The sequence below is a fragment of the Zea mays genome, chromosome 4 (assembly GCF_902167145.1).
Source record: "Zea mays cultivar B73 chromosome 4, Zm-B73-REFERENCE-NAM-5.0, whole genome shotgun sequence".
NCBI lineage: Eukaryota > Viridiplantae > Streptophyta > Magnoliopsida > Poales > Poaceae > Zea > Zea mays.
In genome coordinates, this window is record NC_050099.1 from 243084812 (window position 1) to 243155670 (window position 70859).

Consider the following 70859-nt stretch of genomic DNA (forward strand, 5'->3'; position numbering starts at 1 on the left):
CAGTTTATAGGAAGCTCCAGTGCAGGAATCCCTCGCCTGACCGCCATCGCAGCAAAATCAACCCAAGGACCTCCCTACACTGACCACTCCCCTACTGCCCTTGCCCCTTTCGGGTAAGGAAGACATCCACTAGCTTTCCTAGTTAATCAGCCAAGGGCGTCCCATTATACCTTTGTGGTAGCACTGTTTTCCCGGGTGGTCGCTCCATGTTCCCATTAACATAATGATGTTAACATGAGCAGTAATAATAAAAGATAATAAAAGTGTAATTATGAATAGTGTATCTCCATACCCAAATCCACATAAAGCAATAGCAGGTACTACCCAAAATTATTTCAGTGGTAAACAAGGTATAAAGATAACCAAAACTGGGGTAACCTATTGGATCCCATCAAAATTAACCTATGCAGATCATTATAATTAACAAGAACATTGCTGGGAAAAAGTAAGTGATCAAGGGCACAACTTGCCTTCAATGAGCTCCTGCTCAGCTATCTCTACTTGCTGAACCTCAGATTCCACAGTGGCTTACTCGTCTACTCGCATCAACACAATACATACATAGTATAGCAAAAATCAACATCACACCAAACATGTAAATAAAATATACAGTAAAAATCTACACATTGAAATGAGATCATTGGAACTGGAACCATTAAATTTGGAGTTATAGATTTCAAGTTATGAATTTCCTAAGATTTAATGTGCTTGAAATAGGATTAAATGATAAATTAATTTTCTAACTGTTTTCATGTCAAAACAGAGACACTAAATGGTAGAGAATATTATTACAAAATTTTAGAAATTGGGATGGTTCAATTTGGAGCAAAAATGAATTTTCTATGGCATAAACAAGTTTTAGGAATTCTTTTTATATTAAAAATCAATTTCTGTATTTATTTACCTATTTTATATGTTCTCTGGACTGGGCCTCGAATTCCAGAAAGGTCAGGGGGCTGCGCGAATAAAATCCTAGACTCAGTGAACAGTGTATGTGGACGGCGGGTTGGTTTCCTGAAAGCAGAGGGGCTCTTTAGCAATATTGACCCGCGAAGGGGTACGGGAGGATTGTGGCCGCTTGATTGTATTTAAACGGCCCGGATTAAATCGCGACACAAGTGAACCGGTGCGCGATCCCAACCGCTGGATCCCCCATCAACGGAGTAGATTTTAAGCGACTAAATCCGCTCTAGGTCACTCGATCACGGATCGATGGCTACGATTCAACCGAGCGAAGGGGTATGATGTAATCTAATCCTAGCCGCCCGTCAAGATCCGACGGCGCACGCGCTTCTTCCTAAACGATGTTGCTCTGGCGGCAGCACCTTCGCCGCGGCGGAGGGCACGTGCGGCGAGCCTGCAATCCGGCCAAACCTTGCCCCAAACTCTAATTCGCTCAGCCCTCATGAGATTCACGACGGCCCGAACCTATGTTGCCCATCAATTTCAGCTGCAAAACAGCGTAGACCCCTGACCCACGGCGCAGTCCAAACCACGGCGGGGACACACGCTACGGCGAGCGATTACTATGGTCCTATGGCTCGAACATGGCGCGGTATAAACTCCTATCGTCCAGAGAAGATTCCGCAAGCGAGAGGAGGGAGTTACTGTCAAGGATCACCGGAGAGAGCACGGCTGCGGCAGCGGTCGTCCCAGACGTAGATGGCGGCGCCCTTCTCGTGTCGCCCAGGGTGGTCTAGGTACTGCGGAAAGGGCAGAGTAGTGCGACGCGGTGGGTTGAGGAGGAGGCGAGACGTGGTTGGGTTTTATACCCCGGTCGAGCTCGGTCAATGGCGGATCCGCGCGATTCGGCAGGTCCACCCATGTCGCGCTCCCTCCGGGAGGTCGTTGACGACGCTGCGCGCCCGGGTCCACCAGTCAGAGACACAGTGCGACGCACAGTGTTGAGCGACCGAGGGCCCGCATGTCATCCAGGGGAACTAGAGCAGGCGCGCGCGCACGGAACTGACCGGCTGGACCCACATGTAGGCGCGCGACCGAGCGGTAAAGTGTGGGTTGCGCGGATGGTTTCTGTCTGTTGGGCCGAATTGAGGGGAGAAGCCCAGGTGGGGTTTTCATTTATTATTTTTTTCTTTCTTCTTTTGTATTTCCAAATTCAATTTGGATTCAAATCTTAAATTCAAACTTTGTGCAAAATTTGTCCTCAAATTATATTATGAATTTTAAGAAGTGCCCGTTTGGGAAATATAAAGTTTATTTATGTTTTATATACTCTCTTTTCCAAATTTCCAAGTTTTACATTAGGTCAAAACCTCCTTTTCATCATTAATGTGTTTTTATTATGATTATTTTTATAATTAAATGCACAAGCAATTAAACTCCAACAAGATGCACTTTGTTTTTTTTGGAATTATTTGTTTTGATTAATCCCTCTTAATTACTTATATGCTCTTTTCATGATGCAAATATGACGCATAAAATAAGGAGGTCAACTATATCCTTTGTATACAAATTTGAGTATTACACCCCAACCCAACTAATAAACTAATTACTAGTTGGAGGTCTAGTTAACAATTAGCTGATACTTAAGCTACTAACAATTATCTCTGGGTCTTTTAGAGAAAAGGGATAAGAGGGGATTGAGGGGCCTAAAATCCTTACTATTCAATTAGCGATTTAGCCTCCTCAATTTCCTCATATCCCTTTACTCCCAAACAAGCCCTAGAGGTTCTAAATAGACCCTTAGGTTTGTATCCAACAGATCGTGTATATGGCCATGCAAAACACGATAAAACATGATTTTGTATTGTTACATAGTGAAGTTTGAAATAAAAAATATGATAGGGGATGAAATAGGAGAGTTGTTGGAGATAGTCTTACTCAAACCAAGGAAATCCACATTACAAAACTACATCATCTGTTCGTTCTACAGGGAGTGTCATTCCCTCTAAACATTTTTAACTTTGATCAAATGTATAAAAAAACTTATTAATATTTATTTAGGTTAGTTCGAAAGAGGGATTTGTAGTATCGGTTCTAGCCAAGAATTGATACTAAATGCCTCTCTTTAGTATTAGGCCATATAACTGGGCCTGAAGATTAGTGTCTTTAGTCTTGATTGTTCAATACCGATTGAGAATCCAGTACTCTAGCCGGTGCTTAACCAGTACTAATTACCCTTACTACAATAGTGATCTAAACAATTAGCTGCTAAAGGTAGGTAAGTAAAATAATATTTCACTCCGTCCTAAAATATAATTTAATTTAGACTAATCACGTATTCGTCGTTAAACAACATATGAATATGGTTTTCATGTATATCTATATCTATTATCATTTGAATGAATATAGAAGAGAAAAAAGTGGACTAGAAAGAACTATATTATGGGACGGATGGAGTAGGTGTTTAGGTAGCTAGCTATTATTGTTTAGGGCTAATGGGTCTGGTACTCACCAGTCACCACCACCACACCAGGACTTATGCATGGTTACCATCGAAGCAGAACCTTCTAAAGAGTGTACATGTTTTCAACATACCCACACGGCAACCCGACTGACCACGGCACAGCTCTAGAACAAACATACTAGCTAGGCCAGCAGTGCACGGCAATTACACATACGACAAATGGATGAATTTGCTATAAACTGAAGCAACCAACCATTCCACGCCAATGTCGCCGCGCGAGCCCATAAAATATTAGGAGGACGAAGCAACATTGCCTTCTCCGTCCAAATGCTAGACTTCTAGAGGCAGCAGGCAGGCAGGCAGTAAAGCAAACAAAAACCCTGGCGTCGCCATCTGCCGCTATAGCACACAGATCAGATGTTTGCCGAATGCATATACTTGTATTAGCAGCAGGCTCTCCCTCGATCCGATCGATCCAGAAGTCGCTATTTTGACCAAAGCTACCAGCAAAACAAGCCTGGCGAACAAGATTACTTGAGTCCAAATACCGCTGCTGCACGAGTCGAGGTCGAGTTGTGTTGTGCCTCTACCAGCAGAAAAACAAAAACTTGTGTTCGCCGCCGCCGCCGCCGCCGCCGCCGGACGGATGCATGAGAGCAGATGATTAGGGATGGTGTTGGCGTGGATTTGGCAACAAACACTAGGTTGGAAAATTCGGCTATTAGACGAGTGTCAATTGATTTAACGTGAGTTTTTTTTGACACTCGGTAAAGAAGGTTTTTATCGAGTGACAAGCAAAAAACACTCGGTAAATAACTTCTTTACCGAGTGTTTTTTCGACACTCGATAAATAAGACAAAGAAATTCTTTATCGGGTGTTTTTTTTGACACTCGACAAAGAATATCTTTACCGAGTGTTTTTTTACACTAGGCAAAGTTAATTTTCAAATCACATTTTAAAGCTATAAGTTAATTTAAATAAAAAAGTTGTCACTACAAAGTTGTGTAAATCATCAAGATGCATAATTTTTGTTTTGATCATTTCTTCATATGACAAATCAAAAGTAATTTTATTCATAAAACTTATATCTCTCTTGTAGTTTATGAAATTACAAGTGAGATGTATAAGATTTCTGAACAATGTTAGAATTATCATGTTGGATGAACAAATGATTAAATAACCAAAATAACTATTTAAACCTTTTGATTTAAAGTTATCTTGTCAACAAAAACTACGTCAAATTTAAAAAATTAAAAATTCAAATTTTTCAAAAGACCTCAGATAGAAAAATCACCAAAACAATAGTTGTAGGTCTTGAAATATCATGAAACTTTGTAGTTGACGACCTTTTGGTTTAAAACCATCTTATCATGCAAAACTATGTTTGAATTTTAAAATTTGAATTTTTTTTAAATAACCTCGGATGAAAAAACGACTAAAATAGAAGTTGTAGGTTTTGAAATGTTATGAAACTTTATAATTAACAATTTTTTTATTTGAAATCATCTTGTCATATAAAAATATGTTTGAAGTTTTAAAATTTGAAATTCAAATTTTGTAAATGATCTTAGATGAAGAAACTGTCAAAATAAAAGTTGTAGATCTTAAAAAGCTATGCAACTTTCTAGTTGACAAACTTTTCATGTGAATCAATTTAGTGCCTTAAATAATTAATTTACACTTGGTTTGTTATAATACATGAAAAAACAAAACATGATATATACACAATTGAGGTAGTTGTGTAATAGTATAGGAGGTTATGTGTGAGAGAATGGTTGCAAGTTCGAATCTCACTGACCATAAAAAACATGGATTTGGTTCAAAAATAGCGAAATTGATAGGATGATGTGTTGGACAATGGGGTTGGCTAATGGTTCTTTGCCAAGGGTTTGAGACACTCGACAAAGGGATGAATTTCGGTAGTGTGGTGGTGATCATTGTGTGTGCACGGACGGTCCGTGGCCCTGGGTCGGATGGTCCACGGCCTCAGCGCAAAAGCTGCTCCTCCTCTGTGCGCTTCCGGTTGGCCCACGACTGGCTCAGAGAGCTTCTTCTTAGCGAAGAACCTGGATCGCAAAAGCTGCTCCTCCTCTATGCGCTTCCGGATGGCCCACGACTGGCGCAGAGAGCTTCTTCTCGGCGAAGAACCTGAATCTCACCTCGCGGGAGGGACCCGTCGGAGAGGACAGATTCAGAGGGTTGTCTTGGGTCGGCAGGCCAACCAAGACATCTATAGACGTCACCGTGCCGAAGAGAGGTGAAATAATAGGTCTGAGGAAGACTAATAGCTAGGGCTAGACCAAGGCTAGATTACTCCTACTCAAAATGAATGAAAAAATACTGCAAAAAGGTAAATTTGATAAGTAGATTTAATTGGATCGGTTGTGGGGGCTTTAAGCGGTCGTGTCCCTTTATCTATCTAAAGGAGTGGTCTGGACCCGTTGCAAAAATACGCCCACAACCATATTCGTGGTTACAACCAATATCCGCCTATGACCATACCCGCGAGTAGAAATTTATATCCATACCCATGCCCATCGAGTTTCGGACGAGTTTCGAATATCCGTCATATATGACAAACCTAATCATTTTTGAACTATTCAATAGCTTAATTAATCAAAAAATTCTGAATTCGCCATCATGTACAATTAAAAGCTTAATTATAAAAGAATTATTACTGACATACAAGTTGCGGCTAAGACCACTGGAGCTTGGAAGGGGAAGATGTCGGGCATACGCTACCGATGTTGTGGCCTATGGGTTTTCGAAAAGGGCATGAGACACAGTGTATAAAGCCCCACTAAAGCTAGAAGGGGTGGCTAACAGTGGGAAATTAGAAGCGTTAGTCGTGGGGTTTAAGGAGTTAGAGTTTGTCCTTTGCTGTGTAATATGAGCTAGGCCAAAACAATAAAATACATATCGATTTCGGATATCTAATAAATAATCCGTAGATGAGAGGTAACCGACTCCATCATATTAGATATGTGATGGATCTCACCATGCCAGTATCCTACAGGCGCGCACGTAACGGCGGGTGGGGGAAGAAGCCTCTGCCGCCGGACGGCAGCGGCCATACCGCGCTGCGTCACTGCGTGGCTCACTCACCACGGCCGCGCGCGGCAGTAGCGGCGATGGGGATGGCGATGGCGGTGCACGGATGGGATATGATGGCAAGTACAAGAAAGCTACGTCCATCTGTCTTCACACGTCAGAGACCACGCACTACAGCCACACACCCACAAGAAAGGCGCCAGCAGCAGCTCTGCTTAGCTCGCATGTTACAATACAAGTGAACACGGTCATATGCCTAGTCGAGGTGAAGTGACGTGCTTCTTGTCCTGAGCCGCCTTGCCTGGGTCATCACATGCATCATCAATTTTTTTTACTCCTACTCCTCGTCTTTTGTAAACCAAAACGTATATTCCTTATGGTTCTTATTTGGGTTCGTGGATACTTTGTGTACCTTAGGATGTCTAGATAAATAAACTTCAGAACCATTTTTCATTCTAGAAGGTATGTTCGCGGTGGCTGGATTAAAGACGTTTGGACTGGTGCAGTTACAATTTATAGAGATAAAATACTATAGAAAAAGAAGAAGCCGATGGATTTAAGCTCCAGCTTAATGAGTAATGACTAGTATAAAACACTTTTCCTTTTGGTTGGTTTGGTTTATACGAAGCCGGTGGACACATTTCCTTTTGGTTGGTTTTTTTTAGTAAAAGTTACTGTAGGGAGGCCTACAATATTTTATTGCTTAAGGAAACAAGAGTGGGGTGAAGATACATGAGGGTGAGTACAGAAGAAAAAATAGAGTTACAGAACAGAATAAAGAAGTCAGGTTCTAATTTTATCTTCTATTACTGGCTTAATTCGATGACTAAGAAGGTTCATTTCAGATTTGAACATATCTCGACAACCTTCCACCGTGGGCAGAATCTCATTGAACACCCAATTATTTCTGCATTTCCAGATGCCCCAGGTCAATAAGATTATAGCTTCAAGTTTCCAAGGGACATGCCAACGTCTTCTGATTCTTAAAATGATGTTGAATAAGTCCGCAGAACGTGAAGGAGAGATTCCAATCAAGGACCAACATCTCTTAGCAAAATTGCATCTGAAAAAAAGATGAATGGTCGTCTCTTCAACTTGAAGAATACAGTTGTCACAGGAGTAAGAGTCCAGAAACATGGACCGCTGCCCTTAGAAAAGCTCTGGTATTTAATCTGTCTTTCAGTAGTAGCCAAAAGAACACCTTGTGCTTGGGTTGACATTTGGATTTCCACAACCAAGAGAAAATGGGATGTGTCCACTGGTTACCCATCAAATGAGAATAAATCTTTTGTGAGGAAAATAAGCTAGAAGAAGTAGAGCAGCTCCATTTGTCTCTCTGATTATTATGTGGAAGATTATCCAAGCAATCATTCAACTCTTGAAGTTGAACAAAGGCTTCAATGGACAACGGTGCATGAAACAATTCTTGGGAGTCAACCAATCTTGCTTGTAGCACAGTGATGTCTTTGCAAGCAAAGAAGGACCAAAGTTCTGGATACTGTGTTGATTTGGGAATACCATCCCAGTTATCATGCCAGAGTAGTGTTGTTTTTCCGTCTCCAATTTCCACCCTAGCAATACTCTTAAATGGTTCAAGCGTTTTAAGAACATCTCGCCACCAAAAAGAACCAACTGGTCTATCCGAGGGCAGAGAGTGACTGTAGTGATTGGTCCAAATAATATTAACCCATGGGATGTCAGCTCTGTTGAAAATTTTATGAAGGTTTTTCATGAGAAGGGCTCGATTTTGTAATGTCAGATTGATTACACCCAACCCCCTGAAATTTTGGCCTGCAAACCGAACTCCAAGCAACTTGAGGGGGTTTCTTGGCATTTAAATCAGCACCTCTCCAAAGGCAATGTCGTCTGAGTCTGTCAATATGTCTGGTCACCATTTTGGGGAGCTTAAGAGTGCACATGTAATATGTTGGGAGAGAGGAGAAGACTGCATTAACCATTTGAAGCCTTCCAGCCTATGATAAGAAGATAGAGGTTGGCGCCAGTCTTTTTTCAATTTTCTGGATAAGGGGTAGAAAAGCACCCAATTTAGGTCTTTGGAGACCCAAGGGAAGTCCTAAGTAAGTAAAGGGCAATGATCCAATTTTGCAATGAAAAGTATTTGCAAGGATCTCCATTTTCTGGTCCGTGACATTGATGGGGTAAATGTTGGACTTATGGTAATTCACATGAAGCCCAGTGGAGTCAGCAAAAGAGTTGAGCATTGCCTTTAAGAAGAAAAGTTGTCTAGGGCAGGCTTCCATTATGAGAATAGTATAATCAGCATATTGAATGATAGGGAAATCCGAACCACAATTGTTTGGTAATGGAAGACGAAGAATGCCACCTTCACATGCCTTGTTGACAATAGACTGCAAAAGATCTGCAGCAAGAACAAAAAGAAGTGGGGACAGAGGGTCGCCTTGTCTGACTCCGTGTCTACAGTGAAATCTTTTCCCAGGGACTCCATTCAAAAGAACTTCAGAAGATCCGGAGCCAAGAATCATAGAGATCCAGTGGATCCATTTATCACCGAACCCCTTGTGCCTCAGGATCTCCAAAAGAGCAGCATGCTCCAGTTTATCAAATGCCTTCTCAAAATCAAGCTTTAGAATAACCATTTCTTTTCTGGATTTGTGACAAAGGGAAATATATTCAAAAGCCCAAGCTAAGCAATCCAGGATCGATCTATCCTTGATAAAACCATATTGATTCTGATGGACGAGCTTTGTGATCACCAGCTGTAAGTGATTGGCTAAGATTTTTGTTAGAACTTTGACACTCGTGTTAAGGAGGGAGATGGGTCTATAGTCACCAACTGAATCAGGAGAGCCATTTTTGGAAATGAGGGTCACATATGATCTGTTGATGCTATGCATGCAGAGAGATCCTTCAAAAAATTTGTTAAATAGGTCATAGAAATCAGGGGCAATCATCGGCCAGCATTTTTTAACAAAGTCTGTGTTGAAGCCATCTGGACCTGGCGATTTATTTGATGGCAGACATGTAATGATTTTATCGATCTCAAGGCTAGAGAAAGGGTGCTCAAGCTCTGATAAATTACCAATCGGCTGAATCAAAGCAGGTAAGTTGAAAACCATAGAAGTTTGTTGAGAAGTCCCCAAACGGTTCTTGAAGGCATTAAAAAGCACAACTTCTTTTTCATTATGAGAGAGAGCCATATTTCCATTATCATCTTTAAGAGAAGAAATAAGGCTATGTCTGTGCTTGACAGTGGCATTGGCGTGAAAGAATTTAGTGCCGGCATCACCAAGGGTGGCCCATTTGATTTGACATCTTTGTTTCCAATAAATTTGTTGCTTAGCTAAAAGATCTTGTAAATGAAGAAGAAGGATTTCTTTGAAGTTCCATTCTAGAATGGTTAAGTCTCTGCTCTCCTCAATGAAGTCTAACAGCTGCACCACCAACTTGACCTTATCAATCAATTTTGTTAAGTTGGGGAGAGACTTACACCAGACATGGATGTGCTTTCGTGCTCTTTTGAACTTTGCCATGAGACTTTTAGCACCGGAACGTAATGATGAGTTCAATCATCATCATCTAATTCTCTGCACACCTAATAACCGATACTAGTATATATATTTATTTATTTATTTATTTACTAAGTAATAAGTATAAGTATTTAAATAAACAAGCTAGCACACAAAACCATTTAATTCAAAACAGGTAAGATATTGATAGGTTCATGAAACATGTGTATATATATTATCCGTTTTTAGAAACATATGTAGTGACATCGTACATTGGAATATAGGATAATTAAGAAACATCTAAACTATTAAAACATGACCGGTTTTGGAGCCCTCTCCTTGCTTCATGGACTCAAGGCCATCTTCCTGTCAACGCGTGGCAGCCTACTGCACTAGCGTCGGATCCAAGCTGGAGATCTTGTTGCTCTGTGTACGGACTACAGACCCGTGGTACTGGTTTCCTACGAACCTGAAATCTTTATTCATCTTACCTGTGAACGTGTTCCCGTCTCTCTCTCTCTCTCCTGTCTCAGGAACCCACTCGTCCTGAAACCCTAGCCACCGCCTCCATCCATTCCCAGAAACCCCACCACCGCCGGAACTAGGAGGAGCCGACGATACTCTCCTCCACCATGGCCGCTCACCTTTCCTCCTCCGCGACACTTGCTCTGGCAGCTGCATCTTCGTGCTTCAGACCCCACCGTCGCCGGATCCAACGCCAGCGTGAAACAGGACCGGCCTAGTGTGCATCCATTTCCAACATCTGTTGCCTGCCACCCAGCTAAAATGCACGGAACATGTGTCGTTCTAGTATATATATATACACTAGGTGAGTACCCGTGCGTTGCAACGGGATCATATAATAACATAATAACTTATATACAAAATGTGTCTTATATTGTTATAAAAAATATTTCATAATCCATTTGTAATCCTAGCCATACATAAATTTTGTTATTTTAATTTAGCTGTTTCACTACTCCATTACAACCATCAATATCATGCAGACTTCGATATATGCCACGATTTGTATGGTCTCATCATTGAAGAGCACGTGTCACACCTGTCGGTAGAAGTTCCCTCGTACATTGTCAGTCATCAGGTACGCACCACCATACACGCTTGCTTAAACAAAAAAGCAAATGTATGTGTTTGCAAAGAGAATTAAAGGCGGGCTGGCACAAAAGCTACCCCGACGATGGCGAGTGGTCATTGTTGTAGGTCCTCCTCTGCATCACCTCTGGTACCAAGATGACGCCATAGTCCTTGATATAGTAGTCGTCGAACGCACATGACATGGCGAGTACCGATGACTCTTGGCTGGGCTGCCAAACGAAGTGCACCCTAGGCTCATCAGCGAGGTAGTACACCTAGCCGTTGCACCACCGGATGTGCTACTCCTCTACATAAATCTTGTTCGAGGACACTCACACAACGTCAGCAACGACCGTCGTCCCAGCGCACAAGAATTCATGGCCGGTCAGTAGTGACTTACGTGGGAGGTTGAGCTTCAGGTGGATGATGAGCTGGACGGTGTGACGGCGTCGTTGTCGGATGAGGTGCCCAGAACAACCCAAGAGTCGCATGCATCGGCGACGACCATGAGGTCCCCCTATTTGAAGATGGACAGTGCGGTGCAGCCGCTCTGGACCGCGTCCAAGCGGCGGCTGCGCTGGAGCTTGCCGAACACAGCGACGCATGCGGTCACGTAGTACTGCTTCCAGAGGTCGAACTGGCAGTCGCCAAGCTTCTTTTCGTCGTCGATGAGCAACGCCAACGCGAGCGCCTCCTGCCGGTGGTGTTTATTCGGGGTTTCCAAGTAAGAAACATGGATTCATCTTTGGCGTTGGTTTATGAAAATGACTCACAAGTCAGAGCCATGGAAAAATATTACGGAGAATAAATGTCACACATATAAAAAAGAATTTAAGTTGAAAACATTATTCAAACAAAAGAAATTGCATGCAAGGCTCTTTTTTAAATACTACTCCCTCCATCCAAAAATATAATTCAGGAATCTCGTTGATAATTATCTACTACTACACATTGTGCAAAGGTAGCAGGTGGGCTTTGGGAGAGATGTAGTATATATTTTTACTGTAACAAATATTGACATAAACACACATGTGGTGTAGTGGTAGCTACGAGCACATTTGCTTGAGAGGTCGCAGGTTCAAATCCCATTGGAGCCACATTTGTGTTTTTTTAATTTAATTTTAGCTAGGCGTGGGATGCACGTGGGAATGAGAATTGCGGGAAGGGGGGAATGAGAAAGACAGTGTGGGGAGGGGGTAATGGGGAAGCCAGAACACTGGCAACACGGAATGGGAATGGGAATGGGTTTTGCGGGGAGGGGAGAATGAGAAATACAGTGCGGGAATGGGAATGGCAGAACACGGAATGATAGCCTACCCCTGACCGCCTTAATAAGTAGTAGAGATATACAAAATGTGTCTTATATTGTTATAAAAAATATTTCATAATCCATTTGTAATCATAGCCATACATAAATTTTGTTATTTTAATTTAGTTGTTTCACTACTCCATTGCAACCATTAGTATCATGCAGACTTCGATATATGCCACGATTTGTATGGTCTCATCATTGAAGAGCACGTGTCACACCTGCCGGTAGAAGTTCCCTCGTACATTGTCAGTCATCAGGTACGCACCACCATACACGCTTGCTTAAACAAAAAAAACAAGTGTATGTGTTTGCGAAGAGAATTAAAGGCAAGCCGGCACAAAATTTACCCCGACGATGGTGAGTGGTCATTGTTGTCGGTCCTCCTCTGTGTCACCTCTGGTGCCAAGATGACGCCATAGTCCTTGATATAGTAGTCGCCGAACGCGCATGACATGTCGAGTACCGATGACTCTTGGCTGGGCTGCCAAACGAAGTGCACCCCGGGCTCATCAGCGAGGTAGTACACCTAGCCGTTGCACCACCGGATGTGCTACTCCTCTACATAAATCTTGTTCGAGGACACTCACACAACGTCAGCAACGACCGTCGTCCCAGCGCACAAGAATTCATGGCCGGACAGTAGTGACTTACGTGGGAGGTTGAGCTTCAGGTGGATGATGAGCTGGACGGTGTGACGGCGCCGTTGTCGGATGAGGTGCCCAGAACAACCCAAGAGTCGTATGCATTGGCGACGACCATGAGGTCCCCCTATTTGAAGATGGACAGTGCGGTGCAGCCGCTCTGGACCGCGTCCAAGCGACGGCTGCGCCGGAGCTTGCCGAACACAGCGACGCATGCGGTCACGTAGTACTGCTTCCAGAGGTCGAACTGGCAGTCGCCAAGCTTCTTTTCGTCGTCGATGAGCAACGCCAACGCGAGCGCCTCCTGCCAGTGGTGTTTATTCGGGGTTTCCAAGTAAGAAACATGGATTCATCTTTGGCGTTGGTTTACGAAAATGACTCACAAGTCAGAGCCATGGAAAAATATTACGGAGAATAAATGTCACACATATAAAAAAGAATTTAAGTTGAAAACATTATTCAAACAAAAGAAATTGCATGCAAGGCTCTTTTTTAAATACTACTCCCTCCATACAAAAATATAATTCAGGAATCTTGTTGATAATTATCTACTACTACACATTGTGCAAAGGTAGCAGGTGGGCTTTGGGAGAGATGTAATATATATTTTTACTGTAACAAATATTGACATAAACACACATGTGGTGTAGTGGTAGCTACGAGCATATTTGCTTGAGAGGTCGCACGTTCAAATCCCATTGGAGCCACATTTGTGTTTTTTTAATTTAATTTTAGCTAGGCGTGGGATACACATGGGAATGAGAATTGCGGGGAGGGGGGAAAATGAGAAAGACAGTGTGGGGAGGGGGTAATGGGAATGGAACACGGAATGGCAGCCATGAATGGGAATGAGCTTTGCGGGGAGGGGAGAATGAGAAAGATAGTGCGGGAATGGGAATGGCAGAACACGGAATGGCAGCCTACCCCTGACCGCCTTAATAAGTAGTAGAGATATTGTTCACCCTCTTCATTTAAACAACATCATTATTTTAGCGTTTCTTCAAATGAACTCTTCAGCTATATACACTCGTATTCAATCTTCTCTAAAATTAAAGTGCACTTTCAAGTTTCAATTGTGGCTAAATCGGTAAGCCTTTTGTTAATTAAATTAACAATTCAATAATAACACATGGAAAATGCACATACGATAAAATCCTAGGATGTACCTACCAATCTCATTGAAGACACTGTTTGGAACCCCTAGAGATAATAGTTAGCCATCTAATAATACATTAGTAGATGGGTTGAACTAGCTAATGAGCTAATTGTTAGCTGTGAGGTAGCTAAATTAGCTAATGTATTAGTTGAGGGTGTTTGGAACCTAACAACAAACTTTTAGTAGCAAATTAGTTCTAGGGGTTCCAAACATGGCCTAAGACCTATTCAACCATCTTTAGTACGTCTTTAGGATCAAATATGGGTGATCGACCGTTGACGGATGAATGAAGGTTAGAGTAAGACAGGAGCTCGTTCAAATGAGTGGATGGTTACGACTCGGTAATTTTCCTTTCCTGTATTCTCTTTGTATATGCAGCAAGTGCCAGAATTATCTATTTCATGACAAGAGAAGGAAGGGTGTTAATGGACCTCTGATAGTTTGGTTTCATATCGAATTATAAGGTGTGGATGCAGCATGTCGAGTTGTGGCATCAACATGTAGAAGTGGAATAGCATGACATGATTGATGGGCAATGGTTGGATGAGCGAGATGCTTGATGCTCTTTGGATAGAGTTTGAGCTAGTGGCGAGCGTGTTCCTATGGTGTCTTAGGACCCCTATCAGTTTGCTCCTGACATGAATTATCAAAATGCACACCAAGTAGTGTAGTATGAGTTTTGAGTAAGATTAGTCTATATTTTCCGTAAATAAATGCATTGTCAATTGTATTTTATGTTGTATTTAATAAATTTATCAAATGATGCTGATGTTTATATAGTGTCGTTTAGTTCACAAATTGGTAACGTAATAGATAACCGATAACGTTAAATTATGTTTGTTTATAAATGGATATCTATCTATTCAAACTTGTTATCGCCATGTGAATCATTACTATTATCATTTACGTTATATTTTGTGAACCAAACATTATTTATATTTTTTTATAAACTTAATCAAAACTTTGTAAAGTTTAACTCAGGATACAACCAACTAATAAAATCACTTACAACATGGAGGGAGTGTCCTTGTACTCAACTTAAATTGGTAGATCGTATTATCTTAAATGCCCAACAATCACATACGCGTAAACCTAAATTGTGTTGTCCGATGATTCTTGTTTGTGTGTGACAAATCCGAGTTGGGGAGAAGTATGATAACGATTTGCCTGTCTTGTGGTATCGTATCTGGGTTGTAGAGAAACGTAGGGGCCGGGCGTGTGACATGTCACGCCCGACGTCATCGTTGCCCGAACCCATTTCTTCTCTCCCGTATAAATAACTGTAGTGCAGCGGTGGCGTTGTATACTCCACCACTCTGCTAAAGAGTAAAGACCCAAGCAGACATAGATCAGTGGGTCCTCGTCAAGCAGCACGGTGATCCACGCTTCCACGGGCGCACAGGGCTTTTTGCCGGCCATTACAGAGGAGAGGAGGCCGACAAAGGCGTGGCAGAGGTCCCATCCATGGGAGAGGAAGCGGCCGCGGCCACGGCCACGGCCACCGTGGCGGCAGGGAACGCACCTCCGCACCTGCTCCTGGTATGCTTCCCGGGGCAGGGTCACGTGAACCCGATGGTCCGCCTGGCCAAGCGCATCGCGGCCAAGGGCCCCCTTGTGACCTTCTCCTCGCTCTCCAGCATCGGGGCGAAGCTCACCGCGTCCGCGGGCGTATCGGCCGGCGGCGACGGCGTGCCGGTGGGCCGGGGCCGCGTCCGGTTCGAGTTCATGGACGACGAGGACCCCGGGCCTGACCTGGACGACCTCATGCGCCACATCGCCAAGGACGGCCCGCCGGCGCTGGCCGAGCTGCTGGGGCGGCAGGCACGGGCCGGGCGGCCCGTGGCGTGCGTGGTGGTGAACCCGTTCATGCCGTGGGCGGTCGACGTGGCCGCCGACGCCGGGATCCCCTCGGCGGTGCTGTGGGTGCAGTCGTGCGCGGTGTTCTCGCTCTACTACCACCACGTGCACGGCCTCGTGGAGTTCCCGCCCGAGGACGACCTGGACGCGCGCTTCACGCTGCCGGGCCTCCCCGAGATGTCCGTCGCCGACGTGCCGTCGTTCCTGCTCCCGTCCAACCCGTACAAGCTGCTGGTGGACGCGATCATCGCCCAGTTCCACAACATCCACCGCGCGTCGTGGGTGCTCGCCAACTCCTTCACGGAGCTGGAGCCCGACGTGGCGGCGGCGCTCCCGGGCGTGACGCCGCGGCCGCCGGAGCTCATCCCCGTGGGCCCGCTCATCGAGGTCGGCGGCGGGCGGGACGACGACGAGGGCGCGGTGCGCGGCGACCTGATGAAGGCCGCGGACGGCTGCGTGGAGTGGCTGGACGCGCAGGCCCCGCGCTCCGTGGTGTACGCGTCGGTGGGCAGCGTGGTGCGGCTGAACGCGGAGGAGGTGGGGGAGATGGCGCACGGGCTCGCGTCCACGGGGCGGCCCTTCCTGTGGGTGGTCCGCCCCGACACCCGGCCGCTGCTGCCGGACGGGTTCCTGGACTCCGTGGCCGGGCGCGGCGCGGTGGTGCCTTGGAGCCCCCAGGACCGCGTGCTGGCGCACCCGTCCACCGCCTGCTTCCTCACGCACTGCGGGTGGAACTCCACCCTGGAGACCATCGCGGCGGGCGTGCCCGTGGTGGCCTTCCCGCAGTGGGGCGACCAGTGCACGGACGCCAAGTTCCTGGTGGACGAGCTCGGGATGGGTGTCCGCCTCCGCGGGCCGCTGCGGCGGGACGCCGTGCGGGAGGCGGTGGACGCCGCAGTGGCGGGGCCCGAGGCCGACGCGATGCTCGCCAGCGCCAGGAGGTGGAGCGCGGCGGCGCGGGAGGCCGTGGCGCCCGGCGGGTCCTCGGACGCGCACGTCCAGGCGTTCGTGGACGAGGTGTCCCGGCGAGCTTGTGGCGTGCAAGTGGCTAAGGTCGTGCCGCCGTCGTCAGAGGAGCTTCACCAGTCACCGGTCAGAGTCCAAACCTGATCAGCAGTCATCCCGTGTTGGTTGGTATTGTTACCGTCTGTCTGATACGAACCAATTTTTTGCTTCCTCTACCGTCTTGACGCCATTTGTGGACTGTGGCCGGCGGTCGCGCAGCGTATACTGAATCACGAGTATAGCTTGGGTTTAGCTGGCGTCTCGCCGGCCGCGTGGCTTTCATTTTCCGGGAAAAACTATTCTTTTTTAAGAACTTGTTTGGATGCACAATGTAATCCTTTATTATATAGTCTAGCAAGGTATTATATACCTCTCAATCTTCTCCAATAATAATTATGCATCCAAACAAACCTATAAGGTCACCAATGGTACTCGAAACTTTTATTTATGTACATATTTTACGGATAAAATGTATCCTCATATTTTTCTCAAAAGGTTATAAATCTGTGTGTGTATAATATTTTACAAACCATAACTTATTATCAGCATAATTTTATAATAATTCCAAAATTATATGCATGACTTTTACATATAACATTTTGCGAAACAAAAAAGGCACAAGAATTTTATTTTTTTTATATAACAACGTTCAAAACCTTTACTTATACATATATGTATAAGTTTCTATTGTCCATTAACTTTTATGCAAATCATTCTAAAAATCAAAATCTAAAAAGATTATGTTTATAGTATACCTAATTACTTTTTTCAATCAATTGGAAAGTAGAGTAGACAGAATATATGAATTTATCTCTAATCCTCACATTCCAATGATTCAGGATATTTGCAAATCAGATAATACCTAGAATAGAGAAATAGAGTCCCTATCCGTAGAATGGAAACCTTTTTTTTTTTGTTCGTGCCGATCTTGTCAAAAGTTTTAAGGCCCGTGCTGAAACTAAAAACATCCATAAGTTTTCAGTTTGCGCGTAAGATAGTTACACCACGAGCATTGCCTAGACCACATATCAATATGATAATATAGCAATAAGTTGATACCATACAGAAGTTCGCAATGTAATTACAAGATTCGAATCACACAATAGTTTAATACAATATAGAATAGCTTTTCAAAAATTGACATAAGATAGTAAAATACAAGATAAAATAATCCAACACATGTGATATATAGTCTATTAATAAGTTATGGGGTATTGAAGTTACACATGTGATATATAGTATGTTACTTTGATATAAATCTAGACGTTGTTTCAATAACTCCAACATGAATGTGTGTACGAACAAAAAACTATATATTACAAAGTTGTATATCTCTTAGCTATACGAATTTTATATAAACTTTATCTTCATCAGGATTCATATATCGGGATTCATATGTAAAAGTTTTGATTTTATAAAAATACTATAAAAGAAAACTAACAAATAATGAAAATAAAGCGGATGCACAAAATCCAGGTACCCGTGTACGACCCAAATTCAAGGTTGTACTGTTCGGGTACTAGTCGTATCCATCCCGAATATAAATATAAGGGCTAGTTTGGAAACCATATTTTCTTATTTTCATTTTTTCAAGAAAATTAGTTCATTTTCCTTTGGAAATGGAAATCCCTTACGCCCCGTTTGGATCATTGGAATTGAATTTCATTCTAATAATAGTAATTTAGGCATATATCAATTAAACTAATTCGATTTTATACAAAATATATTTTTATACTATTATTATCAAGTTGTCGAAGATATTTATGTGCTATATTTTTACTATAAAGGAGCGAAACGAAGAGTGTAATGTAAGTTACAGACTAGAAACAAATTCTACTTATGCATAAAATCATTTCCTATGCTCCACCCCAAGAATTTGAGATAGGCTTATATCTGAACTTTGGAAAGTGGTGGAATGTCAAATTCCAAACTAAATAAGTTACTTTATTTAGTAAATTCCAATTCTTCTAAAATGAAGGGATCCAAACACTCCGTTAGAAAAATGGTGTTCCCAAACTAGACTTAAAGGGGCCCGAATCCGTATAAAAAATGGATATTTATACTGTCCGTTTTTTATACCCGACCAGCGAAGCGGGTACAATGACTAGGAGGGAACCCAGTCGCTCACTTGTACAGCAAACATGCGCCACACACATCATGTGATTCGCAACTCGCAAGTGCTCATGCAAGAGCTCGCCTCACGCCCGGCGGGAACTAGGCAGACAGACACGTTGGTTCCAGCTGAACCGAAGGGCAAGGCATCGATGTGTGTGTAGTATGTACCAAGCTTGATGCGAGCTGTACACACAATCCGGAGCAGCAACAGCGAGAGCGTCTACGTCTACCAGAGCCGCCGCCGCCGAGGGAACGAAGGTTCTTCCTTGACCCTGCCGCCCACGGGCCATGGCTCAGGCCCCGGCAGGGGCGGCAGCTTCTGCTGGAGGCAGCGACACCGAGCGCAGCAGCTCCAGGGAGCTCGCCAGCCCGAGGAAATGCGACAGGATGGTGTTCGCTGAAGCCTGCTCAACGAGACGACCAACAAAGGTTACTACAAAGCTGATGTTAAAGCCTCTTTCATAACATAATAACGGACTAGCAAACGAATAGCTAACAGTGCGTTTTCTTCTTCTTTTTTTCTCCCCTTCTAGTACCCTAGCAGATTACAACTTCAACTGCAGGTCTGTCCCCCTGCAAGGTTCTACTATGATGAACGATCTTGAGTAGTAGCAAATGTCTGCAGGATCCTAATCTTGGGAGTGTCCTACAGTTATTTGCATTGTCAGGGTCGCAGTCTGCAGGCTGCATTGGTAACCCTGAGTAGTGAGGTCAAGGCAAGATACTTCTCTATTGGACATGTGATTTCACTAAGCAAATATTTACTAGACTCTACAGACGGGACTATTTTCTCGTAAAAACGAAGTTAGGTGCAGTGCTCCTAAACCAATGTCAAGGCTGATTAAAGCACTTTACCCCCCCTACCCACCCAAAAAAAAGGCTGATTAAGGTAACCCTGAGGTTACAGGTGCAGACGTTGATGCAGTGAACTCTAACAACACTGTTTGACTGGCTACAGGTGCAAACATCGATGAGAGAATGATTCATGCCAAATGGTGATAGGAGTGAACAATCGAGTACCTGAACTAGGAAAACATCTAAGGCCAACACAGGGCTTTGGCCTGGAGCAGCAGCCTGATAATAGGGAACTGCAGAGGTTGTGAGAGCTTTTGCTACCAAAGCACCAACGGTGGCTTGCATGCCCAGAACAGCGGCGCCCATCCCGAGAATATTCAGCACAATGCCATTTTTCAGGCTATTAACAACATCGGCGCGTGGAGGAGCCTGAAAAGCAAATGATTAACAGTTTCGTATGTATCTTAACGAAAGTAAAACAGTTTCGTTTCTAACCTAACCAAGCTTCCCAAACAAAGCTAACTATTCAATACGTATGTTGAAAAGCAGCTAGAAGCTGTCTATGATAATAGACAAATACCGTGGTCTGAACCACCTCGATAGCACAGGGATAGCAGTAGGCATTTAAAAAAGATGAGCCAAAGCGAGTGGGAAGGAGGTGCAGGGATTTTTCACTGGAAAGAGGTCTGTGTTGGTGAGAGCTATCACAGTTCGAAGCAGCCTCTACGCATCAATTTATCCCTTCCCTAGACCACACTCATGTGGTAGCTTTGGGCACTGGGTCTGCCCTTCTTTTATGTGAATAATTCAGCTATTGCGGCTAACAATGTCAAATCAGTGCGAAGTCGAGAAAAATGGGGGTACCTTAGCAGGTTCCTTTGATGTTCTTCTAAGCCTTTCAGAGAGACGGATGTAACCAAATGACCAGAAGGATGAGATAAAAGCAGCAGCAATACCAGCAGCAGTCGCATAGAATGTAAAGGGTGCTGTCACCTTCCCCGTTACAACTGTAGAGAATGCCAAAATTCCAGCAGAGACAATTGTGCACACCAACTGGGACCAGAACCCCAGGGTACCCAAATTCTTGAAATACCTTGCTGTTTTCTCTAGTCTCCTCATAACCTGTCCATTTAGCCAATACAGAAGAAAGAGGGGGAAAACGATATTTCAGAATCCCTGTATGTATGCGAGACCATTTAGAGCCAAGCAAGAAACACATAATCAATTTTACAATGATACCATGTGAATAAGAAACATGATTTCAAACAAAAAACAAGAGTGGAGATTAACCAGCTCATGTACTAAAACTTCCATAATTTGTATACCTCAATTAAATGGCATATGAGTTAAAACTATTTTTCCATGCCTCTTGTATTAATAAAGAACCTAAGTGCCTAGTAGGCATGAACTAAGAAATCCTAATAAGCACATGGAACTAAACTGCAAGCATGCCTTCGTTGATGCTTTTAAAATTGGAAAGTGGTAAATGTTCAACGAAAATGTCAGTCAGAAATTACGCATAGTTTCAAAATCGCTGATGAACAAGAGTAATCGTTACTCTTGTCTATCAACTATCTGACAACAAGTTGATGCTACAGTGGAGAATGAAGGATGATCAACTAGCAACAAAGATCTAGCCTTAGCTAGCTCCCGACAAATTTGTTTGCGTTCCTTCTCCCTAGGCTGTTACAATTCCTAAGCGACATAACACACATCGTAGGCAGTGCCACAAAACCAATCCTGCCCAAGAGCATTTCAACAAGAAACCATCTACGTAGTCCACAGCTAACTAGATTTCTTAATGGAAAAAAAAACCTCAAAATGTTACCAAGGTTGTCAGAGAACACCGGACCACAAAATTCCTCATTCAAGCTATCACATAAACCCTACTCCACCCACACAGAGCATGACCAGGGGGGGCTTCGAACCAATAGGTCAAAGGAAGGAAAGGAACTACCAAAGCACCTGCTCGAGCTTGACCCGCTCCACCTCCTCCTCGGTGGGTGGAGGCGTCGGGTATAGCGGTCCCGACGAGGACGATGACGCCGCCACCACTGTGAGGCGCAGCCGAGATCTTACCCCACAGCTGAGACAACCAGAGGCACCGAGTAGGAGGCGGCAGCCCTGCGACGCACACGTGGACGCGGAAACCGCACGCTGCCGAAGGATCGCCGGCGGCGGCGGCGCGGCCCGCGCGGGGAGTAGGAGCGCCTGCATTTTGCGATGACGATGCTATTTGGGATTGTAGAACTCCGAACGGCGGGCTTCGTGAGAACAGCGTCCACCAGGTGTCTTAGAATATTGGCACTCCCAATAACCGTCTTTGGCATTATACTTGAGCAGTTTGCCTAATAATTCGTAGTAAAACTCAACGTGTTCTGAAATGCATGGTAATGAGCTGGCAAGCATGTAAATAAGAACCATTCCTTACATTTTTAGTGTTAATAAATTGTTTTTGTTTTGACAGCGCAGCACACAAGCGCATCGCGCTAACCATAAACAAGAACTACGACTCAGATGTGCAGGCTGGCACTGAGACTTTTACTTAACAGAGAATTGTTCTAGAGGAGGACTAGAGGTTAGTGGCCTAAATCTTTCCCCTCTTTATTTAAATGATATACAATTAAAACTATGACACCGTTTTTCAGGGCCACAATAATGCTCCATGGAAACACACACTTTGGAAGGTTATTAGTTAAGTCTCAATGGTGTTACTTTTTGCAAAATTTGCACTGAACTTTAATTTTGGGTGGTGTATTCATAAACTTGGGTCACTGGCTATGAAAACTGTACTGCTTTCTCTAGGTGATCAATACTATATGCTGTTGAACTTATATCTTTTTAATCACTAGGCTTTTGCAGCATTTCGTAGGAATTTGTTGAATGTACGTATACATACAGAGACAGCAAAAACTGCCATGCTTTCTTTCATAATTTTAAGGTGCCAAAAAAAGTCTTGTAAACAATTGTGGGAACTGTGCTGTCCTTAATTGCCTGATTTTTGTTTCTTCCACAAGCATTTAGGAAGGATGCTGTTACAAGGACATGTGATCGGTTACAACTTACAGCAGTAAAATTAAGCAATGACCAGTTGTGTTTCAAGTTTCAACTCACATCAGTAATTTTCTTCATTAGGAAAAAAAGAGCATATATGTATGTATAAACAAGTTATTTTTGTGGGTTGGAGCTCTAAATTAAGCCTGCTGATTGGTGGCCATCATTCAGGAGCCATCTAATTTTAGGAGGGTTTTTCTTTGCCTGGAAACCTCTCCTCGTTGTCTTCTCTCCCACAATCTGATATAGAGTTCCTGCGGACCATAGCCTCGGTGGGGCCGGAGAATAGCTCCTCACTTAATTTTCTTCTTGGAGTTTCATGTAAGGTATGTCGTTTATTACTCTCCTGAAATCTTTGCGTTTAGACTTTTGCTTGGATTTTGTCTGAGATTTCATGAAATCTTCTTGGAGTTTCATCTAATTAAACATGTTCGTTGAATATATATGTGTACCTGCTCGAAATATTTAAATTTCTGTAATCTGCGTCATAATAAATATTATTAATTGCTACCACTATTCTCCACATTCACCATGGGTGTTATGCTCATTTTTTTTGTGCGAGTGTCTAGATAACATCACGAACTATGTCACGAAAAATCTACGATAGACTCATGATTTTTATTTCCTAGCATTTTTAATCTCCATGATTAAATATTACCAGATGCGCGCGGGAGTCATCCAAAAAATAGTTTGATTTATTTCTGTAACATACTATATCATTATTTGAACTACTAGGAGAGGCGAAAAGAAGCTTCCTATATGTCGGAGTAGATCGGACCAGTTCAAACAAGTTACAGATAGTAAATTGCACTAAAATATTGTTTGGAAGGTTGACCAGGAAAAAGTAAATTTTTATGGGTGCAAAAAATGGATTCCATTTCACTATTTTTAAAGACAACAAAATGAAACAGCAAACACGTTTTTATGTCAAAATCTGACGTACTTAACTATGTCAAAAAGTACGTCCGTAAACCGACGTACTTAACCGACATACATAATCTAACGTACTTAAACAAATAAGTACGACGACCACGATGTACTTAAACTAAATTCATCGGCTTGACTAAAACCAACTTACTTAAAGGCCTTAAGTACTTCGACTGACTGCATCTGACATACTTAAAACCTGGCCACTTGGCAGGTTACAAAGTCTCCATGGACATGCCACGTTGCCTTAAAAACATGGGCCGCCCGATATACTTAAGTAATTAAGTACGTCGACCACTTCGGTCGACGGTCTTAGTAAGGGCAGCTCGTGGTGCCACCCCTCCTACTGGCGTTGCCACCTGGCTGTAAGAACATCGGCTTATCGACATACTTAGCTAGCTCTAAAAACGTTGGTAAGACCGACATTCTTACATGTTTTTAAAATAATATATTGTAACACATCGTCCACTCTCGTACCGGCGATATTTACTACTTACAGCTCTTTAGGACCATAAATCATCCTCACAGACCAATACGAGTCTTTTTGTGCGTACTTTGTCCTCACTCGTGCGCATCCAGGAAGACTTCCCTGATAGTCGCCTAGAGGGGGGGTGAATAGGGCGAAACTGAAATTTACAAATATAAACACAACTACAAGCCGGGGTTAGCGTTAGTAATAAAGAAACGAGTCCGCGAGAGAGGATGGAAAACAAATCTCAAGCGAATAAGCAAGTGAGACACGGATATTTGTTTTACCGAGGTTCGGTTCTTGCAAACCTACTCCCCGTTGAGGAGGCCACAAAGGCCGGGTCTCTTTCAACCCTTCCCTCTCTCAAACGATCCCTCGGACCGAGTGAGCTTTCTCTTCTCAATTACTTGGAACACAAAGTTCCCACAAGGACCACCACAAGTTTGGTGTCTCTTGCCTCAATTACAAGTGAGTTTGATTGCGATGAAAGAATCAAGAAAGCACGATTGCAAAAGCCAAGCGACAAGAGCAACAAATAACACACGGATCACTTTCTCTCTCAAGTCACTAATCACTAATGATCTCTTTTCTCAATTGTGAAACTTGGAGAGATGGAGGCTTTGAATGTGTCTTGGAATGGATTGCTAGCTCTTGTATTGAATGTTGAAGGTTGGAATGCTTGGATGTTTTGAATGGAGGTGGTTGGGGTGGTATTTATAGCCCCCAACCACTTCCTAGCCGTTGCACCTTTCTGCTGAGCGCGGACGGTCCGCGAGTCAGGTCCGGACGGTCCGCCCTTGTTGATCAACGGCTGAAAACGCAACGGTCAGCAGTAACGGCTATATCAACGGCTATATTGCATTTAATGCGTCGTCAGATGTCAGACAGAGCCAGTCGCGGACGGTCCGGTCGTGCACCCCGGACGGTCCGCGAGGCCCCCTATAATTCATTTCTCCGAACCCGTCACCTTCGGGTTTTTCGGTTTCTTACCGACCGGACGGTCCGCGCCTGAGGCCGGACGGTCCGCGCGAGGGCTCGGACGGTCTTTGCTTTTCCTCCGGACAGTCTGTAGTGGAAACTTGTGTTTTTGCATTGGTTCTGTCCGAGGGGTATTCCGATGTCGCGGACGGTCCGCCGCAAGAGCCCGGACGGTCCGCGCTTGGCCTGTTTTTCCAAAAAGCTTCTCCTGTCCGGAATAATCTACGGTATTCCGGACAGTCGATTTAGTATAGTTGTATATGAACCTTTGGCACCTGTAGAACATATAATCTAGAGCAAACTAGTTAGTCCAATTTGTTTTGTGTTGGACGATTCAACCACCAAAACTATTTAGGAACTCGGTGTAAGCCTAATTCCCTTTCAATCTCCCCCTTTTTGGTGATTGATGCCAACACAAACCAAAGCAAATATAGAAGTGCGTAATTGAACTAGTTTGCATAATGTAAGTTTAAAGGTTGCTTGAAATTGAGCCAATCTAAATACTTACAGGATATGCATGGATTGTTTCTTGCTTATTTAACATTTTGGACCACGCTTGCACCACATGTTTTGTTTTTGCAAATGCTTTTGTAAATCCTTTTCGAAGTTCTTTTGCAAATAGTCAAAGGTAAATGAATAAGATTTTGCAAAGCATTTTCAAGATTTGAAATTTTCTCCCCCTGTTTCAAATGCCTTTTCTTTGACTAAACAAAACCTCCCCCTAAATGAGATGCTCCTCTTATTGTTCAAGAGGGTTTTGATATACCATTTTGAAATACTACTTTGTCCCCCTTGAACACAACAGGATCCCAATTGATAAATACTTCTTGAAAAACACTAAGTTTTGAAATTGGTGGTGGTGCGGTCCTTTTGCTTTGGGCTCATACTTTCTCCCCCTTTGGCATGAATCGCCAAAAACGGAATCATTAGAGCCCATTAAGTACTATCTTCCCCTTTGGTCATAATTAAAAGAGTTAAGATTATACCAAAGACGAGGTCCGGTCCTTTTGCTTTGGGCTCTTACTCTCTCCCCCAAAGACAAGGTCCTTTTCTTGGAGCGATGGCGAAGGATGAGTTACGGAGTGGAAGCCTTTGTCTTCGCCGAAGACTCCAATTTCCTTTCAATACACCTATGACTCGGTTTGAAATACACTTGAAAAACACATTAGTCATAGCATATGAAAGAGATATGATCAAAGGTATATAAATGAGCTATGTGTGCAAGTTAGCAAAAGAAATTTCTAGAATCAAGAATATTGAGCTCATGCCTAAGTTTGGTAAAAGATTGTTCATCAAGTGGCTTGGTAAAGATATCGGCTAATTGATCTTTAGTGTTAATATAAGAAATCTCGATATCTCCCTTTTGTTGGTGATCCCTAAGAAAATGATACCGAATGGCTATGTGCTTAGTGCGGCTATGCTCGACAGGATTGTCAGCCATTTTGATTGCACTCTCATTATCACATAGCAAGGGGACTTTGGTTAATTTGTAACCGTAGTCCCGCAGGGTTTGCCTCATCCAAAGCAATTGCGCGCAACAATGACCTGCGGCAATGTACTCGGCTTCGGTGGTGGAAAGAGCGACCGAATTTTGCTTCTTTGAAGCCCAAGACACCAAGGATCTTCCCAAGAACTGGCAAGTCCCCGATGTGCTCTTCCTATTAATTTTGCACCCCGCCCAATCGGCATCCGAATAACCAATCAAATCAAATGTGGATCCCCGAGGGTACCAAAGCCCAAACTTAGGAGTATAAGCCAAATATCTCAAGATTCGTTTTACGGCCGTAAGGTGTGATTCCTTAGGGTCGGATTGGAATCTTGCACACATGCAAACGGAAAGCATAATGTCCGGTCGAGATGCACATAAATAAAGTAATGAACCAATCATCGACCGGTATACCTTTTGATCCACGGACTTACCTCCCGTGTCGAGGTCAAGATGCCCATTGGTTCCCATGGGTGTCTTGATGGGCTTGGCATCTTTCATTCCAAACTTGCTTAGAATATCTTGAGTATACTTTGTTTGGCTAATGAAGGTGCCCTCTTGGAGTTGCTTGACTTGGAAGCCTAGAAAATACTTCAACTCCCCCATCATCGACATCTCGAATTTCTGTGTCATGATCCTACTAAACTCTTCACATGTAGACTCGTTAGTAGACCCAAATATAATATCATCAACATAAATTTGGCATACAAACAAGTCATTTTCAAGAGTTTTAGTAAAGAGTGTAGGATCGGCCTTGCCGACTTTGAAGCCATTTGCAATAAGGAAATCTCTTAGGCATTCATACCATGCTCTTGGGGCTTGCTTGAGCCCATAAAGCGCCTTAGAGAGCCTATAAACATGGTTAGGATACTCACTGTCTTCAAAGCCGGGAGGTTGCTCAACATAGACCTCTTCCTTGATCGGTCCGTTGAGGAAGGCACTTTTCACGTCCATTTGATAAAGCTTAAAGCCATGGTAAGTAGCATAGGCCAATAATATGCGAATTGACTCAAGCCTAGCTACGGGTGCATAGGTTTCACCGAAATCCAAACCTTCGACTTGGGAATATCCCTTGGCCACAAGTCGTGCTTTGTTCCTTGTCACCACACCATGCTCATCTTGCTTGTTGCGGAAGACCCATTTGGTTCCTACAACATTTTGGTTAGGACGTGGAACCAAATGCCATACCTCATTTCTCGTGAAATTGTTGAGCTCCTCTTGCATCGCCACCACCCAATCCGAATCTTGAAGTGCTTCCTCTACCCTGTGTGGCTCAGTAGAGGAAACAAAAGAGTAATGTTCACAAAAATGAGCAACACGAGATCTAGTGGTTACCCCCTTATGAATATCGCCGAGGATGGTGTCGACGGGGTGATCTCGTTGGATTGCTTGGTGGACTCTTGGGTGTGGCGGCCTTGGTTCTTCCTCATCCTCCTTTTCTTGATTATTTTCATCTCCCCCTTGATCATTGCCATTATCTTGAGGTGGCTCATTTTCTTGATTTTGCCCTTCATCAACTTGAGCCTCATCCTCATTTTGAGTTGGTGGAGATGCTTGCATGGAGGAGGATGGTTGATCTTGTGCATTTGGAGGCTCTTCGGATTCCTTAGGACACACATCCCCAATGGACATGTTCCTTAGCGCGATGCATGGAGCCTCTTCTTCACCTATCTCATCAAGATCAACTTGCTCTAGTTGAGAGCCATTAGTCTCATCAAACACAACGTCACATGAGACTTCAACTAGTCCAGTGGACTTGTTAAAGACCCTATATGCCCTTGTGTTTGAGTCATAACCAAGTAAAAAACCTTCTACAGTCTTAGGAGCAAATTTAGATTTTCTACCTCTTTTAACAAGTATAAAGCATTTGCTACCAAAGACTCTAAAGTATGAAATGTTGGGCTTTTTACCGGTTAGGAGTTCATATGATGTCTTCTTGAGGATTCGGTGAAGATATAACCGATTGATGGCGTAGCAGGCGGTGTTGACCGCTTCGGCCCAAAATCGGTCCGGTGTCTTGTACTCATCAAGCATGGTTCTTGCCATGTCCAAAAGAGTTCGATTCTTCCTCTCCACTACACCATTTTGTTGAGGTGTGTAGGGAGAAGAGAACTCATGCTTGATGCCCTCCTCCTCAAGAAAGCCTTCAATTTGAGAGTTCTTGAACTCCGTCCCGTTGTCGCTTCTAATTTTCTTGATCCTCAAGCCGAACTCATTTTGAGCCCGTCTCAAGAATCCCTTTAAGGTCTCTTGGGTTTGAGATTTTTCCTGCAAAAAGAATACCCAAGTGAAGCGAGAATAATCATCCACTATTACAAGACAATACTTACTCCCGCCGATGCTTATGTAAGCAATCGGGCCGAATAGATCCATGTGGAGTAGCTCAAGCGGCCTGTCGGTCGTCATGATGTTCTTGTGTGGATGATGGACTCCAACTTGCTTTCCCGCCTGGCATGCGCTACAAATCCTGTCTTTCTCAAAATGAACATTTGTTAATCCTAAAATGTGCTCTCCCTTTAGAAGCTTATGAAGATTCTTCATCCCAACATGGGCTAGTCGGCGATGCCAGAGCCAACCCATGTTAGTCTTAGCAATTAAGCAAGTGTCGAGTTCAGCTCTATCAAAATCTACCAAGTATATCTGACCCTCTAACACTCCCTTAAATGCTATTGAATCATCACTTCTTCTAAAGACAGTGACACCTACATCAGTGAATAGACAGTTGTAGCCCATTTGACATAATTGGGAAACAGAAAGCAAGTTGTAATCTAAGGAATCAACAAGAAAAACATTGGAAATAGAATGGTCAGGAGATATAGCAATTTTACCAAGTCCTTTGACCAAACCTTGATTTCCATCCCCGAATGTGATAGCTCGTTGGGGATCTTGGTTTTTTTCATATGAGGAGAACATTCTTTTCTCCCCAGTCATATGGTTTGTGCACCCGCTGTCGAGTATCCAACTTGAGCCCCCGGATGCATAAACCTACAAAACAATTTTAGTTCTTGACTTTAGGTACCCAAACGGTTTTGGGTCCTTTGGCATTAGACACAAGAACTTTGGGTACCCAAACACAAGTCTTGGAACCCTTGTGTTTGCCCCCAACAAATTTGGCAACTACCTTGCCGGATTTGCTAGTAAGCACATAAGATGCATCAAAAGTTTTAAATGAAATGGTATGATCATTTGATGCATTAGGAATTTTCTTCTTAGGCAACTTAGCATGGGTTGGTTGCCTAGAACTAGATGTCTCACCCTTATACATATAAGCATGATTAGGGCCAGAGTGAGACTTCCTAGTATGAATCTTTCTAATTTTGCTCTCAGGATAGCCGGCAGGGTACAAAGTGTAACCCTCGTTATCCTGAGGCATGGGAGCCTTGCCCTTAACAAAGTTAGATAAGTTCTTTGGAGGGGCATTAAGTTTGACATTGTCTCCCCTTCGGAAGCCAATGCCATCCTTGATGCCAGGGCGTCTCCCATTATAGAGCATACTTCTAGCAAATTTAAATTTTTCATTTTCTAAATTATGCTCGGCAATTTTAGCATCTAGTTTTGCTATATGATCATTTTGTTGTTTAATTAAAGCCATATGATCATGAATAGCATCAATATCAACATTTCTACATCTAGTACAAATAGTGACATGCTCAATGGTAGATGTAGATGGTTTGTGATAGTCGCCTAGAGGGGGGGTGAATAGGGCGAAACTGAAATTTACAAAAATAATCACAACTACAAGCCGGGGTTAGCGTTAGTAATAATAAATGAGTCCGCAAGAGAGGGCGCAAAACAAATCGCAAGCAAATAAGGAGAGTGACACGCGGATTTGTTTTACCGAGGTTCGGTTCTTGCAAACCTACTCCCCGTTGAGGAGGCCACAAAGGCCGGGTCTCTTTCAACCCTTCCCTCTCTCAAACGGTCCCTTGGACCGAGTGAGCTTTCCTTCTTCTCAATCAACCGGGAACAAAACTTCCCCGCAAGGGCCACCACACGATCGGTGCCTCTTGCCTCGGTTACAATTGAGTGTTGATCACAAGAGCAAAAGAGAAAGAAAGAATGCGATCCAAGCGCAAGAGCTCAAAAGAACACGGCAAATCTCTCTCGCTAGTCACTAAAGGCTTGAGTGTAATTGGAGAGGATTTGATCTCTTTGTATGTGTCTAGAATTGAATGCCTAGCTCTTGTAAGTGGTTAGAAGTTGGAAAACTTGGATAGCTATGAATGTGGGGTGGTTGGGGTATTTATAGCCCCAACCACCAAATGTGGCCGTTGCTGGGAGCTCTCTGTTCGATGGCGCACCGGACAGTCCGGTGCACACCGGACAGTCCGGTGCCCCTGCCACGTCACCAATGCCGTTGGATTCTAGCCGTTGGAGCTTCTGACTTGTGGGCCCGCCTGGGTGTCCGGTGCACACCGGACATGCACTGTTTGATGTCCGGTGCACCGGTATGGGCGCGCCTGCCGACTGCGCGCGCAGAGCGCGCATTAAATGCGCTTGCAGGTGACCGTTGGCGCGGAAGTAGCCGTTGCTCCGTGGTTCACCGGACAGTCCGGTGCACACCGGACAGTCCGGTGAATTTTAGCGGAGCGGCTGCCGCGCGAACCCGAGGCTGGCGAGTTCCGGAGGCCGAGCTTCCTTGGAGCACCGGACATGTCCGGTGCACACCGGACAGTCCGGTGAATTATAGCGCGCCGGCTTCCGAGAATTCCCGAGAGTGAAGAGTTGGAGTCTGAGTCCCCTGGTGCACCGGACAGGTACTGTGCACTGTCCGGTGGCACACCGGACAGTCCGGTGCGCCAGACCAAGGGTGCCCTCGGTTGCCCCTTTGCTCCTTTATTGAATCCAATACTTGATCTTTTTATTGGCTAGATGTGAACCTTTTGCACCTGTATAACTTATACACTAGAGCAAACTAGTCAGTCCAATATTTGTGTTGGGCAATTCAACCACCAAAATTATTTAGGAACTAGGTGTAAGCCTAATTCCCTTTCAATCTCCCCCTTTTTGGTGATTGATGCCAACACAAACCAAAGCAAATGTAGAAGTGCATAATTGAACTAGTTTGCATAATGTAAGTGAAAAGGTTACTTGGAATTGAGCCAATATAAATACTTACAAGATATGCATGAATTGTTTCTTTCTAATTTAACATTTTGGACCACGCTTGCACCACATGTTTTGTTTTTGCAAATTCTTTTGTAAATCCATTTCAAAGTTCTTTTGCAAATAGTCAAAGGCAAATGAATAAGATTTTGAGAAGCATTTTCAAGATTTGAAATTTTCTCCCCCTGTTTCAAATGCTTTTCCTTTGACTAAACAAAACTCCCCCTAAAAGAGATCCACCTCTTAGTGTTCAAGAGGGTTTTGATATACCATTTTTGAAATACTACTTTCTCCCCCTTTTGAACACAATAGGATACCAAATGATAAAGACTTTTGGAAAGCACTAAGTTTTTGAATTTGGTGGTGGTGGTGCGGTCCTTTTGCTTTGGGCTCATTTCTCCCCCTTTTTGGCATGAATCGCCAAAAACGGAATCATTAGAGCCCTCGAAGTGCAAACTTCCCCTTTTGGTAATAAATAAGTGAGTTAAGATTATACCAAAGACGAAGTCCTTTTGCGTTTGAGCTTTTACGTCCTTTTCCTTGATGCTCATTTCTCCCCCGAAGAAGAGAGAGTTGCTCGGAGTGATGGCGAAGCATGAGTTACGGAGTGGAAGCCTTTGTCTTCGCCGAAGACTCCAATTCCCTTTCAATATACCTATGACTTGGTTTGAAATCGACTTGAAAACACATTAGTCATAGCATATAAAAGAGATATGATCAAAGGTATTTAAATGAGCTATGTGTGCAAGCTAGCAAAAGAAATTTCTAGAATCAAGAATATTGAGCTCATGCCTAAGTCTGGTAAAAGATTGTTCATCAAGTGGCTTGGTAAAGATATCGGCTAATTGATCTTTAGTATTAATGTAAGAAATCTCGATATCCCCCTTTTGTTGGTGATCCCTAAGAAAATGATACCGAATGGCTATGTGCTTAGTGCGGCTATGCTCGACGGGATTGTCGGCCATTTTGATTGCACTCTCATTATCACATAGCAAAGGGACTTTGGTTAATTTGTAACCGTAGTCCCGCAGGGTTTGCCTCATCCAAAGCAATTGCGCGCAACAATGTCCTGCGGCAATGTACTCGGCTTCGGCGGTGGAAAGAGCGACCGAATTTTGCTTCTTTGAAGCCCAAGACACCAAGGATCTTCCCAAGAACTGGCAAGTCCCCGATGTGCTCTTCCTATTGATTTTGCACCCCGCCCAATCGGCATCCGAATAACCAATTAAATCAAATGTGGATCCCCTAGGGTACCAAAGCCCAAACTTAGGAGTATAAGCCAAATATCTCAAGATTCGTTTTACGGCCGTAAGGTGTGATTCCTTAGGGTCGGATTGGAATCTTGCACACATGCAAACGGAAAGCATAATGTCCGGTCGAGATGCACATAAATAAAGCAATGAACCAATCATTGACCGGTATACCTTTTGATCCACGGACTTACCTCCCGTGTCGAGGTCGAGATGCCCATTAGTTCCCATGGGTGTCTTGATGGGTTTGGCATCCTTCATCCCAAACTTAGCAAGAATATCTTGAGTGTACTTTGTTTGGCTAATGAAGGTGCCCTCTCGGAGTTGCTTGACTTGGAATTCTAGAAAATACTTCAACTCCCCCATCATCGACATCTCGAATTTCTGTGTCATGATCCTACTAAACTCTTCACATGTAGACTCGTTAGTAGACCCAAATATAATATCATCAACATAAATTTGGCATACAAACAAGTCATTTTCAAGAGTTTTAGTAAAGAGTGTAGGATCGGCCTTGCCAACTTTGAAGCCATTAGCAATAAGGAAATCTCTTAGGCATTCATACCATGCTCTTGGGGCTTGCTTGAGCCCATAAAGCGCCTTAGAGAGCCTATAGACATGGTTAGGGTACTCACTGTCTTCAAAGCCGGGAGGTTGCTCAACATAGACCTCTTCCTTGATTGGTCCGTTGAGGAAGGCACTTTTCACGTCCATTTGATAGAGCTTAAAGCCATGGTAAGTAGCATAGGCCAATAATATGCGAATTGACTCAAGCCTAGCTACGGGTGCATAGGTTTCACCAAAATCCAAACCTTCGACTTGTGAATACCCTTTGGCCACGAGTCGAGCTTTGTTCCTTGTCACCACACCATGCTCATCTTGCTTGTTGCGGAAGACCCATTTGGTTCCTACAACATTTTGGTTAGGACGTGGAACTAAATGCCATACCTCGTTCCTCGTGAAATTGTTGAGCTCCTCTTGCATCGCCACCACCCAATCCGAATCTTGGAGAGCTTCCTCTACCCTGTGTGGCTCAATGGAGGAAACAAAAGAGTAATGTTCACAAAAATGAGCAACCCGAGATCGAGTAGTTACCCCCTTATGAATGTCGCCGAGGATGGTGTCGACGGGGTGATCTCGTTGGATTGCTCGGTGGACTCTTGGGTGTGGCGGTCTTGGATCTTCCTCATCCTCCTTTTCTTGATTACTTTCATCTCCCCCTTGATCATTGCCATCATCTTGAGGTGGCTCATCTTCTTGATTTTGTTCTTCATCATCTTGAGCCTCATTCTCAATTTGAGTTGGTGGAGATGCTTGCATGGAGGAGGATGGTTGATCTTGTGCATTTGGAGGCTCTTCGGATTCCTTAGGACACACATCCCCGATGGACATGTTCCTTAGCGCGATACATGGAGCCTGTTCTTCACCTATCTCATCAAGATCAACTTGCTCCACTTGAGAGCCGTTAGTTTCATCAAACACAACGTCACAGGAGACTTCAACTAGTCCAGTGGACTTGTTAAAGACCCTATATGCCCTTGTGTTTGAGTCATAACCAAGTAAAAAGCCTTCTACAGTTTTAGGAGCAAATTTTGATTTTCTACCTCTTTTAATAAGAATGAAGCATTTGCTACCAAAAACTCTAAAATATGAAATATTGGGCTTTTTACCGGTTAGGAGTTCATATGATGTCTTCTTGAGGATTCGGTGAAGATATAACCGGTTGATGGCGTAGCAGGCGGTGTTGACCGCTTCGGCCCAAAACCGGTCCGGTGTCTTGTACTCATCAAGCATGGTTCTTGCCATGTCCAATAGAGTTCGATTCTTCCTCTCCACTACACCATTTTGTTGTGGCGTGTAGGGAGAAGAGAACTCATGCTTGATGCCCTCCTCCTCAAGGAAGCTTTCAATTTGAGAGTTCTTGAACTCCGTCCCATTGTCGCTTCTTATTTTCTTGATCCTTAAGCCGAACTCATTTTGAGCCCGTCTCAAGAATCCTTTTAAAGTCTCTTGGGTTTGAGATTTTTCCTGTAAAAAGAATACCCAAGTGAAGCGAGAATAATCATCCACAATAACTAGACAATACTTACTCCCGCCGATGCTTATGTAAGCGATCGGGCCGAATAGATCCATGTGTAGGAGCTCCAGTGGCCTGTCAGTCGTCATTATGTTCTTGTGTGGATGATGAGTGCCAACTTGCTTCCCTGCTTGGCATGCGCTACAAATCCTGTCTTTCTCAAAATGAACATTGGTTAGTCCTAAAATGTGCTCTCCCTTTAGAAGCTTATGAAGATTCTTCATCCCAACATGGGCTAGTCGGCGGTGCCAGAGCCAACCCATGTTAGTCTTAGCAATTAAACATGTGTCGAGCTCAGCTCTATCAAAATCTACTAAGTATAGCTGACCCTCTAACACACCCTTAAATGCTATTGAATCATCACTTCTTCTAAAGACAGTGACACCTATATCAGTAAAAAGACAGTTGTAGCCCATTTGACATAATTGGGAAACAGAAAGCAAGTTGTAATCTAATGAATCAACAAGAAAAACATTGGAAATGGAATGATCAGGTGAAATAGCAATTTTACCCAAACCTTTGACCAACCCTTGATTTCCATCCCCAAATGTGATAGCTCGTTGGGGATCTTGGTTTTTCTCATATGAGGAGAACATCTTTTTCTCCCCTGTCATATGGTTTGTGCACCCACTGTCGAGTATCCAACTTGAGCCCCCGGATGCATAAACCTACAAAACAAGTTTAGTTCTTTGTTTTAGGTACCCAAACGGTTTTGGGTCCTTTGGCATTAGATACAAGAACTTTGGGTACCCAAACACAAGTCTTGGAACCCTTGTGCTTGCCCCCAACAAATTTGGCAACTACCTTGCCGGATTTGCTAGTAAGCACATAAGATGCATCAAAAGTTTTAAATGAAATGGCATGATCATTTGATGCATTAGGAGTTTTCTTTCTAGGCAACTTGGCACGGGTTGGTTGCCTAGAGCTAGATGTCTCACCCTTATACATAAAAGCATGGTTAGGGCCAGAGTGAGACTTCCTAGAGTGAATTCTCCTAATTTTGCTCTCGGGATAACCGGCAGGGTACAAAATGTAACCCTCGTTATCCTGAGGCATGGAAGCCTTGCCCTTAACAAAGTTAGACAAATTTTTAGGTGGGGCATTAAGTTTGACATTGTCTCCTCTTTGGAAACCAATGCCATCCTTGATGCCAGGGCGTCTCCCATTATAGAGCATGCTTCTAGCCAATTTAAATTTTTCATCTTCTAAGTCATGCTCTCTAATCTTAGCATTTAGTTGAGCTATGTGATCATTTTGTTTTTTAATTAAGGCTAGGTGATCATGGATAGCATCAACATTAATATCTCTACATCTAGTACAAATGGAAATATGCTCAACATTAGATGTAGAGGGTTTGCAAGATTTTAGTTCAACAACCTTAGCATGCAACATATCATTTTTAGTTCTAAGGTCGGAAATAGTAGCATTGCAAACATCAAAATCCTTAGCCTTAGCAATTAGTTTCTCATTCTCATTTCTAAGGCTAGCAATGGAAACATTTAACTCATCAATCCTAGCAAGTAAATCAACATTATCATTTCTAGGATCAATGCAAACATGAGAATCTACCTTAGCAAATAATTTAGCATTTTCACTTCTAAGGTTGGCAATAGTGTCATGGCACATGCTTAGCTCACTAGATAATTTGTTACATTTTTCTACTTCTAGAGCATAAGCATTTTTAACCTTAACATGTTTCTTATTCTCCTTGATTAGGAAGTCCTCTTGGGAGTCCAAGAGATCATCCTTTTCATGGATGGCACTAATTAGTTCATTTAATTTTTCCTTTTGTTCCATGTTAAGGTTAGCAAAAAGAATGCGCAAGTTATCCTCCTCATTTTTATCATCATCCTCATCACTAGATGTTTCATATTTGGTGGAGGACCTTGATTTTACCTTCTTTTTGCCGTCCTTGGCCATGAGACACTTGTGGCCGACGTTCGGGAAGAGAAGGCCCTTGGTGACGGCGATGTTGGCGGCGTCCTCGTCGTCGGAGGAGTCGCTTGAGCTTTCGTCGGAGTCCCACTCCCGACAAACATGGGCATCGCCGCCCTTCTTCTTGTAGTATTTCTTCTTCTCCTTTCTTCTTCCCTTCTTGTCGTCGCCCCTGTCACTGTCACTAGACATAGGACATTTTGCAATGAAGTGACCGGGCTTACCACACTTGTAGCAAACCTTCTTGGAACGGGGTTTGTAGTCCTTCCCCTTCCGTTGCTTGAGAATTTGCCGAAAGCTTTTGATGATTAGGGCCATCTCCTCGTTGTCGAGCTTGGAGGCGTCAATTGGTTGTCTACTTGTAGACTCCTCCTTCTTCTCCTCCGTTGCCTTGAAGGCCACCGGTTGCGCCTCGGAGGTGGAAGGCTCGTCAAGCTCGTTGATCTTCTTGGAGCCCTTAATCATGCATTCAAAACTCACAAAATTCCCGATAACTTCCTCGGGGGTCATTAGTGGATATCTAGGATTCCCACGAATTAATTGTACTTGAGTGGGGTTAAGGAAAATAAGAGCTCTTAGAATAACCTTAACTACTTCGTGGTCATCCCATTTTGTGCTCCCGAGGTTGCGCACTTGGTTCACCAAGGTCTTGAGCCGGTTGTACATGTCTTGTGGCTCCTCCCCTTGGCGAAGACGGAAGCGACCGAGCTCCCCCTCGATCGTTTCCCGCTTGGTGATCTTGGTGAGTTCATCACCCTCGTGCGCCGTCTTGAGTAGGTCCCAAATCTCCTTGGCGTTCTTCAATCCTTGCACTTTGTTGTATTCCTCCTTGCTTAGGGAGGCAAGGAGGATGGTTGCGGCTTGGGAGTTGAAGTGCTCGATTTGGGCCACTTCGTCCGTGTCATAGTCCTCATCCCCTATTGATGGTACCTGTACACCATACTCAACAACATCCCATATTCTTTTGTGGAGAGAGGTTAGATGAAATCGCATCAAATTACTCCACATAGCATAATCTTCACCATTAAAAGTTGGTGGTTTGCCTAATGGGACGGAAAGTAAAGGTGTATGTTTAAGAATGCGAGGGTAGCGTAGGGGGATCTTACTATACTTCTTGCGCTCTTGGCGCTTAGAAGTGACGGAGGGCGCATCGGAGTCGGAGGTAGAAGTTGATGAAGTGTCGGTCTCGTAGTAGACCACCTTCCTCATCCTCTTGTGCTTATCGCCTTTCCGATGCGGCTTGTGGGAAGAAGATTTTTCCTTCTTCTCTTTGTGGTGAGAAGAAGATTTCTTCTCCTTCCCTTTGTTGGAGGAGCTCTTCTTCTTCTCCCTCCTTTTGGTGCGGGACTCTTCCGATGAAGTGCTCCCGTAGCTTGTAGTGGGCTTTTCGCCGGTCTCCATCTCCTTCTTGGCGTGATCTCCCGACATCACTTCGAGCGGTTAGGCTCTAATGAAGCACCGGGCTCTGATACCAATTGATAGTCGCCTAGAGGGGGGGTGAATAGGGCGAAACTGAAATTTACAAAAATAATCACAACTACAAGCCGGGGTTAGCGTTAGTAATAATAAATGAGTCCGCAAGAGAGGGCGCAAAACAAATCGCAAGCAAATAAGGAGAGTGACACGCGGATTTGTTTTACCGAGGTTCGGTTCTTGCAAACCTACTCCCCGTTGAGGAGGCCACAAAGGCCGGGTCTCTTTCAACCCTTCCCTCTCTCAAACGGTCCCTTGGACCGAGTGAGCTTTCCTTCTTCTCAATCAACCGGGAACAAAACTTCCCCGCAAGGGCCACCACACGATCGGTGCCTCTTGCCTCGGTTACAATTGAGTGTTGATCACAAGAGCAAAAGAGAAAGAAAGAATGCGATCCAAGCGCAAGAGCTCAAAAGAACACGGCAAATCTCTCTCGCTAGTCACTAAAGGCTTGAGTGTAATTGGAGAGGATTTGATCTCTTTGTATGTGTCTAGAATTGAATGCCTAGCTCTTGTAAGTGGTTAGAAGTTGGAAAACTTGGATAGCTATGAATGTGGGGTGGTTGGGGTATTTATAGCCCCAACCACCAAATGTGGCCGTTGCTGGGAGCTCTCTGTTCGATGGCGCACCGGACAGTCCGGTGCACACCGGACAGTCCGGTGCCCCTGCCACGTCACCAATGCCGTTGGATTCTAGCCGTTGGAGCTTCTGACTTGTGGGCCCGCCTGGGTGTCCGGTGCACACCGGACATGCACTGTTTGATGTCCGGTGCACCGGTATGGGCGCGCCTGCCGACTGCGCGCGCAGAGCGCGCATTAAATGCGCTTGCAGGTGACCGTTGGCGCGGAAGTAGCTGTTGCTCCGTGGTTCACCGGACAGTCCGGTGCACACCGGACAGTCCGGTGAATTTTAGCGGAGCGGCTGCCGCGCGAACCCGAGGCTGGCGAGTTCCGGAGGCCGAGCTTCCTTGGAGCACCGGACATGTCCGGTGCACACCGGACAGTCCGGTGAATTATAGCGCGCCGGCTTCCGAGAATTCCCGAGAGTGAAGAGTTGGAGTCTGAGTCCCCTGGTGCACCGGACAGGTACTGTGCACTGTCCGGTGGCACACCGGACAGTCCGGTGCGCCAGACCAAGGGTGCCCTCGGTTGCCCCTTTGCTCCTTTATTGAATCCAATACTTGATCTTTTTATTGGCTAGATGTGAACCTTTTGCACCTGTATAACTTATACACTAGAGCAAACTAGTCAGTCCAATATTTGTGTTGGGCAATTCAACCACCAAAATTATTTAGGAACTAGGTGTAAGCCTAATTCCCTTTCAGTTTGCAAGAATTAAGTTCAACAATCTTAGCATGAAGTATATCATTCTTATCTCTAAGATCGGCAATTGTAATTTTGCAAACATCAAAATCTTTAGCCTTAGCAATCAAATTTTCATTCTCTAATCTAAGGCTAGCAAGAGAAATGTTTAATTCTTCAATCCTAGCAAGCAAATCATCATTATTATCTCTAGGATTGGGAATTGAAACATTACAAACATGAGAATCAACCTTAGCACTTAAAATAGCATTTTCATTTCTAAGGTTGTCAATCATCTCACGACAAGTGCTTAGCTCACTAGATAATTTTTCACATTTCTCAATTTCAAGAGCATAAGCCTTCTTAACCTTAACATGTTTTTTGTTTTCTTTAATTAGACAATCCTCTTGGGAATCCAAAAGGTCATCCTTTTCATGAATAGCACTAACCAATTCATTCAATTTTTCCTTTTGAGCTACGTTAAGGTTGGCAAAGAGGGAACGTAAATTATCTTCCTCATCACTAGCATTGTCATCACTAGAGGATTCATATTTAGTGGAGGATTTAGATTTAACCTTCTTTTTGCCGTCCTTTGCCATGAGGCACTTGTGGCCGACGTTGGGGAAGAGGAGTCCCTTGGTGACGGCGATGTTGGCGGCGTCCTCGTCGTCGGAGGAGTCGCTTGAGCTTTCGTCGGAATCCCATTCCCGACAAACATGGGCATCGCCGCCCTTCTTCTTGTAGTACCTTTTCTTCTCCTTTCTTCTCCCCTTCTTGTCGTCGCCTCGGTCACTGTCACTAGATATAGGACATTTAGCAATAAAATGACCGGGCTTACCACACTTGTAGCAAACCTTCTTGGAGCGGGACTTGTAATCCTTCCCCCTCCTTTGCTTGAGGATTTGGCGGAAGCTCTTGATGACGAGCGCCATTTCCTCATTGTCGAGTTTGGAGGCATCTATTGGTTGTCGACTTGGTGTAGACTCCTCCTTCTTCTCCTCCGTTGCCTTGAATGCAACGGGTTGTGCTTCGGATGGGTCGCCAAGCTCGTTGATTTTCCTCGAGCCTTCTATCATGCACTCAAAACTTACAAAATGCCCGATAACTTCCTCGGGGGTCATTTTAGTATATCTAGGATTGCCACGAATCAATTGAACTTGAGTGGGATTAAGAAAAATGAGAGATCTTAAAATAACATTTACCACTTCGTGGTCGTCCCACTTCTTGCTCCCGAGGTTGCGCACTTGGTTCACCAAAGTCTTGAGCCGGTTGTACATGTGTTGTGGCTCCTCCCCTTTGTGAAGCCGGAACCGACCGAGCTCCCCCTCGATCGTTTCCCGCTTGGTGATCTTGGTGAGCTCATCTCCCTCGTGCGCAGTTTTGAGCACATCCCAAATCTCCTTGGCGCTCTTCAACCCTTGCACTTTGTTATACTCTTCTCTACTTAAAGAGGCGAGGAGTATCGTTGTCGCTTGAGAGTTTAAGTGCTCGATTTGGGCCACCTCATCCTCATCATAGTTCTCATCCCCTATAGATGGTACCTGCGCACCAAACTCAACAACATCCCATATGCTTTTGTGGAGCGAGGTTAGATGAAATCGCATTAAATCGCTCCACCTAGCGTAATCTTCACCATCAAAAGTTGGTGGTTTGCCCAATGGGACGGAAAGTAAAGGTGTATGTTTGGAAATGCGAGGGTAGCGTAGGGGGATCTTACTATACTTCTTGCGCTCTTGGCGCTTAGAAGTGACGGAGGGCGCATCGGAGTCGGAGGTAGAAGTTGATGAAGTGTCGGTCTCGTAGTAGACCACCTTCCTCATCCTCTTGTGCTTGTCGCCTTTCCGATGCGGCTTGTGGGAAGAAGATTTTTCCTTCTTCTCTTTGTGGTGAGAAGAAGATTTCTTCTCCTTCCCTTTGTTGGAGGAGCTCTTCTTCTTCTCCCTCCTTTTGGTGCGGGACTCTTCCGACGAAGTGCTCCCGTGGCTTGTAGTGGGCTTTTCGCCGGTCTCCATCTCCTTCTTGGCGTGATCTCCCGACATCACTTCGAGCGGTTAGGCTCTAATGAAGCACCGGGCTCTGATACCAATTGATAGTCGCCTAGAGGGGGGGTGAATAGGGCGAAACTGAAATTTACAAATATAAACACAACTACAAGCCGGGGTTAGCGTTAGTAATAAAGAAACGAGTCCGCGAGAGAGGATGGAAAACATATCTCAAGCGAATAAGCAAGTGAGACACGGATATTTGTTTTACCGAGGTTCGGTTCTTGCAAACCTACTCCCCGTTGAGGAGGCCACAAAGGCCGGGTCTCTTTCAACCCTTCCCTCTCTCAAACGATCCCTCGGACCGAGTGAGCTTTCTCTTCTCAATTACTTGGAACACAAAGTTCCCACAAGGACCACCACAAGTTTGGTGTCTCTTGCCTCAATTACAAGTGAGTTTGATTGCGATGAAAGAATCAAGAAAGCACGATTGCAAAAGCCAAGCGACAAGAGCGACAAATAACACACGGATCACTTTCTCTCTCAAGTCACTAATCACTAATGATCTCTTTTCTCAATTGTGAAACTTGGAGAGATGGAGGCTTTGAATGTGTCTTGGAATGGATTGCTAGCTCTTGTATTGAATGTTGAAGGTTGGAATGCTTGGATGTTTTGAATGGAGGTGGTTGGGGTGGTATTTATAGCCCCCAACCACTTCCTAGCCGTTGCACCTTTCTGCTGAGCGCGGACGGTCCGCGAGTCAGGTCCGGACGGTCCGCCCTTGTTGATCAACGGCTGAAAACGCAACGGTCAGCAGTAACGGCTATATCAACGGCTATATTGCATTTAATGCGTCGTCAGATGTCAGACAGAGCCAGTCGCGGACGGTCCGGTCGTGCACCCCGGACGGTCCGCGAGGCCCCCTATAATTCATTTCTCCGAACCCGTCACCTTCGGGTTTTTCGGTTTCTTACCGACCGGACGGTCCGCGCCTGAGGCCGGACGGTCCGCGCGAGGGCTCGGACGGTCTTTGCTTTTCCTCCGGACAGTCTGTAGTGGAAACTTGTGTTTTTGCATTGGTTCTGTCCGAGGGGTATTCCGATGTCGCGGACGGTCCGCCGCAAGAGCCCGGACGGTCCGCGCTTGGCCTGTTTTTCCAAAAAGCTTCTCCTGTCCGGAATAATCTACGGTATTCCGGACAGTCGATTTAGTATAGTTGTATATGAACCTTTGGCACCTGTAGAACATATAATCTAGAGCAAACTAGTTAGTCCAATTTGTTTTGTGTTGGACGATTCAACCACCAAAACTATTTAGGAACTCGGTGTAAGCCTAATTCCCTTTCATTCCCGGTCGGACACCCATCCCAAAATTGTTCTAGGCCAAACACGCTTAACATGAAGGTTCTTTCGATACAGGCTTCCGAAAAAGAAGATGCACATTGTTGTTATGAGTATTGTATCAATCATATTAAGCCTTGGGTCAGGATATCACACAATCCCACCCCTTAGAAGATCGACGTCCTCGTCGATCAACCCCAAGCCAGAATCCCCCCTCTTGGCCACGTCTGTGTGTCTAGTGTCATCATATGACTGCTATGTGACCACTCCGGACCCATATGTGCCAAGCGCCATATATCCGAACCCATAGCACGCACGCCCGTGAAACCGCGAGGGTCGGTTCTAATACCATTTGTAACACCTCGTCCACTCCTGGACCAACGATACTTACTCCTAGCATCCCTCTAGAACCATAAACCATCCCCACAAACCATCACAAGTCTTTTGTGCGCACTTTGTCCCCACTCTTGCGCACCCGGGAAGACTTTCCGGTCAGTCACTCATCCCAAAATTGCTCTAGGCCAAGCACACTTAACTTGAAGGTTATTTCGAGATAGACTTTCGAAAAAGAAGATACATCTTGTTGGTATGAGTATTCTATCAATCCTATTAAACCTTGGGCCAGAATAACCTGAATAGACCGAATTGTCGCGGTTTAACCTGAATAGACCGAATGTACGGGTGGACATTTTAAAATCGGAACCCGAACTTAACCTGAATAGACCGAATTGTCGATCTATTCGAATTTTCGGATTCAGGTTCGGTTCCTATATGAGCTATATTTTGGGATATGAGTTTGGATTCGGTTCCTAACCTTTTAAACCCGAATATGAAAATATCTTAATATGTGATGGTATTATTATATGATTTATGAACTTATTAGGTAAAAATTATGATATCATCTTAATAATATATATATATCTTTGTATGTTATTTTTTATAGTCACTTGTTGTAATACACTACCTCTAATTATTATTTATTGTATATATTTTAACAAAAAATACTAGTCTCTACTATTCGGGTCTATTCAGTGGACCGAATAGACCGAACTGAAATTGTGAGTCTATTCGGGTTCGGTTCCTAAAATTATTTCGAAAATTTCGGTTCTAATTTTTCAGAACCCGAAATTTCACAAATCCGATTAGACCGAACCAAATTACCCTAATAGACCGAATGCCTAGCACTAACTTCCAGATTTGTTTTTTAAATAATTTTGATATTAGCTTAACTTTTATTGCTGTAGTTTTGATCTGCTGCAGTAACAACATTTGTCTCCTCCTGAGCTTTCTTTTAGATCACCTGCAGACCGCGTTGTGATTTTGCGTTAGCAACACCTTGATTTTGGCGCGTTCTTCGCCACTGGGGATCGTGGTGGTTGTTAAAATAATCCTTGTGCTTTTAGCTGGTGTTTGTTTTATTTTCTGTTAGCTGAAGTCAGTCGCACGGTCTGTTGTTGGCTGTGCGTGTAGTGGGCTCGGACGTGCGTGTTTTGTTCGCATGGAGAGCGCGTACTGCGCCATGTATCCACCAGGCAAGGCAGTTGGGATGGCAGCTGCCCATGATGGTTATGGGGCGTCAGGCAGGGTGTTAGTGCCCCGTTTCTAGGAAGTAGTAGGTCACGTTCTCTATTGAGTCTTTTATATTCCAGTGAATAGAGTCTGAAAAAGCTGTTCGTTGTTCACAGCACCAAATCAGAGTGTCTCCACTTGTGTTTGTGTGTGTGCGCGATTTTCTCTGCAACCTGCAGGGTGAGCTCGCCGGCAACAGGAGGTTGTTTCTCCGGCGAGGTCTGACACGTGGTATCGGAGCCGAGGTTGGAGGAAGGTGACAATGTCCCTGCCGCCGGAGCGCTCTAGGACGCCGCAGTACCGGCGAGGGCGTTCACCGCCGCGACGGACGCGGACTCGCGAGGTCGTCGTCGAGCGCGTTGTGGAGCGCGTCGTGGCGCCTGGAACGACCACTTATCCGACTCTCACGAAGACGAACTACAACGATTGGGCGTTACTGATGAAGGTGAAGATGCAAGCGCGCGGGTTATGGGAAGCTGTGGAGATCGGCGACGTCGACGACCATCACGATCGGATGGCGCTCGACGTCATCTGCAGCGCCGCGCCGTCGGAGATGGTCTCCACCTTGGCCGTCAAACCGACGGCAAAGGATGCCTGGGAAGCTCTGAAGACGCTGCGAATCGGCGACGAACGCGTGAGGAAATCGACGGCACAGAGGCTACGTCGCGAGTACGAGATGCTCTCGTTCCGAGACAGCGAGTCGGTGGAGGCATTCGCACTTCGGCTCACCGACGTCGTCGCGCAGCTCGCCATGCTTGGTGACCCGGAGTCTCCAGAGAAGGTGGTGGAGAAGTATCTTCGGATCGCGCGTCCAAGGTACAAGCAGCTAAGCAGCTAGTAATTTCTATCGAGACTCTATTGGATGTCTCGACCCTCACGGTGGAGGACATCACCGGCCGGCTGAAAGCGGCCGAGGATGCTGACGATGCACCACCACCTTCGACGGGGGGTAAACTGTACCTAACGGAGGAGCAGTGGGAGGCGCGGCGGAAGGAGCAGCAGAAGGGAGGAGACGCTGGCACGTCTAAATCCGGTGACCGGCGGCGGCATCCACGTCGCGGCGTGCCTGCGTCGAGCGGCAGAACAGGCACGGGACCCGGCCGCAAGCTAGGCCGTGACCAGTGCAGGAAGTGTGGGCAAACCGGCCACTGGGCTCGTGATTGCAAGGCAAGGCCCAAGCAAGAGGCGGCCCACATGGCCCAGGAGGAGGAGGCGCTCATGCTGTTGAGGACCGCACCACTGCGTCGATCCCCGCCAGCAAGGTCCGCGACTCCACCGCCGCCGGGAGGATCCGCGACTCCACCGCCGCCGGGAGGATCCGCGCCTCCACCTCTGCCCCCACCGGCCGGATCCGCGCCTCCTCCACTGCCCCCACCGGCCGGATCCGCGCCTCCACCACCGCCGGCGGGATCCGCCACTGCGCCGCCACCGGTGTCTCCAGCCCCGTCGCGCACCTCATCCCCGTCGAGCCCCTACTCTCCACCTCCGCATGATGAGGTCCTCGGCGCGCCCAGTGCAGTGGCGAGCTGTTCATCGCAGGAGGCCACGGCGGCGAGCTCTGATGGGCGGATCCAGCTACAGGAGGGAAAGGTGTTCGTGCAGCTCGGCGCGAAGGAGCAGCGGGACCCTACGTCCTGGATCTGCGACACCGGGGCCACGAACCACATGACGGGGTCTCGGGCGGCGTTCGCGGATCTGGACACGGCGGTGTCTGGGTCGGTGTGGTTCGGCGATGACTCCATGGCGGAGATTGAAGGGCGCGGGACCGTGCTGTTCAAGTGCAAGAATGGCGAGCATCGCTCTTTCACCGGCGTTTACTACATCCCGCGACTCACGGCGAATATCGTGAGCCTCGGCCAGTTGGAGGAGGCCGACTACGACGTCCACCTCCGGCGCGGTGGCATGGAGATTCGGGAGCCTGAGGGGCGACTGCTGGCAAGGATCCCACGCGCAGGCAACCGGCTGTATGTGCTCAACGTCGACGTGGCACGGCCGGTGTGCCTGGCAGCGCGCGGCGAAGAAAGTGCCTGGCGGTGGCATGCCAGGCTCGGCCACATCAACATGCTGGCGCTGAGGAAGATGGCGCGGGAGGAGCTCGTTCGTGGACTGCCATCCATCGAGCAGGTGGACCAACTTTGTGAGGAGAAAATTGGAATTCTGCCATTATCAAATCTAGGATTCGCTCGAATGCCATTATGAGAACGTGCTTCGTTAATACGCCATTCTCAAACACTAGCTTACAGACAAAATGTCATTTAGGGGGTTATTTGACAAAATATCAATTGATCGGACTATTTTACCCCTAAACCAAAACTGTTGCAACGCTCCACCACGGCGAGCTCCACCGCCGTCAGGGCCTCCGCGAGGGGGACGTCGTGCTCCTCGCTCTGCCGAACTCCATCGCTAGGGTTCGGGACACCAGCCCCGCCCTCGTGTTCGCCACGCCCGACAACGTCGAGAAGCTATCGCCGTTGCGCGTCCCGGTCGTCCTCGTCCCCGACGCCTTCCACCTCGTGGGCGACGGCGCCCCCGAGTTCGCGCCCTTCCCCGAGTTGCTGCTGCTCGATTCCGAGCCACTGTCGGGCCCTTCGGTACGCCAGGACGACGCGGCCGCCATCCTCTACTCGTCGGGGACGGGCGGCCAGAGCAAGGGCGTCGTGCTCACGCACCGCAACCTCATCGCCACGGTCGAGCTCTTTGTGCGCTTCGAGGCCTCGCAGTACGCCGCACCTGCTTGTGACAATGTCTACCTGGCGGCGCTGCCCATGTTCCACGTCTACGGACTCTCGCTCTTCGCCGTGGGACTTCTCTCGCTCGGTTCCATGGTGGTCGTCATGAAGAGGTTCAACGCAGGCGAAGCCGTTAAGGCCATTCGCAGATTCAAAGTCACGCACTTCCCGATCGTTCCGCCCATCATGGCGGCGCTGGTGCACACCACCAAGCCAGCGGCAATGCCGTTGGAATGCTTGGTGCAAGTGTCAACCGGTGCAGCGCCGTCCAGCCGCAGGCTCATCGACGATTTCGTCAAGGCTTTCCCTCACGTCGATCTCATTCAGGTTCCTGCCTACCCCACTTACAGTCACGTCATTCGTTCTTCCCTACCTTGCCCAAGTGTGTGTATTCCACATTGGTATTACATGCTCGTGAGTGCAGGTGTCGAAATCAGTGGTACAACGTACAAGGTGCCCGTATGGGGTGTTTGAGGAGCCGTGGGGAGCCGGCCAACACCATGGTGGAGCTCGTCGTGGGCTCGCCGTCCAGAGAGCAGAGAGGAGGAGACAGAGAACGAGCGAGAGGAGACAGAATAAGAAAAGGAGGATGCAGAGATGAGATAGAGAACGCACAAAACAAAATTGATTGCAATAGTTTTGGTTTAGGGGTAAAACAGTCCGATCAATTTATATTTTGTCAAACAACCCCCTAAATGGCATTTTGTCTGTAAGCCAGTGTTTGAGAATGGCGTATTAACGAAGCGTGTTCTTATAATGGCATTCAAGCGAATCCTAAGTTTGATAATGGCAGAATTCCAATTTTCTCACTTTGTGAGGCGTGTCTCGCCGGCAAGCAGCGACGGACGGCGTTCCCTGACCAGACACAATGGCGGGCGGACCGCGCACTGGAGCTGGTACACGGGGACTTATGTGGACCCGTGACACCGGCGACACCGAGCGGGAACACCTACTTCCTGCTTCTCGTCGACGATCGGAGCCGCTTCATGTGGCTGACGCTGCTGCGGTCCAAGGATCGAGCGGCGGCTGCCATCAAGGAGTTCCAGGTACGTGCAGAAGCTGAGTCCGACTGCAAGCTACTGGCGCTCCGGACGGATCGTGGTGGCGAGTTCACATCCAAGGAGTTCATGGAGTACTGCGCGGCGGACGGCGTGCACCGGCAGCTGACAGCGCCGTATTCCCCACAACAGAACGGCGTCGTCGAGCGCCGGAACGCCATGGTGGCAGGCACAGCACGCTGTCTGCTCAAGGCAAAGGGGCTGCCGGCTTGGTTCTGGGGAGAGGCGGTGAACACTGCCGTGTATCTCCTGAACCGGGTACCGACGAAGGCAGTAGAAGGCAAGACTCCGTTCGAGGCGTGGTACGGGAAGAAGCCGGCGGTACACCACCTGAAGACCTTCGGGTGCATTGTCTATGTCAAGAATACGACACCGCACCTGAAGAAGATGGAGGATCGTGGCCGCAAGATGATTTTCGTCGGGTACGAGCGCGGGTCTAAGGCATATCGAGCCTACGATCCGGCCACGAAGCGCGTGCACGTGACGCGCGACGTGGTCTTTGATGAGTCCGCCCAGTGGGACTGGTCGGAGGGAGCTAAGACCGGCACTGGCGCGGATCATGGCGGCGACGACACGTTCACCATCCAATTTGGGGTGGTGGAGGGGCAAGGAGGTCTCCAGGCGGGGGCACCGGTGGCTGCTATGCAGCATATGACGCCACCAGGAACGCCAGGGGAGGCCGGAGTAGCTTCTCCGGGTGTGCAGTTCGCCACACCACCTGCTGCGTTAGACGAAGACCTGGACGCCGACCACGACGACAACGCACCACTGCGGTTCCGAACAGTGGAGGACGTCACCGGAGCTGCGTCGCCACCTGGGTACGCCGTGCGCGTACTGTACAGCGAGCAACTCTTTGCAGTGAGTGCGGAGGAGCCTGGGTCGCTTGCACATGCTGGGCAAGACCCATGCTGGCGACGAGCGATGGAGGAGGAACTACGCGCCATAGAGGACAACCACACCTGGACACTCACTGAGTTGCCATCTGGGCAGCGAGCCATTGGGCTCAAGTGGGTATTCAAAGTCAAGAAGGATGAACACGGTGCTGTGGTACGGCACAAAGCACGGCTCGTCGCAAAAGGCTACGCTCAGCGCCAAGGAATCGACTACGACGAGGTGTTTGCACCGGTCGCTCGCTTGGAAGCGGTACGGCTGCTGCTGGCGTTGGCGGCGCAGGAGGGATGGCAAGTCCATCACATGGACGTCAAGACAGCGTTCTTGAACGGTGACCTCCAGGAGGAGGTGTATGTGCAGCAAGCGCCTGGGTTTGCTCAACCTGGACAGGAACACAAGGTATATCGACTGCACAAAGCTCTTTATGGTTTGCATCAAGCTCCCCGTGCATGGAATAAAAAACTGGATGAACAACTGGGTGTTCTGGGATTTGTGAGATGTCCATCTGAGGCTGCTATCTACTGCCGTGGAAGAGATGCGGAGAGACTGGTTGTAGGTGTCTATGTTGACGATCTGGTGATCACAGGCACTAGCAGCAGCAGCATCAGGAAGTTCAAGACAGAAATGACTAAGATTTTTAAGATGAGTGACCTTGGGTTGCTATCTTATTACCTGGGTATTGAAGTGAGGCAGGAAGAAGCTGGGATCAGGTTGTCTCAAGGAAGCTATGCAAGAAAAATTCTGGAGAAGTGTGGTCTAGAGGACTGCAATCCCTGCACCGTGCCGATGCAGCCTAAGCTGAAGTTGAGTAGGGAAAGTGATAGTTCAAAAATCAATGTGACTGAATACAGAAGCTTGGTAGGGAGCCTGAGATACCTTGTGAATACTCGACCTGACTTGGCATATTCAGTTGGATATGTGAGTAGATTTATGGAGGAGCCCCATATGGATCATCTTGCAGCTGTGAAGCAGATCCTGAGGTACATAGCAGGGACAAGAGATTGGGGCCTGTTCTATTCAAGGAGAAATGGAGGGAGTGATGAGCTCTTGGGCTATAGTGACAGTGATATGGCTGGCGACTTGGATGGCAGAAAGAGCACATCTGGGATCCTTTTCTTTCTTGGGAGGAGTCCAATCAGCTGGCAATCAACTAAGCAGAAGGTGGTGGCGCTATCAAGTTGTGAGGCGGAGTACATCGCTGCTGCTACTGCTGCATGTCAAGCTGTTTGGCTGGCACGACTGCTTGCTGAAATCAGGAACTCAGAGACAAGCAGACCTTTGCTAAGGGTGGACAACAAGTCCACTATCTCGCTGATTAAGAATCCAGTGCATCACGACCGGTCAAAGCATATTGATACCAGATTTCATTTGATTCGGGAGTATGAAAATTCAGGGCAAATCAAGGTGAAGTTCATCAGTACTGAAGAACAGCTGGGGGATATTCTGACCAAGCCACTCGGCAAAGTCAAGTTCCAGGAACTCTGCACCAAGATTGGCCTAAGCCTAGTGTAAGTAGATGCACAAGTCTTAGGAGGAGAATTGTTAAAATAATCCTTGTGCTTTTAGCTGGTGTTTGTTTTATTTTCTGTTAGCTGAAGTCAGTCGCACGGTCTGTTGTTGGCTGTGCGTGTAGTGGGCTCGGACGTGCGCGTTTTGTTCGCATGGAGAGCGCGTACTGCGCCATGTATCCACCAGGCAAGGCAGTTGGGATGGCAGCTGCCCATGATGGTTATGGGGCGTCAGGCAGGGTGTTAGTGCCCCGTTTCTAGGAAGTAGTAGGTCACGTTCTCTATTGAGTCTTTTATATTCCAGTGAATAGAGTCTGAAAAAGCTGTTCGTTGTTCACAGCACCAAATCAGAGTGTCTCCACTTGTGTTTGTGTGTGTGCGCGATTTTCTCTGCAACCTGCAGGGTGAGCTCGCCGGCAACAGGAGGTTGTTTCTCCGGCGAGGTCTGACAGTGGTGTTCTGGGTGGCCGACATGATAGAGGAGGAGGAAGTGGAGGAAGAAGAATGCATATTAGGGATTTAGGAAAATAGCCTTGGCTCTGGTGGCCCAGAGCACGGCAGAGGCTCTCTTGGGGCTGTATTCCAATATTTATAGATAGAAGATTACATGGATGCATGTGCTACAATCACGGAGGCACAGCCTAAACAGGAATCAAGGTTTCCATCTATCTATAGATAGATAACACCTTTCTATGTTTAACACACACGCCATAGCCCTCCGCGCGCGTCAAGCGCGGAGGAGCCAGCAAGCTGGTGGAGGTTTTAATAATAGAGAATCCCCTGAACTACCTACCTGATGCATCTCTTTCCTCTCAAAGAAGAAAGAAAGAAAGAAAGAAAGTAGCAGATCGCTTGTTGCTGCGTTTTTCAGGAGCTCACGACATTAATGCGCTGTAATGTAGGGTGCTCCTCCTGGCCAAATGGGAGCAAGCTATCCTCGCATGTTTCTGGTCCTCCTGCTGCTTCATGGAGCCAGTGCTGCTTTGAATCCTCCAACAGCAGGGCCAAAATGGCAGACTCTGAGCGGTAACCTATCAAATTCCAAGTGTTGTTTTTGTACAATTGCAGTGCCGGGCGGGCCATGTGGTTTGGCTGCTAATTAATAATGCTGATGTTGCTGTGTCATCCTACACTACAGGTCGTCCCCCTCAAGTCGTAGCTCGAGGAGGATTCTCTGGTTTGTTTCCTGACTCGAGCCAGATGGCCTACCAGCTTGCCTTGTCTACCAGCTTGCCTGACGTCGTTCTGTTATGTGATCTACAATTCTCAAGCGACCGCATAGGCTTCTGTAAGACAGGGCTGACCCTTGATAACTCGACGACTGTCGCTGAGATCTTCCCCAAGATGGACAGGACGTACAAGCTGCAGGGAGAGGATGTCCATGGCTGGTTCTCCCTAGATTTCACCGCGGAGCAGCTGGTTCAGAACGTCACTTGTAAGCAGCGAAACTAAGAACTGAAGCACAGTTTTCCCCTGTCAGAATTGCACTGGCTTGACCTTGACATCCTTGCTTTCCTCTCAGTGATCCAGAACATCTTTTCTCGCCCGAGCACATTCGATGCCTCCTTTGGGATGTACACGCTCGATGATGTCGTTGAACTCCACCCCCCTCAAATATGGCTGAATGTAGAGGTAAAAATGCGCTGACTCCAGTCAGCCTCCCCCTCTTCTCATCTCTCAACCATCTAAATAAACTGTGATGCGACCTTTTAATTTGTTCACTTTTGCAGTACAATTCATTCTTTATGGAGCACAAGTTAAGCAGCGAGGACTACATACTAGAGCTACCAAAAGATTTTAGCCTCACGTACATCTCCTCGCCGGAGATTGGGTTCCTGAAAAGCTTGAGTGGGAAGCTCAGGAACGCCAAGACAAAGCTCATCTTCCGGTTCCTCAACGAAGACGTCGAGGAGCCTTCGACCAAGAAAACGTACGGGGAGCTCCTGAAAGATCTGAAGTCCATCAAGGAGTTTGCAGCTGGCGTCCTTGTGCCCAAGACGTACATCTGGCCACTGAAAAAGGACCAGTACTTGGCGCCATCCACCAGCTTGGTCAAGGATGCTCATGCCCTCGGCCTGGAAGTGTACGCCTCCGGGTTTGCCAACGATATCATCTTGAGCTACAACTACAGCTACGATCCCACTGCCGAGTACTTGCAGTTCATCGACAATCCAGACTTCTCTGTCGACGGTGTGATCACGGACTTCCCGCCCACCGCATCAGGAGCTGTTGGTAAGAACTATCCAATGTTGGAAGGAACTGAAAGGAGCTGAAACCACACTCCCTCTTTTGTAAAATCTCAAGTTTTTTTTTCTCTCTCTTTTTTCCCCCCAGCTTGCTTGGCTCATTCCAAGGGCAATCCTCTACCACCTCCTGGAAGTAAGCTCAAGCTATGAATTGTTTCTACTGTTATCACCATCGTCGTCGTTGAGTACTTACTTACTCCCGTGCACAAATCTAGAGGACACCAGGCCGTTGATCATCACCCACAACGGCGCGAGCGGCATGTTCGCCGGCAGCACCGACCTTGCCTACCAGCAGGCGATCAAAGATGCCGCCGACGTCATAGACTGCACGGTTCAGATGTCAAAAGACGGGACGGCCTTCTGCATGCAGTCCGCTGACATGTCCAGCTCCACGACCGCGTCCACCGCTTTCGCGTCCAAGGCCTCCACTGTCCATGAGATCCAGAACAAGTCCGGCATCTTCTCGTTCGACCTGTCATGGAGTGAGATCGCGACCTTGAAGCGTACGTGAAGAACATGTGTTTGCTTACCCCCCGCACAATGTCATGCCAGATTTGCTCATGCACTCACAACCGTTTATTTCTTCCCCCCTCTTGATCTGAGCAGCCGACCTCATCTCCCCGTTTGCTCAGGCAGGCATGAAAAGAAATCCTCAAGCGAAGAATGCCGGCAAGCTGATGACTGTGCCCCAATTCTTGGACTTGGCCAAGGCCAGCAACATCACCGGTATACTGATCGAAATAGAGGTAATAGATAAGTGAGCATTCAGTTAGGGTTGCTTCTGTCGGTCTGTCTGTTCATCGGGAAAAAACGGTTCTTTAAGGTGAATACCGTACCGGTCAAGCGTTCTTGTGCGTGCCTGATGCCCTGATGCACACATGCAGCATGCTTCGTACCTGGCCAAGAGAGGGATCGGCGTGGTGGAGGCGGTGTCCAGCGCGCTGACCAAGGCGGGCTACGACAAGGAGACCAAGCAGCAGGTGTTCATCCAGTCCGACGACTCGTCGGTGCTCGCGGCGTTCAAGAAGTTCACGACGTTCAGGAGGGTGCTCAACATCGAGGCCAAGATCAGCGGCGCCTCCAAGCCGTCGGTGGATGACATCAAGAAGTTCGCGGACACGGTGAGGATCAACCGGAACTCGGTGGCGCAGGTCACCGGGTACTTCATGACGCACTTCACCGACACGGTCAGTAGCCTGCAGGACGCCAACCTCACCGTCTTCCTCGGCGTGCTCAAGAACGAGTTCATGAACCTCGGCTTCGACTTCTTCGCTGACCCGACGATCGAGATCGTTACCTACTCGTGGGCGGTGCTGGCCGACGGGCTCGTCACGGACTACCCTGCCACCGCGGCTTCGTACTTCAGTGAGTAGTATCCGACAGCCTGACAGGCAGCTATGAATACTGAACGTTCACCAGTAATTACCATCTATAAAAACTGCACTGCAGGAAGTCCATGCAGTGACATGAACCTGAACCTGAGCTACTCGATCCTGCCTGCACAACCTGGCGCTCTGGTGAACCTGGCAGCCCCCGGGACGCTGGCTCCGGCGGGAGCACCGGCACCATTGCTCCAACCCTCCGACGTTGTGGACCCGCCGCTGCCTCCAGTTAAAGCTGTGATCACCGCCGACGCGCCAGCGCCAGAGGCGGCTGACAATACCTCCTCGGCGTCCAGCTCCAACGCGGGGAATGGCCTCTTGTGGGCTGCCATCGTTGCCCTCTTGTCCCTGAGCTTTCTGCGCTGATCCCTTCCTCGATGGCTTCCATTGTACTCCCGCATGTCCCCCTCCCCCCTACATCCTCGAATGTGCTGTAACATAATGTTCCTTAAATAGATATAACCTGTCATTAACCTGCACATAAATACAGGTCAGAAAAAGTTTACCCTGCACCAATTCATGATTGGATAGTGGATACTACAGACAGCCGTTTTTTAAAGTGCAAATTACTATCCTAAACCTAAGGTTTGGTCTATGCCCAGGTAATGTTGGTTCGGTTTAGTTCACACAACTATTTCAATTTGTTCAATTTATCATTTAATAAGTTTTTCATTTTTTTCTATATTCAAGTTGATTCTTAAATTCAAAACCAATATTTTAAAATCGTTTAGTTGAACCTAACAACTACTGCCCAATCGACTAGTCACGATTAGTCGTCGCGAGCCTAATGCAAGAAAAGCCCATCTTAAGATGAGCTCATCTTTTTGGTGCTTGATGCAAGCGGATGCATAAGAGCTAGACCTGGACGACGAACCTTGCAGATGGCGGGCGTCGCTTGGAACTAGATCTTGCGGGTGGCGGCGACATTGTGGCAGCACCAGCGGTCGCCTAGAACTTGTGGACGACACTACAGCTGTGCGGTAGTAGCGCGATCGCCTGGAACTAGATCTTGTGGTTGTGGGCGGCAGAGCGGCATTGCAGTAGCATGGGAGGTGCCTAGAACTTGTGGATGGCACTGTAGTTTTGCGGCAGCACGAGCGGCTCTTTACGACTCTCATAGCAATCCTCTAGGATCGTAGATCATCCCCATGAATCAATATAGGTCATTTTTATGCGCATTTTGTCCTCACTCATACGCACCCAAAAAAAACTTACTAGTCGGTCACCCATCCCAAAATTGCTCTGGGCCAAGGATGCTTAACCTAGAGGTTTTTTAGACAGACTTTCAAAAAAGAAAATGCACCTTATTGCTATGAGTACTCTATTAATTCTATTAAACCTTGAACCAGGATATCACAAAATCCACCTAGGCCAGAATATTATAATTTTCTCCCCCTTAGACGACCGATATACTTGTCGGTCAACCCCAAGTTAGGAACCTTCCCTCTTGGTCACGTGTGTATGTCTAGTGTCGTCATATGTCATGACGCGTGACCACTCTGAGTCCACATGCGCCATATATCCGAACTCCTAGCCAACACACGCCCATAAAAACTACGAGGGTCAGCTCTGATACCATTTGTAACACTCCGTCCACTCTCAGACCGGTGGTACTTATTCCTGGCAACACTCTAGGATCATAGACCATCCCCACAGACCAACATGAGTCTTTGTACGCACTTTGTCCTCACTCATGCGCATTCAAGAAGACTTTTCGGTCGATCACCTATCCCAAGATTGCTCTAGAACAAGCACACTTAACTCAAATGTTATTTTGAGATATGCTTCCAAGAAAGATGTACCTCGTTGGTGTGTGTACTCTATTAATTCTATTAAGCCTTTGACTAGGATATCACACAATCCACCTAGACCAGGATATCATACCGACGATCCAACTCCTCCAGGCAGGCATGAAGAATGGCGACCTCGTCGTCGGCAACCTCGAGAGCCACATGCCAGGGGCTCACCTTGGCGAGAGGACGCCCCGAGGCCCTTCCGCTGACCCGTCGAGATCACGAGGCCCTTCCGCTGACCCGTTGAGATCACCTGCTTACGAAACGTACAAAGGTAAGAAACAAGACGGGACATGAAACTCCCCGACGATGAGGAGATCCATGCCCTGAATCGATCATACGCTGCCCAGAGGCGTTAGCATCGAGGGCGATCATCCGTCGAACGTTTGCCTGGATCCATGAGACACTAGAACAAAGAAGGAAGTTACACCTCTCTCGGTAAATAGGGAGAGCATGGAAAAGCAAGGCCACTCGAGAGGCCTAATTATAAGAAGAAACCCGAGGCGCTGAAACAACACGCCTCCAAACCATCACTACCAAAGAGGGACATAAGACGATGATTCGACTCCCAACGTGCAGGCTACGAAAGCTTGCATTAATAAGATCGGCGATAGTTTCTCTGTGCACCGCTCCCGAGGCGTAATGATCGGGAAACACTGGGAGTAAATGATGCATGGCCCATTTGTAGAAGAGCCACCAAGGGGAAGCACACTTCCCTCAGGGGCTCGAGGGCTACTGTCGGGGGTCGAATCCTCATGCCACCAGGGACCACGAATCAAAGTGGATGGAGGGAGCCCCGCCTAGGTAGGTGCGCCACCAGAAGACCCCCTCACACTGAGCTAGGGGTCAGGCGAGGCAGAGCCAGCTTAGGGCACCAGGTGGATCGTATAGGGGATTGCTTGAGTAGATCCCATGCGACCATTAAACTGCTCCAGCCTCTAATGCTCAACCCGTCGTACTAGATGTGTATAACACCGAGTCAAGACACAACAGGCGACCGAGCCTCTCTCCACTTATGGCATATAAGCCTTAGACTTGAGTCCACTCATTAACTATGAATCTAGGCCTGAGTCCCCCCGACGACCTGCGAAAGCCACAAAGTGACGAAGGAAGACAAGAGGTCAAGCGGCGGATACTGGCGTAAAAGGCACATATAGAGAAGACAATGATGACGTCCAGCCTTCCTTCGTCAACACACTTCCTCGACAAACCTGAAGGCTGGTGATCGAAGGACAGTCCAAGGATGGATAAGGACGCATGGAGGGGATTTTTACTGGAGAGATTTCTTCTATCCTACTCCACGACGCATCGTCTCCTTCCAGGAGAAGCTAATTGCATCTTGCCTCCTCCTTAGTCTATAAAAGGTGAGGGTCGGCCCAACCCAAGGGGGGGGGGGGCGAAGGGCAACGATATTCGATGACTTAGCCAGGTAGCAAACATCCAATACATAGTCTCTTAGAACCAACATCGCATAGAGCGAACAACTACTTGTAACCCCTACATCGTGTAGAGACTTGGGATCCTTCCCTTTCTCGCCCGCATGTAAACCCTACTACGAGTAATCGGTAACAAGGTGCCGGTAGCGCGAACAACCGAAGGCTGAAAGTAGAAACATTATACCTGAACCAGTATAAATATTGCGCCCATTGAGCATACCATCCGGATCTAGAACGCGCATACACAAATTTATTCATTGGTGCTAGTTTGGAACACCGACCAGACCACTAAAGAGACACATATTAAATAGGATGCCCTAGGCAAGATATTATTTTAACTCGATGTCTTAGGTCGTGGCACAAAAAATATTTAGATCCATTCTCATAGACACAACATCACACTAATTAATTACTCCATTCGTCCTAGTATATAAATGACATAACATCTCTGTTTTAAAAACCAAAAAATATATATTTAATCTTCTATCAACACTAGTACTACTACATCAATACACATGTATCTAGACTGAAGAAGCCTTATATTATAGGACATAAACAAAAAAAATGGTTACATCTTATATTATTTATATTATGAGATAGAGAGAGTAGTTTAAGTATGATATCATACGTTGAGGGTATACCTTTCTAGCAACACCACACTTTTTATCTTATGCCAAATTTTTTAATGTTAGAGTATTGAACTATTGATACGTTAGACTAGGAATGTAGTACTCTTGACGATGACACGTCAGATACACTGATGATCTAAGCGTGGTCCGCAAGCATGTATATTGATGCACACGCACAGTAAATCGCCATCTCGATCTCGAGCTACCGACCGTCGACCTTACTCAGAACAAGGGAATCCGGTCCCAATAAATTGCCAGGTGCTGTACCTCAGTACCTGTACACAGTACATTTCATCTTATATCCTCACTACACTGACTGGGCTCTGCTACAACATATCAAATGTTCTAATAAACGTCTACCACTAAGCTACAGCCTTCTCTATCCTTTGGTTGCCATTTCCCCTTGCTGCGATAGGATCCTATCCATGGCCAAGAAATACGGCCACGTCTTCATGCTCTCCGCGTCCTTGCTTTCCTGCCAACGACAGAGAAATTACCGCTGTCAGACATTGCAACCGCAATCTGAAGCTATCTTGCTTCGTTCTACAGACGGAGCAAAACAGCCTTCTGCACTTGCTTTTCGGTGGTTTTTTTATGACTCGGAAGAAACAGAATTTATCCCTAACCTCGTATTTCTGAACTAACGATGTCCAAAGCGATTTGCACTGTGCCGGAGTACGACTTATTCCTTGCTTCAACATGTTGTCGGAAATCTCCTCCCACAGGATCATTCTTCCTTTCACGCTCTGAAATCTCTCATTCATCTCGCCACGCATCTGTATTAAGCTCTTGATTTCCTCAGGTTTCCACTTGTTCTTTTTTGAAGATTTAGCTGGAGCGGGAGCTGACTGGATTGATGAGTCCTTACCCATTATGCCAATCTTGCCAAGATTTTGCTTCTTCCCCCCATTGACAATCCGTGCAATTTTAACAGCTGTAGGAGATTTGAATGACTCCCAGAAGTGCTCCAATGTTTTAGGCTGATGTAAATCTGAAGAGAAGAATGCTTCACCATTGGAACTTGTGGTTGCATCATCCGGTGCTGTTCTCGCGGCCTCAGGAAGGGTTTCTGTGTAACAAAAGTAGTGACAGGGTCAACACAGTATCAGACAATGAAAGGCATGCGACAATGCACATCCATATGGATTTAATGAAAAACTAAAAAAACCAATACAGAATGAGATGGTTGATGCCCGTTTGAGTGTAGGACTATACCTGCCCTGCAGACCACTCTAAAGTTTCAAGACATGCTATGCGACACCTTATTCGAAGATACTACAGAATTAGAGTGATTCATAAAACAATCAGTTACGAGTACCTTCAGCTTCCACCTCTGGGTTGTCTGGGTGTGTTTTATAACTGCCTTCAAGACTCATAGCTGGACTCATGCTCAGATGGCTAGTAGCTGAGGAAGGTCCAAAATTTCCAGATGATTTAGCATCGAGGTGTTCTGAGAAACTTGCTGTGGTGTTCTCCATAGCAACCGCAATGACGTCAGGCCTCTTCCCACTATACTTCCGTACCATTTTCCTCAAGATTTCAGCTACCATCCTCTCCATGTGACTAAGTGGACAATTCACAGGACAGCTTGACAATGCAGCATGAGCTGCTTTGTAGAGTGCGTCCAACAATCTTCCATTATCAAGCCATAGACATCTTGTTGTAATCTTAAATTTTCCTTTCAAACCAGACTGCGCTAAACCATGTTCCTTCTGAGGTCGGAAGATCTCCATGCTGCAAAGGAGTAACATGTAAAATGTTTAGGTGCACCGAACAATACTATATATGGTTTACCATTTTGACTATCACAAGGTTCGACATAAATCACTATCATTTCACATGCGAGGAGAAATTTTTGCTGAAGATAAACCTAGAAAATACTCCAAAACTGTACAAGAAACTACCTGACAAAAATAATGCCATCAGATGCGATTCTCAGTCTCTCATCAATGCAGAGATCAGTGGATGTACCAAAAGCCTTATCACCATCACTATACATGAGCTGTAATATCATATATCATGTTAGATATCATAACTGCAAAAGACAGAAAAAACGACGTAAAATAAATGGTTCACCTGAAGATCCTCCTTCCCTAATGAAACAAACCCATTGGACAAAACTCTTCTGTTTCTTAGATGCGATACACCAAGCATTTCTCCATTTTTTATTACCTGCAATTATAGTAGCAATCTAAGAACCCTACCAATGCTAACAAATATGAGCTTTGCTGTATTATGGCAATGCAAATAATACTTGGATTTAAAAAAACACAGATCAAACAAGGTTCTTTGTGAATACTACACTGCTACTATAGTCCTACATTTCTTACTGCTTGTTGAAATTCAATACCCACTGCAGACTAAGAACCATGCACATATTCTCTCCGTTGGCATACAAATCCAGAGCACCAAGTTACTGAGATTACTTACAGTTGTGTGCCGTATGCCAGTTGATCTTCCAAGTGATTCATGTTCTTTGAGAAATAGGAGTTCTCCATGAACAGGCAAGAAATGTTGTGGTTTAACAATCCGAAGAACTTCCTCCTGCAAATAATAAATCAAAGGTCTCTTGTCATCTTAAGGCAACAGCACAACACCATAAAACAAGTAGAACGAAAATTTACCAGCTCCTCTCGGTAGGCATGCCCAGAGGTATGCAGGCCAGAATCTTTACCCATGATAATTTTTGGGCCAAGATCAGTGAGACGATTCATCATCTTCATTACCCGTGTCTCATTTCCAGGAATAACCTGAAAAGAAAATATATGCAGGACAATAAATTGAGATGCTAACTTCCAAAAGAAAATCATTTTTTTTTTGTGTAAGGTGGCATTCACATTTTGGAATTATTATAAAGATTAAGGAAAAATACATAACTAATTCCATATGTTTTTTCACTACTTTTTTAGAACATTACTGGAGATCTGCGAATCATTTCATTAAGAGAGAGAAAAAAAGATGGAACGACCAGAAGGTAAGCCCCAAGTTCGATAATAATTTGTACAAGCCTTCAAATATGAAAATAATTTCCTTCATAATATAAGCAAATCCTGTTCGATACAGCTGCCACCCGCCAGCATTAAGAGCACCCACTTATGTGAATACATAACCAATATAAAACAGGCCTAGATAGCTAACATGTATAACAACTTCCATGTGACTAATCTCAAATATTGTGAAAGCTATCAGGAAAATAAAGTGAAAGATAAATAGGAATACCTTAGCTGAATAAAGAAGGACATCCTCTTTTGATAGTTTAAGAGCGTGACTTCCCCCATAAGATGCAAGATTCAGAGCTGCACGTGGCTCTCCCTGGCAAAGTTGAATACAGAGATGCAAGAGTTTTAAGGTGGCTGATGAGAACAATTGAAAAATTTAGGCCTATAGCATGTATGTCTTACTTGTGAACCTGTAGTGACAACCAAAAGATCTTTAGGGGCATACGCATCCATATCCTCTACCTTGATCTGCAGGATGCTTCAACTAAGCAATTAGGAATAGTACATTCTGTAACATATCAAAAGATTGCACGGACAGAGATCATATAGCATATCAATGTGTTGATAACGTTAAAAGGTAAAATATTTTAATATCTGAAAATAACTCAACCATCAAATCAGACTATTGCTCATAATCATTTAACACACCTAAACATTTGCACAAAACAATCATGTGTTGATGCTAGCTGTAGAGGAGTTACACTTTTGGGATTTGGATGGAGCACGAGGTAATAGGTATTACTCGCCTCCTTGCCTAGCGCCTCCTGGACGATAGTTTGTCGGTGTTAGAGTTTGTGGTCAATCTATGTGTTTGTGTGGTGCGCATGTTCTAGGAACCTAAGTGAATTGAAGGTGTGTGTGGTGTTGTAAGGGTTCTTACCCTTTTTATTCTTAATATAATGATGCATAACTCTCCTGCGTGTTTGAGAAAAAAATTATGCACAACTGAGTTTGCAATTGTTTCATTATATGTTTACATTAAATAAACTAAGACCTCCCAGCAGGAACCCATAGATGGTGTCTGACTGCCTGCTAGTAGCAGGATATTTAAACAAAAACTGCTTGCATACATTTTTGCCAGGACATTGAAGGATCTGCTGGCCATTAACAAAAAAGGAAACATTGATCGCTGATAAATATTAAGGCAAACAGAAAGCTATGCACCTGGATAAATACAATCAAGAACCAATTACTCTATAAGCTGCCAGACCTGGTGCAATTATAAGTCAACATTTGATATAAAGGGGGGCAGACCTAGTGCCAAAGGCTCCCATATGACTGGGGGTCTGGGAAGTAATAAACCGAGGCAAGCCTTCCTCCTGCAAATCAGGAGAGACTGCTTCGAACCCACGACCTGGTGACCCAGTGAGACAGCTCTCATCATTGCACCAAGACTGCCCTTCTGACATGATTGGCTAAAAGATCTAAGGACCCAAATAGCATCAAGTAATTCTACAGGCTGTTAGACTTGATGCAACTAACACTCAACTATTTGAATGTGATGAGCTAAAAGATCTGTGTTCGTAAAGGTAGCAGTACTTCTCCACCAGTATTTAATTGTCACCTACCCACGTTAAACTGAAACAAAAAGCAGTCGAACACTTCAATGAACTCCGATGAGTTCTGTATATATTTTTCATTATAAGGTATATGGTAACGTGTGAGGTAAAGTGGATAGCTGAAGCTAATAAAACTATAGATTATAAAAGGATGCAGAAACAAATTATTCTCACAAAGGATGCCATCATATGTCGATACTAGCATAACAATTGCATGTATCATAAAAGTAAAAAAGTTCATTAAAAATATTGCATCATTCATAACATCATAGTAGCAATAAACACAATTACAGAAAGAATATTTAACTGGTCTAATAAAGTTGCTGCATACCAAGGTTGATGGATCCAGTGGTGCCTTTCCATCCTTGAAAGCAGCTTCAAGGTATGTCCTGAGTGACATTCCAACAAATACCTGTTCTAGCCCACCGAAACTACAACCTAGTTAAAATACCATCGAAATTGAACATAGTAAATTAACACTCTGTCAAATTAAAATTTCAAAAGGTTACCATTTTTCGACCAGTTAAATCTGCAGCAGCTTTGATGCTCCCAATTCGATGTATGTTTGAGGCAAACTGTGTCGTAATTACTCTTCCTTTTGCTTCCGAAATATGTCGCAACAATGAACCAGCAACAACAGATTCGCTGATTGATCTTCCAGGGGATAGAACATTTGTTGAGTCACTCATCATCTTGTATTGAAGGGGGAAAGAGGGATAAAGAAAGAAGCAATGTCAGGAACATATCAACAAAGATCTGCTCAAATTAGTATAGGGAGACCTAGGTGATCACTTCATTACTCTATTGATATTGAACAACTATTCCTAATATTTTAATATGTTCATACTTCATAGCTGCATGAATGCATCTTTGAAGCCAGACAACATGTGTGCAACCAAAGTCAATGACCTTCATTCTAGAAATAAAAGTAATCCATATGCACAAGATATTGGATCGACTTACAAGAGTAACACCTTCTTTAGAGAGTTCCTCCAATGCTTGTCGGTCAAAATTTTTTCCATCCACTGGTGATTCATCAATCTACAAGAGAAAATAATAAAGTTATACAAAATAGTAAAAAATACATAAAATCTAGTATAAACTTATTGCTGATCTAACTTACTTTCCAGTCACCAGTATGGAAAATTATGCCATCACCACAACGAAGCACTAAGCCACAACAGTCAGGAATTGAATGAGTTACACGGATGGGTTCAACTTCAAAAGGTCCAGCCTGAAATCTCTTTTTAATTCTTAAAACCTTAAGCCTTGATGAGAGGAAGATCCCGAACTCCTTCAAACGCTTCTTTATTAGCTGTCCAATTATCAATAATGCATTTCAAAACTCTGAAGATCTAAAAATTTTATGCAGGTCGTTCAGCAGTATAAAATGGCAATGATGAGACTAGCAATCAAAACAATTTTCAGTGTTACCTCCATGGTGAAAGATGATGCAAAAATCGGTGTTGTTGAATCGAGTGCTGGAATGACCTATTAACAGTAAAAATGTTTGAAGGAAATAAGAGCTTATGATAATTCCAAATACAGATAGAAATTCAGCGCAAAAGACTACAAAGATCTTCATAATATCCAGATACCACATTCTCCACAAAATAAATATCCAGATATCATGTCAAGTACTTCCATATTGAGATAGGAATTCTAGAAAAATCAGTAGACATATGAAGACCTTTTCACGCAAGTCGAGAAAACTTACAAATCCCTGTCTCACCCATACATAGTGGCATCATATAGCCCATATAAGAACAAACATGACCCGGACTGGGGCTGGGCCTTAGACCTGTGCTTTGGCATGGGAGAGACGATGAGATCTTTTACCCAAGCCTGAAATTCGCTCCCACCGAAAGTCGAACCCAGGATCTGAGGAGCCCTATTAGAGCCACCTAACCAGCCCATGCTGTCCAAAGTGACCCAAACAACATCGCACATGCCACAAAGATTGTGGGAAACAATAAACAAAACTGTATCACTTCAGATGCCAGATATATCCTCAAATTTAGATGGTTCACTACGGATAAATTCAGAAACTACGCCTGTTTTGGCCTATTTCTAGAGAAGAGAAACTTTTCTGATTTATTTTGCAGACACACCTTCAACTACACTAGGTATGTGTATGTTACCCATCTTACATTGCAGCCCTGCCTGTCATACAACATTCCCCCAACCCTACTCATTTGTTGTCGAAGGATATAGATGCATTGGCATGGTCCCATTCGTCTACGAAGCACCTTGCCCAGCTCAGTTGAAATGGGACCATGGTCTTTGACAGGCAGGTGCAGGATTGTTGGCCGTGACATGATTTTATCCTTGTAACAATGATGCTCACTTGCTCAGTGTGGCAGTAGCTCAACACACAAAAGTTGGCTGGTGTTAGAGTGGACACACTAACCAGTTCAACTCGAAAGCTTAAGCTATTAGGTGAAGGTAGACAATCCATTTATACATTTCAACACCCTCATTCATGTGCAGCTAGAGAACGTGCAAATAAAGGGGCGGAGACACAAATAAAGCCTCTGCCAGAATTTGAACTCGAGACCTCTGGCTTTGATATCATGTTAGAGTGGACGCACTAACCAGTTCAAGCCAAAAGCTTAAACTATTAGGAGAAGATAGTCAATCCACTTATACACTTCAACAGCCGGCGCTAGAAGTTACAGTTTTATTAAGCATTGATGAAGACGTTAACCATTCCTTTCCGCTCCAGCGCACTAATCGGCGTCCTTCTTTCTTGGTCATGAGTGCAGTTGGTCATAATATCATTGTACTTCTAGCTATCCTTGAGTGCGTGTGGGTGTGTGGGTTTGTTTGGCTTGTATGAGGTTTCTTATCCTCACCTTTTTTCCTCTTAATATAATGATACGCAGCTCTCCTGCGTTTTCGGAAAAAAAAAGACGTTAACCATAGAATCAACGCAGGGTGAATGAAGTGGTGTCAAACATCTGACGTTCTATATGAAAAGAGGGTACCACATAAACTAGAAGGGACGACAATTAGACTTGCTAGTTGTATGATGCAGAATATTGGCCTACAAAAAGACGACATGTTCGGCAAATAAGTGTTGTGGAAATGTGTATGTTGTGCTGGATTTGTGGTTATACAAGAAATGATTGAGTCCGGAATGATGATATATGTTATAGGCTAGAGGTAGCGCCAATTAAGAAAAAGCTTATCCATAATCGGTTGAGATAGTTTAGACATGTCCAACAAAGACTTTCAGAGGTGTCAATGCGTAGTGGGATCACGTGGGAGATAACTCTCACCACTAGACCAAGTATGCCCTTCATACAAGATAATATCTATTTCCTACAAATTAGAAGATCTTGCTTATCAAATCTCATTGTGGTACATTCTGTTTGCATTTTGTGTGGGACATCTCCGGCAACGCCAAGGTTCGGTGTCCAGCGGGAGTAAAATGGCTGAGGGTTCTATGGCTGTAGGTTGGATCATTCAGTTAAGGCCATTCTCATTTATGTTAATGGCACTTGTGTCCAAAGAGAAACTAAGGTGTTGCATTTCTTTTGTGCGTGTGTTCGTTGTACTCAAACCATTTTACTCCTCAATACAATGATATGGAGCTCTCCTACAGATTCGAGAACGTAAAAAATATTCATGTTTACAAACAGTATAAAGGTGCATTTTGTTGGAGTTGGATTCAACTGATATTGATCTGATTCTGAGTCTCTTAACCCATGCTCTTAGAGGAAAATAAAGTCCGCTGCTGGGAATAATGGATTATTCACTGCTGCATTATGCGATACCACAAATGAATCAGCTGGCAACTAGTATTATAATGCTGATTTTTTATGATAAAAAAGGGGAAATCCAGACTACCTATCTATTATGGCCGACACTCAGTACCACCGCCGCACTAGGGATGGCGCAGTGGCGCGGCTAGGGCTGGCGCAGCAGATGGATAAGCGTTAGTCGTAAGTCTTGGACAGAGTTTGTTTAGAAAGATGAGAGTAAGCATGGTTGTTTAGAAAGATAAGGAGGGTTTGTTTAGAAAGATAAGGAGTCAGTTTAGATAAGGATGGCTGCTAAGCCTATAAATGTACCCTTCAACCAATGAAAGATCAAGCAGGCATTAACCTTGCTCGGCTTCCCCTTTCCCCTGTGTTTACTGCTCACCCGAAGGGTACTGTTCACGCGTGAACAGTACCTCGCTGCTCTCCTCCTGCTGCCCTGACCCTAGGACGACGGCGCCCAAACACTGTGGTCCCGAGCCTCGAGCCCTCGACCTTCCCCTCACCACTCATACCACCTCAGAAGCCGCAGTTCCAACACTATCATTGCACTAAAGCAAGAATTTGGATGTTTCCTACTACCTTTGTTCAAAAATATATTCAATTTAGGATATTAGCACAATATCTAATAATCACATTTGTCCACATTTTTTCGTAGAGACCAATTTCGGAATAAAAGGAAAATCTTACAGTAGTCCATGTTCCAGATTAGTATCAGCATAAAATGATCTGGACCACTATATGTCATGAATTATGTACTACAACATTTCAAATAAAAAAAGAATATCCATCCAATGTTTCTGTAAATTACATTATTACACTAAAATTCAAGGAAGGGACAAGCACGTACCAAATTAACTACCATGTACACAAAACATCTAACTTTCAAACAAGTACAACATAATTCTCCTTCCGATGTTTAGACTGTAGGAGGCATGACTCAACAAAAAAATGTTGGTTTGAATGCAACTAATAAAGTAGTAAAGTGTGTAGCAGATCATAGCCAAGCAAACATGATGAATTGGAATGGTTTACACAATAAGCAGGAGAATTATTTACCCAAGGCAACGCACCGATGTGATCTTCATGCCCATGTGTGATGATAACTGCTTCAATTTTGTGGCTCCATTTCTTGATGAACGTGGTGTCTGGGATAATCTTTTGCACACCAAACTCATCGTAACTGACACATTTTTAAACAGACTCTAATTCAGTTAAAAATCAGCATGTGTGCTAAGGAAAATCTGTACAGAATACATCTATAATATGCAGAAAATGCTGAGTCCTTTATGTGGCATTGTGATAGACATAGACTACAAGAAATTTGTTTACTCTAGCCCTCTGCTCATAGACATGACTTTCTATTATACAGGAACTTTATTTGAGCATAAGCACATAACTGCAGAAAAAATGGTAATTGCTACTTCATTATCCAGCAGAATTATACAATAAAAATGATTATTACTTCAAGTTATGGGGAAATTATCTGTGGCACACTGACAAAGAGTGGCTTTAGCTTTTGGACACTGGAAATGGTACTATTATCAGGAACACACTGAGAAATGTTGTTCATTATCAGGGACACACCGCAGCGATTAACTTTTTCATTTCCGATAAAACTTTGTAAGATTTTTCTAAAATAGAAATTTTTACCGTTGTTGTGTGCCGCTGATAATAACTAATGTTTCTCAGTGTGTTCCTGATAAATAGTACCATTTCTAGTGTCCAAGAGCTAAAGTCACTTTGTTACTGTGCCAAAAATAATTTCTCCTAAAGTTAAATACAATTTTCCCACACACGTGGACTTCATGAAGAAAAGAATGTTAGAGATTTAGAGTATATTTAGTAATTTAGATATTGTGTATCGTAGATTGCCATATGTGCAATTGGATTACCTTGTTTCCCAAGTCTTGTACTCTATATAAACCACCTAAGGGCTCAATACAATACAATACAACCATCCAATTACACTAATTATATTCTCATTCATGATATCATGAGTCTAGATTTAGATCATAACCCTAGCTGCCACCAGCTTCCGCAACTATGCGCCCCTAGGGAGAGATTGAACTCTGTCGGGGGCAACACCACGGTTTCAGCACCCAATCCCACTATCATACTACCATTGTCATCGTCAAGCAACACCAGATCGTGATGGATATCGCGTAGGTGGTGTTGTCCGTTAGTTGGACATCCTCCGTGTCGACCTTCTCGTCGTCAGGTCGTGATGGTGTCGCACCTCACCCACTGGCACTGTCGCACGCTTGGCCATTCCATGACCCCTCCATGTCTAGCCTCGCCTCATCCACCGACGTTGTCTTGTGACGGGCTGCCCTGAGGAACCCACCCACGCGTGTTTGCTGGAGGGCCGAGTAGTGACCTAATGTGGCTAGGAGTGGTTAGGCTCTCATGCCCATGTGGCTCACAGCAGCTAACGACAAGATCGAGGCTAGAGGTCGATTGACAGACCAGGCCCACCCGCTGGCCACTGAAGTGGTCGCCCACAGTTAGCCTACTAGATCTGTTGGTCGCATGCTTCCTACTAGTGAACAGCCATGACTGGCCAAGCTCACCAGTTGGCATCTGAGGTGACGGTTAAGGGCCATCTCGCCCTTGCTCATGGTGGTCGGGAGAAACAGTGCAACTCCTAGCCCCTGCCTTGTCATGCCCCTCTTGGCCCGATCGGCCTCCCGCGAGTCTCAATCAAGCGTCGCTCGCCCCTCTGCTCTATCTCTCTACCTCTCACTGGTTTGACCATATGGGATGGGAAGAGATAAGGGGATGAGTGGGCCTTTGCTACATGCACCCAGGGCTCCTACATGAGATGCTACTATTGTATCCTTTTTGGTTTACCCGATCATTGATCGGGATTGAGTCGTCCACTGGTCGTTGACCCCGCGCATACCAACTCTGGCCCCAACATTGACTACATCAACATCTGGATCTTTGACTATGCGGCCTGGCCGGGGCATGCGATGTCGAGGGGATGATTTCCTATGTCGTGTCTCAATCGTTCCATCTACACGTCTATATTGTCGATTTGTCCTCACCACCATAGATCGGGGCGCCTCCATAGACTTTTTCCATCATTGCTCCACCTCGCGTGTACTCTATCAGTACAACCAATTATGTGCGATCCACTCGGCTCCCGTGACATCCATCACCAAGACCTAAGCGCATTTCTCCTAGCAACAGGGTTGTTGGCTTCCTGTTGTGTCGCCTCATCGAGACGCAACATCTCGCCCATGTGCCCACTTCACCATTGTAGCTACAACGTCATTCCCCACGCATCAACGATTGTGTTGTGTAATCTTTGTTGTGTTGTCCATCCGCACAAGGTTTTCGTCCTACTAATCAGATCTTCACCGTTATGTTGGAGCGCTACCTGTGAGCGCGAGGCCGCCACCGACCCTGTGCACGAGGCCGCCGCTGCTGAGCCACCAACGCCCTACGTTCGAGCTGCTCATTGTTGAGCATCCGCTCCCGCCCGGACTACTTGCCATCGAGTTTGATGCAGCCGCTCGTGCACTGCTTCTTCATCCACTATCCAGCACAAACACGTCGTCAGCATCGCCATCTCGTTCCCACCTACTTTGTCTGCTTCGACAATCGCATGTTGTGTCGGCACCTTCTACCTCGCCATTCTATGCACCACAACTGTCGTCGAGACCTCTGTTGGTCCCTTAGACATTGACACATGGTTGGGGGCCTCTACTGTGTATGACTGGTATCGGTAACACCAGCATCTGCTTTCGTCCCTGACAGGTTGCTAGGTCTAGCAAACTTAGCCCATGCCTCAGTCTAAGTGGCTTGACTGCATCATCTTCGGCATCGACCCTCATGTCCCTGTCATATCTGCCTCAATTGCATCATCACCTTTCGTCTACAATGGCCCTAACTATGTCGACCTTGGCATCGCCGCCTTCCACGACAACAACCTCAACGCATCTCGATCGTCACCATGGTGCCTCTTGTGCGCCTGCAGCTCCACCAACACGGCAACCCAACCACAACTACGTCGACCTCGGCTACCT

The 70859-nt window shown here is 45.6% G+C and overlaps 4 protein-coding genes across 10 annotated transcripts in view; 2 read left to right on the top strand and 2 right to left on the bottom strand.

Annotated features, from left to right (window-relative positions):
- Positions 1-15414: 15414 nt before the first annotated feature.
- On the top strand, positions 15415-17145 carry LOC100281303 (uncharacterized). Its single transcript, NM_001154221.3, has one exon. The coding sequence runs from the start codon at positions 15576-15578 to the stop codon at positions 17076-17078; it is 1503 nt and encodes a 500-aa protein (NP_001147693.2). The 5' UTR covers positions 15415-15575; the 3' UTR covers positions 17079-17145.
- A 1825-nt stretch (positions 17146-18970) lies between these two features.
- LOC100276039 (Protein TIC 21 chloroplastic) lies at positions 18971-22145 on the bottom strand. The gene is made up of 4 exons (NM_001291671.1): positions 21849-22145; positions 20748-21005; positions 20109-20312; positions 18971-19492 (listed from the first exon to the last, which is right to left on the bottom strand). Exons 1-4 carry the CDS (start codon positions 22098-22100, stop codon positions 19382-19384), a joined length of 825 nt encoding a protein of 274 aa, NP_001278600.1. The 5' UTR covers positions 22101-22145; the 3' UTR covers positions 18971-19381.
- Positions 22146-23156: 1011 nt separating this feature from the next.
- Positions 23157-55240, top strand: LOC100304242 (uncharacterized). Of its 6 annotated transcripts, none has more exons than XM_020551618.3 (11): positions 47138-48606; positions 51920-52043; positions 52156-52194; positions 52289-52452; positions 52540-52649; positions 52748-53249; positions 53352-53396; positions 53479-53766; positions 53870-54009; positions 54148-54628; positions 54713-55240. In XM_020551618.3, exons 1-11 carry the CDS (start codon positions 48429-48431, stop codon positions 55009-55011), a joined length of 2370 nt encoding a protein of 789 aa, XP_020407207.1. In that variant the 5' UTR covers positions 47138-48428; the 3' UTR covers positions 55012-55240. The 6 variants fall into 6 exon arrangements, with proteins under 6 accessions (XP_020407208.1, XP_020407206.1, NP_001348321.1 ...); XM_035966988.1 differs by having other exon boundaries at positions 53900-54009; XM_020551620.3 differs by lacking the exon at positions 47138-48606 and adding an exon at positions 49045-51674.
- A 3395-nt stretch (positions 55241-58635) lies between these two features.
- Positions 58636-70859, bottom strand: part of LOC103654858 (ribonuclease J) — a 13590-nt gene continuing 1366 nt past the window's right edge. Inside the window, exons 3-17 of one of the 2 annotated variants that reach the window (XM_020552913.3) lie at positions 67885-68008; positions 64496-64552; positions 64185-64376; positions 64025-64102; positions 63571-63753; positions 63393-63473; positions 61905-61970; positions 61723-61815; positions 61128-61253; positions 60934-61047; positions 60580-60675; positions 60408-60505; positions 59822-60237; positions 59130-59572; positions 58636-58978 (exon numbers count right to left, since the gene is read on the bottom strand). In XM_020552913.3, coding sequence (XP_020408502.1) covers positions 58883-58978; positions 59130-59572; positions 59822-60237; positions 60408-60505; positions 60580-60675; positions 60934-61047; positions 61128-61253; positions 61723-61815; positions 61905-61970; positions 63393-63473; positions 63571-63753; positions 64025-64102; positions 64185-64376; positions 64496-64552; positions 67885-68008 — 2263 coding nt within the window. In that variant the 3' untranslated portion in view covers positions 58636-58882. The remainder of the gene's footprint in view (positions 58979-59129; positions 59573-59821; positions 60238-60407; positions 60506-60579; positions 60676-60933; positions 61048-61127; positions 61254-61722; positions 61816-61904; positions 61971-63392; positions 63474-63570; positions 63754-64024; positions 64103-64184; positions 64377-64495; positions 64553-67884; positions 68009-70859) is intronic. The other variant, XM_020552914.2, reaches the window with a different exon arrangement.

Bases quoted from the DNA above. Each gene is read 5' to 3' on its own strand.
- LOC100281303 (NM_001154221.3), top strand. From the start codon at position 15,576: ATGGGAGAGGAAGCGGCCGCGGCCACGGCCACGGCCACCGTGGCGGCA.
- LOC100276039 (NM_001291671.1), bottom strand. From the start codon at position 22,100: ATGCAGGCGCTCCTACTCCCCGCGCGGGCCGCGCCGCCGCCGCCGGCG. The intron at 20,313-20,747 runs GTACCCCCATTT...TTTGCTTTTCAG, and splicing joins CATCAAAGGAACCTGCTAAG to GCTCCTCCACGCGCCGATGT. The intron at 19,493-20,108 runs GTACTCGATTGT...CTCGTTGAGCAG, and splicing joins TAGATGTTTTCCTAGTTCAG to GCTTCAGCGAACACCATCCT.
- LOC100304242 (XM_020551617.3), top strand. From the start codon at position 46,026: ATGGCCCAGGAGGAGGAGGCGCTCATGCTGTTGAGGACCGCACCACTG. The intron at 54,010-54,147 runs GTAATAGATAAG...GCACACATGCAG, and splicing joins GTATACTGATCGAAATAGAG to CATGCTTCGTACCTGGCCAA. The intron at 54,629-54,712 runs GTGAGTAGTATC...ACTGCACTGCAG, and splicing joins CACCGCGGCTTCGTACTTCA to GAAGTCCATGCAGTGACATG.